The sequence below is a fragment of the Macaca mulatta genome, chromosome 15, assembly GCF_049350105.2.
Source record: "Macaca mulatta isolate MMU2019108-1 chromosome 15, T2T-MMU8v2.0, whole genome shotgun sequence".
NCBI classification, from domain to species: Eukaryota; Metazoa; Chordata; class Mammalia; order Primates; family Cercopithecidae; genus Macaca; species Macaca mulatta.
In genome coordinates, this window is record NC_133420.1 from 77,501,795 (window position 1) to 77,573,883 (window position 72,089).

Consider the following 72,089-nt stretch of genomic DNA (forward strand, 5'->3'; position numbering starts at 1 on the left):
AACTCATTTTGGAAACATTTGACTGACTCAACCCTAACTTTTGGCTACCAGAATTAGGAAGACAAAAATATAATAGCTTCTGAGTCATCAGGTGTGGATGAATAGATTTTGTAGTATATTTAAGAAAAGAAAATCATCCATAGAGAGGACATTTGATCATTTTTAGACCTTGTGGACTTTCCAACCAGTCCAGATCAAATCCCGGTTATTGGTAGTTAGCAGAGGATCAAGTATGCCACAAATATGGAAGAATCAGTATATTTTATTTTGATTTGATCATGGACAACACCCTTTCTTTTACTCTCTCTCCTTGTTCATGTCAACCACACACATACACATGGATACACAATTAAACTCTATTCCACAATGTTATCTGTAAATAAAGCTGAACTCTGAGTACAAAAACAAACTATTTAAAAACTTCTCCTCATATCATAAGGCAGCTCTGAATGTCCAAAGTGAAACTAAAACAACTGAGTTGATGATGTGCTGGCCCACAGCCACATGTCTTCCTGAGTGCACAGGTGGCAGACACCTGGATGTGTAGTGCTGTGATGAGACAGCAAATTTTGTCATGTGTTAATACATGTGGCTTGTGGTCATTCACAGAACAATGTGGACTCCAAAGGGAGCCAAAAGGAGCCGCTTGCCAGGACTGTATCTCCCAAGGCCTAGAGTCCTTCCATCAACATTTTGGCTATGAAGGGACTAAGTAAGGCAGCTGCCAATTGACCCCTCATTTATAAAGACACAAAACAAAAATCAATTTAGGTCCTAATAAAGCAGGCCAAGTGTGAGAATATCGGAAATAGGAAGCACTGGAGGCAGAGCGCAGTGGCTCACGCCTGTAATCTCAGCACTTTGAGAGGCTGAGGCAGGCGGATCGCTTGAGCCCAGAGTTCAAAACCAGCCCAGGCAACATGGCAAAACCCTATCTCTACTAAAAATACAAAAATTAGACAGGTATAGTGACATGCACCTATAGTCCCAAGTACTCAGGAGGCTGCGAAGGGAGGATGGCTTGAGCCTGAGAGGCGGAGGTTGCAGTGAGCTGAGATTGTGCTATTGTACTGCAGTCTGAGTGACAGCGTGTGATCTTGTCAAAGAAAAGAAAAAGGAAGCACTGGAAAGCCCTGAAACCATATCAAGGGACAACTACTGCTCAGCTTTGCTGTCATAATGTGGTAATGTACAGTGTAGTATTGCCAAATCTTAGGGGTATTAGAAATCAAATGTTATGAAATACATTACTTTTAAACTGTGTTTGAGTTAACAGAACACATCATTTCCCAAGTCTTTATAATGGCTACAAACGGGTGCTTGCTACTTCTCTAACCTCCTTCCTACAGCCCTCCTACCAATTTCTTACTCACTCTGCCACCACCACATTGACCCAGCTGTTCCTGAGCTGTGCACTGCACTCTCCTGTCTCAAGGCCACTGTACCAGCACTTTCCTCACCAGGAGAACCCTTTCCCTACATAGCCACATAGCTCATTCCTTCATCTTCTTCATGTCTTTTCTTAAATGTCTTCACCTCAGTGAGACATTCCTTGACTGCCCTATTTGAAATCGTATCCTCTCCCCTTACTTCCTTTCCTGCTTGATTTTGCTCAAAAACTCTTGTCTTCATCTAATATTATGAATTTTATTTATTTGATTTGTTTTCTATCTCTTCCAACAATAGAATGTAAACTACTCGAAGACAGGGATTTTAGTTTATTTTGCTCATGGCTATGTCCCCAGTGCCTAGAACAGAGGCTGGCATATAATATAAACTTCATTAATGATTTTTTAAATGAATGAATGAATGAATACATAGATGAATCTGCAAGCCATCTTTGTTCTGTGGTTTGGGCTTCCAATTTTTGACATCTTATTTACACTGAAAATCTTACAGCACACCCAAAGGAAAGAGAGGTGATATAGTTTGGGCAGTGAACATCTAAACTCTTCCTTTCTAGGAAAGTCAAATAATCAAATGACATCATCCACAAAATTGCAGAGCATTTCTTTCAGTTATAATGTTCTACATAAGCAAACTAAAGCATATGCAACCATGTCAAACTTATTAATCTCATGATATTTTATTCACTCCATTTTCATTCAATGTTTATTCAATAATCATGAGGCCTTAGAATTTAAACTGCTCAGAACAAGTCCCCTTACCCACAATGTTGAGATTCAGGTAAGTCTAAAATTAAGCATATTTCCTTTGCTGTTTGGGGAACGAAAATAAATATGAGAGAGGCAAGAGGGAGCAAAGATTAAGCCTGATCTTTGTGAAGGAAAAAAAGTTAATTCATGAAGATTATATTTTCTCTGAAAGACTCACCTTGCCTCTTTACTCTGGCCTACATGAGTCAAAATTTTGGATGCTATTGTTAAGAATTCAGGCATTTCGATCTCTCCTACTCTTTGCTCAGAAAAGATTCAGACAAAGCCAACTAAATTTACAAAATAAAATTCAGGTTGTGCGTGTATGTATGTTTGTATTCTCTGACATAAGAACAGACTAAACATATAGAACTCTTTGAGGACATAGGATAGATGAACATATGTTAATATACAACAGGTATCATGAGAAGCATGAAATATATTTCATGACTCCATAGTAAATTTTGTAAGTCATTGCTACAAGAATTTGTACACAATGAAAATATAAACATTTGAAAAAGATGAATTCGTACATAAAAATAGATCCTTAATAATTTATGAAATGTGAATTATTTGGATACCTTATTTGCCCCTTTGAAGTATGTGACAGGTAGGGTTTAGTTTAAAACAGAAACCTCTTTAGCTATTCAATAAGGAAGTAATTTAACTTAGGGTTTACAGAACATTGTAAGACAAAAACATCAGGGCAACTGCCACAAATATTCAGGAACTCAGGTAGGGCAGGAGTTGCAAGGAACCTTCATCACTTGTCTCAGTTGCCTGAGGCACCTAAGTAGATGATTTTCAGGCAGACCCCCAAAAGTCACTGGCAAAACCTCAGATCTGCTGTCTGCCAATGACCTTGTACCTGCTCACTAACTCCAGGGCAATAACGGTGCCTTGTCTTCCACCTTCTCGTGCATGTGTTTCTTGTTAGAAGACCCTAAACCAGAGCACTACTTATAAGGAGTCTAGAAAACATAGCCCTTATGTTTCTGGACCTTGCTTCCAGGGAGAGTAAAGAAGGCCCCATGCTGAGACACCAAGAGACAATCCTGCTCCAAGTTGAAACCAGTGGAAACAGCGTGCTTTTCCTCTGTTTTCTGCAAATGAACTCAATCCATTTAGGCTGAGGCAGGCGAATTCTAGCTTGACCCAGTATACCAAACTGTTCTTATGAAAAAACCAGGCATTCCCAGAACCACCAGTGGGTTTAATAATCTTTTCTTTATGGTGTTTTCATTCTCTTAATAAGGCAATCCCGGTCTTCTTTTCACTCACATTCACTGATTCCTTTAAAGAGTTAATTCTGCTGAAAGGTCTTGCTCTATGTGTACATCTCTTAATTGGCATCCCTACTAAGAATAGAGAGCAATGAGCAAAGGTTGTGGAAACAAGGGAAAATTAATTTATGCAAATAAGGCAGAATGATATTTTACCAGGCTGACACTAAATTTATCATAGTAAAATTGGTATTACAGTATAGTCTAGCAATTTTCCTCCTGTGTCTCTGAAACCTCCCTAGCCTGTGACTCAGTTTCCTACATTAAGGGGCTGTTGCCACTGTAGTTAGGGTAGTCAGAGGAAGGAAATGCTTGCTCACCTTTGCTGTGTTTGGAATAACCACTCCACATCAAAGAGATGACTCACTCTGCCCACTTGCCAGCTCTGAGCTTGCTTTCTACCTCCCACTACCCTTTCCTGGCTGTGCTGTTCTTGGCTGGAGAGACTTTTCACCAGCAAGTCCAGGTTTGTGGAGCCTGGCACACTTACCTCCCTGAATGATGAGGCTTTCCAAGGTGGGTTGCTGTACAGGTTGGGACCTGAAGGTGACCACCAGTTTGCCCAACCTACCATTCAAGGTGTATGACTCAAAGTCAAGACGCTGGGCTTTACTGCTCCTCAAACAGCGCAAAGGGAAATGAAATCATTTTATTTCCCCCTTCCTGTTAATAGTAAATATGTAAGCTGAAGATGTTATGAGTTCCTATTTTCACTGGATTTAGAGAAACATGTTGCTGCCTGGAATTCCAGAAGCCATCAGGTTCATTTCAGTGAACTCAACGGTGTACTGTAGTGTGGGGCAGATGGTAAGTGCTCAGAAAATATTTATTCCTGATAGATATACCTCTATCTGGATGAAAACCATCTTGTGGTAAATAACTTCATGTAGACATTCTTAGGGAAAATCCACACTTCATTTAATAAAATCCACTACAAGATTCAATATAGAGGAAGATGTGGGTATGGAAAAATAAAGGACTTTGGAATTAATAGAGATAGGTTTGAGGTTAGATGCTCTGGGCAACTCCCTTATGTTCTTATCAAATAATGCAGTGTGTGCTAAAGGAGTCTGGAGTCAGATTGACCTGTTCTAGGATCTCAGAGGTCCACTTAACAGCCACATGGCTATTGATGCTTGACTTCTTTAATCTTCAATTTCCTCATGTAATACATAGAGTAATGATGAAATTTTCCCCATAGGCTTGTTGTAAGGATTAAATAAGACAGTGCAAATAAATGTTCTAAACATAGGCCCTGGGACACAATTAGTATCCAATAAATTTTAGATATACTCTAAACTTGTTACTTAACTTAGAAAAATAAAAAATGAAACACGCCATACTCTGCTGCAAAGGGGTGTTACAGATTCTGTGAACATGAAGAAAATGCCTCCCAAGTGTGATTTATAAGCATTATCTAACTCCCTCATTGCCATGAGCCCATTCCTTTTCTCCAGCATTTGAATGTGGGCTTGCTGCTATTATCTTTTGGAGTAGTCCTTGAAAATTTGCACATAGGTTTAACAGACCAGCATTTAGAATGTATGCACATGCACCCTGGAACTTATGAAAAAAAAAAAAAAAGAATGCTTATAGCACTTGATTACTATTACTTCCATTAATGATGAGTATGACAACCTCGTCTACAGAATCCTCAGCTACTTTGCCATTGAATGTTCACATTGCCAGCATTCCCTCATGCTTGGATATTTAGGGGAACTGAAATCGACTCCTGGCGGTAGATTGGTGGTCTTCCTTTGACAGACCCTCTTCAGCTTCTTATGGTGTTTTTATTTGCTATTTAATGTTCTAAATAAAGAAGATTTTAATTTAAATTATTGGCATGAATTTTATCATTTCATCATATATCTTTATATTGAGAAATACCAGTTTAAACTGCGTATATAAATAGAGCATTTAGTTTGAATATACCCATGTATTTCATTCTTACCAGAACAGTGAAAACACTGCACTAATTCAATTGTTTTATTTCCTTTCTTGATATAGAACACTCACATTCTGCCAACACTCTTTCCTTTCAACTTATGAATAAATAAGGAAAGACTTTTTAAAAAGTGTGCTTGCCCTATCTTTCCCTTTCCTTCTTTGTAATAGTCCCTGGACTGACACCTGTTGAAACCAGACCCTTCCAGGACGGTACTGGCAGTAGAATGACCTGACCATGCTAGAGCAAAGCTCCTCTTTCCCCACCTTTCCTTTAAAGCAGCTAGTTAAACTTCTTTGGCCTGCTCTGCTAAGTAATAATGCTTCTGGGGCATTTGGAGAAGAATTGGTGTGAATGGGTTTGTATGTTACCCAGATGGCCTCACTATTACTCATAGTCAGTAAGGAAATTTCCAACCATTTCTACTTAATTCTAACTACCTAAGGGATTTGAACTGACATCTGCTATTGAGCTCATTTGAAAAGAGCATGTCTGAGTATTAGGTTTCACTCAGCAAACATTAAGTGAGAACCATTAGTAAGGGAGTGGGCTGAAATAGAAGAAAATCCTTCTGGTTTCAGGAAAAGATCAATTTAGGTTCAGCCCCCAATTCTGCCACTACTATGTGTATAACCCTGAGAATGTTAACCTCAGAGCATTCCTTACTGATTTATAAAATAAAGTAATATCTCTTTTCAATGTTGTGAGGAATAAGAAATATTTTTGTGCTTAAAAACTCTTCGATAGTAATAAATGTTTAATAAATGGCAGCTGTTATTAGTGTTGCTTTCTTATTATTCTGAACTTTTCTAGCAAAAGGAAATGCTCAGAGAAACTGTCCAGTTCTTCTTTAGGTGTTCCTGTCCCATAAGGCTGTTATATTAAATACAGAAAATGGGTGGAAAAATGCTTTGTAAAACAACAAACATAGAGTTACTATGGTTATTTGGAGAAAACGCACTTAGAGCCTGAGAAACACTATAGACTAGGCCAAATAGAGAGACTTTCATTTGTTAGAATATAAGACAAGAGGACAAGAAAGGAATTAGCTTAGGGCATAGCTGAGATAATGTTTTTCATCTTTTTCTTGGATTGATTCATTCTTTAATTGATGCAATTCTAAAATAAATTTTGTTTGGTGGTGTTTATGTGTACCTGTGTTCATTTGTGTGTGTATGTATGTGTGTGTGTGCCTCTGTGCATATACACACTATATATTTTTATTTGACTGAGCAACTTTCGTTTTATTGATCTTAAGTATTAGGACACAGGAAGGAGGAAGAAGGAAAGTTAGATTTTACTCTTAATATATTACTAAAAACTTCAGGAAAATTGAATATAACAAGAAAAATAATGAAGCTAAAAATATCCTAATATTACTAGCTGGATGCATTTACACATATTCTTGATCTATAAGGCTTAGAAAATAGCTTATATGAATACTCATTAATTCAGTCTATTCTTTATCTGTGAGTAATGGATAACCTTTTTGAAAAGTAGAATTTCTTTACTAACCTGGAAAAACCTACACCCTTTGCAGAGCATTTATTCTCTGTAAGCTATCCTGACTAAAATCTGGCATTAGAAATCGACTGTGGCAACACAGGCCGTGTGATAAGGGGGTTATTAGATTACCCGAATAATTCTATCAGTAAAGACAGCCTATGTAAGCATGCAACTCAGTCCTCTGAGCCTTGTGGTTAAGTTTTATTTGCCTGCCTTTTCTGGGTAATTACTCAAATTTCCTCATCACTTGGCTATATAGACATGGTGAAGATTTTTAGCTCAAGCTCAGAGAGTTAAGAAAGCCTGATTCGCATAATTGGTATTCTGCCTTTAAAACATCTATTCATTAATGCTTAACTTAATAATTTGCCTGAACTTGTCTTTTGAACTTTCTTGCGTGGGATGCTATTTTCCATCCATGACTATGAGGTTTTAAAAGCCTACCTAGAAATATATAGCCTTCTTAAAGTCCTTTCTCCCTTCCTCTCCCTCTTCCTTCCTTGTTTTCTCCCTTCCTTTTTTTTTCCTTCCAAATGTTTTAAATAAAATTATACAATGCTAGACCTTGATAGACCATGGAAATTGTCAGTCTTCTAGTTTTCCACAAACTTCATTAATTCCTACACATGAATTTTAATATCTAGTTATTTAATATTTTTTCTAAATAGATTTTTTCAAAAAAAACCCTAAAATATGCTTTAGATACCTTCTAAAAAACTATATTCAAGGATCAAGGATTTAGTAGACTATTTTTTCCTGATAAACCATAAAAGAAATATGTGTCAAGTCAAGTTTGGACATACACCACTTAAAGTCATCTCACTTAGCTTTGGGAAACACTGTCCCAGCCTTCAAACGAGAAAACTGAGGCCCAGAGAAACATAGTGATGTTTTCCAGAGGCCAATTAGGAATATAACTAATAGTTGAAACCATGCTTTGGGATTCTTAAATCCAGGCCTTTCTTGGTACAGCACACTGACTTATGTTTCTTATCTATTTGTCAGGGTTTTAAGAAATAATCACAAACTAAAATGTTGTAGAAAAACCATCAGTAGGCATGCAATGAAAACAGCCCATCTTCCTATTTATTTTTTCTTTAATACTTCTTAGGTCATCAAGGTGCCACAGATACAAGACAGTGGTCCTCAACAAAAGTACTTATGTGGAGGTTCACAAAGACTGTCTAAGGGCATGGATAATGTTAAGGATGGTTTCAGAGCCACACGTATCCTGTGAATTCTTTCCTAAAAAAGAGTCTGTAGTTACAAAGAAGCCATGCTTTTCCTCCACCTGAAATCTTATTATGAAGATGTCTTGGAGGGAAAAACACTTCAGCTGGTATAGGAGTGGAAGAGGGAAAGAGTTTCATGTCTGGGTAACAAATCATGGGGGGCTCTAATTCTTTGCCTTCTGCCAAAATGAAGAAGGGCTAAACAAAGTTTCTGCAGATCTTTAAAAATATTTTTGCATGACAGTAATTTTTTGCCACAAAAGCTGTATGAAAGTCCAAGAATTAAATGTCGTAACTGTAATTAAAAAGTGTTTTCATTCTCATTTATAAATAAGGATTTTGTTTGTTTGTTTTAGCATTTACCTCAATTAAAATGACAAACAAGAATAGAAGTAATATCAAACTCTAACTTATTCTAGCAATAAGTAACATTTGGATACAGATCTATGAGGGAAAAATCAAAACTCATTAAGAGATAATTTTATTCTTTTAAATTTAATGTATACTTATCAATATTTTAATATTTTAGTTATATTAAACAATTCAATAATAGAATGTATTTGGATACATTATTAATACATGCTTACTAATAATAATTGTAATATTACACAAGAAATATTTTTTAACATTTACAACCTGTTAGGAAATTAAAAAATTATATTTCTTTTGTATTTTTGCTGCAAAGAAGTATAACAGGGTCATTAGTAGAAGATTTAAAAATAAAATAAAATTATATTTGGTGAATTAAATTATATGCAACTTGGATAAAACTTTATGAGAAAGGGAAATTTTAAAATAGGCTTAAAAAATAGAGGGAAGATGTAAAATTTCCAGCTGTTAATGAGTTCATGTATGGATTACTATTTTCTTAGATTTCCGATGACAGGAAATTAAATCACTCTCTCATCTAAATTTCATAAGATGCATTTTAAAATTATATACCAATTTTAAAACAACATAAAAAGATCAATATTTAAGAATAGTTGAAAGTTACATAATTTGTAATATTTACATTTTGGACAAATTTTAGATGTCACTTTAAACTTTTGCAAACGGTTGTAGAGATTTTCATATTCTTTTAAGGAGTAAATGAAGTTTGGAGAACATTGCTTTCAGGGCTGGAATCAGTTTCCTGGCTGCCAAATGCTCCTTAGAGAATTCTCAGCCTGATACTGGTTTCCGGGGAATGAATACAGTGACTGTCGAAAGGAGCACACTATCATCTGGGTGCTGCCAGGATTCTTGGGACAGTCTTTCAAATGTTCTTTTCCACATTCTTATAAAAGTTAGAAAAATCCAAGGCAGGTAATTAGATTTTAAAAATCATGTGAATAAGAAAAACTGCAGCATGTATTTAAAATGATTGCAAATACAAATGTGTACTTTTTAAAATATGTGTAACCATGACATTGTCATTATTAAAAATTTGAAGTGTAATTTGGCATTAAAGTTCATGCAAAAGTTGTCTTTAAAATTCAGAACATAATACTTTGCGGAAGTAAATTACCTATCTAATTCTACTATTCCAGGGAAATACAAATTATTTATGACCTATTTCAGTAGCATTATGTTTTGTATCACCAAAAGTTTATAATAGAAGATAGACATAAGTTTCCTTAACTCTCTTTTCTAATTTTTGTATTGTTTTTTGTAAAAAAAAAAAAAAAAAAAAAAGAAAGCAAATTTTCCCATACATTTAAAATAACTGCACTTTTAAATAATTACAAAAGTATAAAAATTGCAAAAAAGGATCTTGTTGAAATTAATAGTCTCAATCAAGACTTAATAACATATTTCAACCTGATTCTAGGTTAGAAGCAGTTTTTGGCTTCAACTTCAGAGCATTATAAAATGTAAATTATAATCTATTCTATTAAATCTTGATTATATTCAGAAGTGTTGACCTCTTTTTCCCAATAGCATTTATACTCATTTTGGGAGAAATAAAACAAAAAATAACAAATTTAACACTACATGTGGACATTTATACATTGAATTCTTCTACAGAGCTGAGAATCTGGAAATAAACACATTTCTTCGTAATATCATATCATCCTCAACAATTATAATTTTGCCTTATGTCACTCATATTTTACTTCCAGAATGTTTCAGAGAAGCCATGTAAACTATTATCTTTAGAAGAAAAGTAATAGAAAAACACTTTCATTTAAAAAATTTGTTTCTGTTCTAGACTTGTAAGGGATTTATGATAAATCCCATATTGCCTGGAAAGTCAGAAACTTGAGAAATTATTTGGAGCAATTAGGAAAAGCAATTATATCTAAGTATAAGTTGCTCTGGCAAATTGAAACAGGTCTTCAAATATTGTAAATTAAAAAAAAATTCCCAAAGTCCCCAGTTGTTTTACTTATATTACCTACTTAGATGAATTAATAATTTTAAAAAAACTGAATCCAACATTTTTACTGGTGTCACAGAGATGAAATAACCCATGATGGGCTCTGACCCATTGAAAAAAATCACAGGACTCATCCAAAGAACAGAATAGGATGACTTGATAGAAAAGATGGACAAGTAGGAGGACGTATTTGGATTTAATCTTAGTGTGGGTGCAGCATGGTATTTAGGTCATTTACTTAAGAGAAAGGAAGTGATGAGTCATACCTTGCCTTTTTGATAAAAATCACGCAGCAATTCATGCTTTATTCAGTGTTTAAATTGGTATATCTATTTATAATATTTACAATAACCACGTTCCAAGCTGATTAAGCTTTAATCACACCTGATTAAGCAAGTAGGCATGAAAGACAGAGAATAAGTCATAATTATTACATGCTTACACATATCCTTATAATATTCAAGGATTTAGAGTCACTTTCACTCTCTGTGGCTAATTTTACCCTACCTTCTCTACGGAAGATAAATTAACTTGTGGCATAATAAGGACATCAAAAGTGCAGAAAATATTTATTTGATAGCCTCTTAGGTGTTACTCTGTAATCTGCTGTTTTCACACAGGTTAAGAAAGCTGTATTTCCCCAAAATGTCAGGGAAAACTGAAAGTCAAAAAAGCTGTGCATTTAACTATCCCTTTCTCTACACATCCAACCAGAACAGAAGCACTTAGCTCCCATACACAGCCATATGAAATCTTCTCACTTTCTGTGGGTTTGGGCAAGTCTGGTCTTCAACCCTTAGCTTGGCAGGCTGTGGGATAGAAGAATTTAACAAATTAAGCTCTTATACTTTGCTCTGGAATACTGTCTTTAAATATGAATAAGAATTAGCTGAATCATTTGGAATTTTAAAATTTGTATTTGCTTTTTAATTTTTATTTTTTTAGATGGAGTCTGCTCTATCACCCAGGTTGGAGTGCAGTGGTGAGATCTTGGCTCACTGCAACTTCTGCCTCCCAGGTTCAAGCGATTCTCCTGCCTCAGCCTCCCCAGTAGCTGAGGTTACAGGCATGCCCCACCACGCCTGGCTAATTTTTGTATTTTTAGTAGAGTTGGGGTTTCACCATGTTGGCCAGGCTGGTCTTGAACTCCTGGCCTCAAGTGATCTGCCCACCTCAGCCTCCCAAAGTGCTGGGTTTATGGGCGTGAGCTACCACATCCAGCCCATTTGGATGTTTTTAAGGTGTAAACAAAATATCTGCTGAAATATCTTTCTAAATATCATTAATGACAACTTACAATCTTTAGCTTACTTATAGCAATGAAAAGAAGAAAACAGTATATTCTCTTTACATTTTTATGTTTGACGTTAGATTTCAAACATTTTTAAAGTAAAATACCAAAATGTGTGGTATTCTGTTTCATTCTGTTTCAAATATAATAAAAATAATGCTCGTAAATGTTACTTAGCTCCAACATATCGTAATTGAAGAGTGACCCTGCAGATACATTCTAGGAACATTACGAAATGTATAAGAACACTTGCATATAAAGTTCACATAAAGTTGAGAGCATAGTGCTATGGAAGTTTTCTGTGAATTCTCTTGATGGATCTAAACTCCTAATAAATATGGATTCAAAATAATGGAAAAAAGGGAAAAGAAAAATGCCCCCTTTTGCAAAACAATAACAATAACAGCAACAACTTATTATAAGACCTTTATTGGTTTGAGCACATGCAATTTAACTTTTACAAAGCAAAGGTTCCACTAGGAATAAAGGAGAAAACCCCAAACCTTTGAAAAGTGAATTTAGAAGTTGGCAAAAAATTTCATTTTTTTCTTTCCTCCTTCTCTCCCTCCCTCTTTCTTTCCTTCTTTTTTCCTTTCTTTCAATATAAAGCCTGCATTCTCCTGTCCTTTTATCACACTTGTGGAGAGTATTATAATTGTTGTATTAGTTTCTCAGATATTACAAATATAAATGAAAATAAGTATCACTATGATATTTAGTAAATGTCTACACAGGGATTTTCCAAAATGATTATTGCTGCCATGTCCATTTATGTTTAACATTCTGCTTAGAAACACTTTTCAATGTAGAAACTTTACTGGAATGTTGTTGCTCATGGTTCCCCCTCATTGGAGGGTTCTACCTGGTTTATTCTGTCTTTCATTCCCCCTCCTACCCAGTGATTGTGTGGGAAATATTTTGACAAGTCTAATGCTTTCCATTAAACTACAAAGCACTTAACTAACAGCAGCACAGTAAGAGAATAAAATCACTTCTAAAGGCTTCACTATTTGTCAGTTAAAAAAGTATCAGATTAAAAACCTGATTAGTAAGTTTTTTACCTAATAATTTCAATAACTGACATGCTTGTTGGCACATTGTATAATTTTTATTTTATTTTTAAAACATTTTTGGTAAAGTTTGAAAAAAATGAATACCCAGTGCTCATATTATCTGTTTGGATAATTCACACACTTTTTGATTTTAACTCTGAAGTAGTATTATCCTGTAACTTTGAATTTAGACAAGCATTCATCTCATAATTTCAGATGATGGCATTAAATCGGAAGGAAAATTATGTTACAAGGTGAGGCACATTACGTATTTCCATTTCTCCTGCTCCCTATGGCCATCATGCCTCTATGAAACTAAACTTACAGAGTGCTAGAGACCAAAGACACATAAGAAATCATTTAATGACATTTCTTCTCTTTACAGATGAGCAAACTGAAGTTCAAGGAGCCAGTGTGGTTTTGTACAAGGGCTTGAGTTTGGGAGTCAAACAGAACCAGGTTTGAATTCTGTCTTAGTAACTATATAAACTTAGACAAGTTACTTGGGTTTGCTGATTCTTGGAATTTTCTTTCATGGACTGGAGATAATAATAATTACTTGCTAGGAATGCCATGGAGGGTTTAATTAAAATTGTGTATTTTAATGCCTGGTAAGCAGTAGACAGTTGGTGCTTCTTAGTTCTCTTGACTTCTCAAGGCAACATAGTAAATTAGTGACAAAAACTTTGCTTTACATGATTTTGAGCAGAACAGACTTCTATTTTATGCTACTTCTTTAATAATTGGCTATGGAGTCCCTAAGGGAGCTTCAGCTTCTGGAATCGAAATCCCTCACCCTGCCCGATTCACCACTTTTGTCAACAAATGAAGCCTCTGGAGCCTCTATGGTTTGTCCAAGTGGAGATGGCAGATGCAGAAATCACTTCCTAATTATGGATGACCACTGACTCAAGCTGAGGTAATAGTCCTAAACTGAGGGTGTGCCTGCTTGGATTATCAATGACAGCTTATTACTCACTGAGTAATATATTATGGAATTAATATCCAAACCTTTATCATAGACCTTATTATGCCAGAAGTTATTTACTCATAGACCCTTAATGACATAGTTGCAGAAGATTCCCAAAACCCCACTTTTTTAATTCCAGTAAATTTCCATTCCCCCTTTCCACCAAGTAATTTGAAAGCTATACTTTCTTTTTTTCCCCATCATAATTCATTCATATCCACTGTTCTAACAGTTGTTTTTGTAGGCTTTTTAGAACTTAGTTTTCCTACAATAAACGTCTCTCAATCCTTGAATGTTTTCTTGGTTCCCTTCCAGTATTTCAGCATGTAACAACACCTTCTAGTTTGTTGCCCTAGCCGAGAGGTTGAAAAGCTACAGCCCTGTAGGCCAAATCCAACCCTCTGCCTGATTGTATATGACTAGTAAGCTAAGAATGGTTTTACTATTTATAAATGGTTGAAAAAATTTTAAAAGAAAAATATTTCATGGCACAAAAATTATGTGAAATTCAAATTTCAATGTCTATAAATAAAGGGCAATTGTAACATAGTTGTACATATTACATATTGGCGGCTATGGCTGCTTTTGCACTACAGTAACAGAGTTGGACAGTTATAACAGAGACCAGAGACCATAGAGCCTGAAACACTTAAAATCCTTATTATCTGACCCTTCTTATAGATTTGCTGACCCCTGTCAGACTCTCAGAAGTCAGCTTTCCCCCTGACCTTTAAAACCAATTTTGTCAATTGTACTTGGATATATTTCTCTAATCTGCCTGTCTCCATCCTAGACAAGCTACCATCACAGTTCACATACACTACTATAATTGTCTCTTAAATGGGCTCCTAACATATATTTTTAGCCCTCCAATCTATTTACCATGCATAAAGAAAATTGTAAAATTTGATCATACCAGTTAATCATACTGCTTAATATCATTCAATTCCTTCCCATTGCTCTTAGAATAAAATCCCAAATCCTTTTTTTTTTTTTTTTTTTTTTTGAGACAGAGTCTCGCTCTGTCGCCCAGGCTGGAGTGCAGTGGCATGATCTTGGCTCACTGCAACCTCCGCCTCCTGAGTTTACGCCATTCTCCTGCCTCAGCCTCCCAAGTAGCTGGGACTACAGGCGCCCACCACCACACCTGGCTAATTTTTTTGTATTTTGTAGTAGAGACAGAGTTTCACCATGTTAGCCAGGATGGTCGTGATCTCCTGACCTCATGATCTGCCTGCCTTGGCCTCCCAAAGTGTTGGGATTACAGATGTGAGCCACTGCGCCCGGCCAAAAACCCAAATTCTTAATACGGTTTTAATAACTTTAATGGCAAAAACTGCAATTACTTTTGCACCATCCCAACCTAGTACTTAGCTCAACCCTCTCATATCAAGAACAATGTGACTTTGATGCCATCGCTTATGCTATTTTCTACCTATTCTTATCAGCTATCATTTTGTCCCTATGTTCTCCCACTTTTCTCATTTATAGTGCACATGTTCAAGAGTAGACTGTTGAGTTACTTATACTCCTCTGTTTGGGGCAACTTTCCATTATTTTTCCATGCCAAGTATCTCTCTTTTTTCTTTTCTATTTTACCTTCAATTATTTTAGTACATAGCTCACAATCCTTTTCTCCATTACATCCCATCATCAGTGTCAATGATTTGATCATCCATGGTGCTGACTGTTGTGTTTGGTCTCATTGTACTTTATCCTTCCCAATAGAAGTGACACTGCTCCACCTCAAAGTTCGTGGGCTCCTAAATTCCCCTTTGTTGGGCTTTTTCATTCCTTCACTCCAGTCAACTCTCTATCCTCATTATAATTTTTCTCTTGAATGCTTCAAAGTTCTCTTAATTAACACTTTGAGTCTCATGGTGCCTTTATTGATATCCTAAATGACTTTTCATGAGTGGGTCACAGGATAACCATGAACGCAGTGTCAGCCACCAGCCATGGGAAGCTCATGTTGCCTTCCACTTCTGCACTTAATCTCAGGAATCCAAGCCTTGGTTTATTACAAGCTTATGCTCACTGACTTCAGCTGGACTCTCATTACTGCCTAGCAAGGGTATGGTGAATCACTCATCGTTTTTCTAGAACTGAGCACCTCTCTCTAACTTTCTCCATGAGAACTGATAGACCTAATAGTCTTCAGCTTCATCTTTGCTCAGAAACCTCAGGCCTTTGTTGTTGCTTTAGCATCACTTGCTTCCACCCCAGATCTCTTTGGCTCTATGTTTTCCTTTAGTCTCTACCTGCCTCCTATCTCTCCTCGAAATTTCTGACAAAGGAGAGACTTCCTTTCTTCTATATTTCTTCTGTGTTCACATATTCAACTTCTAGAACTTGTTTTTATTTTTTTTAACTGTTTCATCCTCAAATTCTACTTCTCCTGGCTTTTTCTCCTTGCCTACAAACATTTTTAGTCCTCACCTAGTCTATAATCTCTTCCCTCAAATCTGTTATATTCAAAACTGCCATTTTATCTTTTTCTTTCTGATGTTTTAAAAGACTTGCCTCCATGTCTCACTACTAGCTTACTCTCAACTACTATCCATGAGCTTCAGTCCAAACTGGTAGCTGAAAATGCTGTATTTAAGGAGGGTAGTGACCTGTGATCTCAAACTACAGAGAACTATTCTGAGTTTTTATCCCTTTCAACCAATCTGCAGCATTGATCACCACTACGTACATCCTGCCTTTGCATGAGTGACAATAATTGATTCTTCTCCTATCCCTTTGACTGCTTCTTGTCAATTCTCCCCTCTACTGTAGCAAGTACCCCTATTTCCTTAATATCACAGGTATTTGTTTCTCCCTCCCCAAACCCGTGGCTTTTCCAGGTTGTAAACTTTGCAAGCAGAACTGTATTCTTCTCTTTGATTTTCTGAAGCAGAGTCTGCCATAGGGAATAAAATAAACAAATTAAAAATAAATATTTATTGCATTGCATGAAAGAGTGACATTTTAACCTTTTTAAAACAGATCATTTGGCACAGTCTCAGCATGGTATCTTATGCAGTGAAATAATTTGAGCATAAATAATGGAGACCAATTTTTATTTGTAGTACAGACCATGAAGCAAAAAGGATTGCATCTTTAGTGTATAACAAATATTATTTAAATCTATTTCTGTTACTTTCACTTTAATTATATTTTTCAAAACAGCAGCTACTCTTTAAAATCTCCCTCTTTTAATTCTCTTTAATTCTGGAGATGATAGATAAATTAAATAGAATAGATTTGGGTATATTTGTCTATCTTGTACCTCTTTCAACCATATGGGTTTTCTATCTGTCTCCCTTTAGAGTAAATTGCTTAAGAAAGGTACCAGATTGATAGCTCTGGATGAGAGATGATGGATCCTATTCAAAGTCATGTTTTCTAATGATATTTTCTTACTTTTCAAGAATACATTCTTATTTATTTTCCAAATATTTCATACAGACCAGTGGACCTTCTTTAAGGTCTTGATTTTTTTTTTCAGGTTAAATGCATGTAAGTAGTAATTTTCAGAGATATGAGAAGGCAGTGGAGAAATAGAAGATCAAAAAAATCTACACATAATAGAAAGTAAGTTTTCACCAAAATTATGATGACCAGCAAGTAACCAAAGTTAAGGACTCAAATTAGAGCCCAGACATCTTAGCATGCCACAGTTAGCAGTGACGTACATGACAAAAAATGCACAACTAATAATGTGTCAATGTTTGCAAAGGCCTTATTTTATTTATTTACTTACTTACTTACTTACTTACTTACTTACTTACTTACTGAGACGGAGTTTTTTACTCTTGTCGCCCAGGCTGGAGTGCAATGGCATGATCTCAGTTCTCTGCAACCTCTGCCTCCCAGGTTCAAGCGATTCTCCTGCCTCAGCCTCCCGAGCAGCTGGGATTACAGGCACCCACCACCACACCTGCCTAAATTTTGCATTTTTAGTACAGATGGGGTTTCACCATGTTGGCCAGGCTGGTCTCAAACTCCTGACCTCAGATGATTCACCCACCTCAGCCTCCCAAAGTGCTGGGATTACAGGCATGAACCACTATGCCAAGCCTGGAAAGGCCTTACTTTTAACTTTTCATAAATCATGGAGGATTTAAGATTATCTTTCTAACAACATTCCTTCTACTCAATTGCATTATACTACATTTACTTTAGGAGAGAGATAGGCTGGCTGGGAAATAACACTTTTAGAATCAGTATTTAGCACATTATATAGCCTGCCTTAACTACATTGGAACCTAAGAGAAACTTTGCTGATATACTAAAAATAGTTGCAAATGAATGAAAAGTTTAGTATTTGATAGTAAGGCAGGACTAGCTATATACACCTCTCTTTTACTTGGGAAAATATATTGATGGGGCAGCTGAGTCACATTCTCATTCTTCCTGGAACCTCACCCCAAACTCAGGGGTAAAAACCTTGTGATAAGGCAGGGTGAGACAAACCACATCCTTTTCACTTTCTTTCTTTTTCTTCCTGCCCAAATGGAACAGATAGAACCCCAACTAGCAGCATAGTGAGGTAGCAACCCTCAGGCATTTGGACCAAAACTAAACACAGGTGAGACAGAATCAGGGAAGTTCTTTGTCAGAGGGCAGATACCACATTTGGACCCCACTTTATTGCAGGAGGCATGAATCTATTAAATTCAACATTTCTTATTCAATGGGGTAGATATTATCCAAATATCACCTCTGGTACCTCTTTCTGGGGTCTTACCTGTTCTTCATGTTCTGTAACAGAATAAAACTTGATGTAGATAGTTTCAAGTCTAATTACTTAGTAGAATAAATAAGAAAACCCTACTTAGTTTCAGTTATTGAATTTACTAAACCCACCCCCTCTTCAATGAAAGTCATATACAGTAAGAAAGAAAAATAGAAATAGAAAATAAGCAGTAAGGATAAGAAGAATGCCAATGTGATGACAGTAAAAGTTAACTGAATAGCCATGTTTAACTTTAAAATTAGACGCGAAAATCTGGGTGACAAAAGAAGAAAACAATCGATCATCCATAGCCTTTTGTGGCTGTGGATCACAAACATCTGCATGACCTGGGGCTTTGTTAGAAGTGCAAATTCTCAGTACAGCCATTATGGAAAACAGTTTGAAAATTTCTCAAAACCTTAAAAATAGAGCTATCATAATGTTCCAGCAATCCCACTTCTGGGTATACATCCAAAGGAAATGAAATCAGTATGTTGAAGAGATATTTGCACTCCAATGTTTATTGCAGCACTAGTCACAAGAGCTAAGATACAGAATCAATCTAAGTGTCCATCAACAGATAAATAGATAAAGAAAATGTGGTGTATATACACAATGGAATACTGTTCCACCATAAAAAAGAAGAAAATCCTGTCATTTGTGACAACATGGATGAACCTGGAGGACATTATGGTAAGTGAAATAAGCTAGGTGCAGAAAGACAAATACTGCATGATTTCCCTTATATGTGGAATCTAAAGAATTGACTTACTAGAAGAGGAGGGTGAAATTGTGTTTACCAGGGGCTGGCAGGGTGAGTTGAGGAGATGCTGGTCAAGGGGTACAAAATTTCAGTTATATTGGAGGAATAAGTTCGAGAGATCTATTATACAACATGGTCACTATAACAAAAATGTGTTGTATTCTTGAAAATTGCCAGGACAGTAGATATTAAGTGTTCTCATACCACAAAAAATAAATATATGAGGTAATATATACGTTAATTAGCTTGATTTAGCTTCATATATTTGACATATATTAACATATAATACTATAACACCTATATAATAAAAAAATATAAAACTATATATTGACATATAATACATATATTAATTAGCCTGATTTAACCACATATATTTGAAATACATGTTTATAATATTTCAAAACATCATGTTGTACATGATAAATATATACAATTTGTATTTGTCAATTAAGAAAAATAAATGAATAAATCAGAATAAAAAGAAATGCAAAATTTCAGATGTAACTCTAGACCCACTAAATCAAAGTCTTGGGAATAAATTCCAGGAATCTTTATTTAACAAGCTTTCTGAGTGATTCTGATACATTTTAAAGTATGACAAGCTCTGCTGTTTCATAATCAGAGGTGGTGAATTAGGGAAAATTCTTTTGGGGCAGCAATAGACCACCAGCAAAGTGCTTCAGCTTCAAGTGCTGAGTGAGCAAGCAAGACCTTGATTGGAAAGAACCTTTTTGGAGCCAGCTGGCAGACCCGAAGCAAGCACGAATATTCTGGGCACAGGGACTCTGCTGTGTGGCTGCCAGAGCCTACCTCTCAGAGAAGCACCAGGGCCAGCCAAGAAACAAATGCCATTTCTTTCACTTCCTTTTTCTTCTCTTTCCTGACCCAGTAGCACTGGTGACCTGCATGCCAGATTTAATTACAGGCTGGGAGAGAAGGTCTAGTGTTTAGATTTGGTTCCCTAAGGAAATAATGACTGATTTCAGCTGGTGAGATTTGTGCTTTCAAAAGGATAGAAGGACTGCATGAGCTCAGAAGCCTGAAAGATTAGCATCGCCCGTGAGAGCGTCCAACCAATCTCCAGGTGAGCTGAAAACGGGATGAACAGTGGCCAAGAAATGTAGTTCACCTTGCTGGGATTTACGGCACAGCCAGGAATATTTGTAGGAAGCACAAAACCTGTCCAGGTTCAGCACTAGCCCACACACATTCTTGGAGACTTGTTTCTTCTTTATCACATGGTGGTTAGTAACATATAACATATATATTAGGTTCACAGGTCTAGGCTCATATTTCCCAAAAATAAGCCTAGTGCATGCTCTTTATTCTTCTCACACTTTCATTCTGTTTCTGGTACTTAAGGCAGATGTCAGAGTAAATGTTTGTCTCCCCAAAGCATCATAAATATACATATAGGGATTTAAAATGAGAAATACCATCTCCCTCATAGGATTAATAATATAAATATTATGCATTTTTCACTTGCATGGGAACTTACAGACCTCTTTTTTTTGTTGTTAAATTGTGTCACGTTTTTGCCTAGAGCCTGAAATGCAGTGTCCATAAGAAACTTCATTTTCCTCTTCAATTTAAAGAAGGTTTCAATCACAAAGATAATTAAATGAAAAACTAGTATTAATTCTTCCTCATATTTTAACATGTCCTTATTCATGTTTAAAATGAAATATCTATATTAAGTTGACCTTTATGTAAAACATTGACTAGAACCCAGAGATGCAAATAGTAAGAACTATTTGGTGTTCAGTTTGGTCTTTGCAATAAAAGAAAATGCTTATTTCCCACAATTCTGTCCAAATTAAAAACGTATTTGAATGAGTGACCTATTATGATAAGGAGATGTCTCTGGTTACAACTTTTACAAAACTTCAACTTTTTTTCAACACAACAAGCATCACTTTTGACAGTTCTGCTCCACAGAAGACAGAAGCCCTTACAAATTTGCTATCTCTCAATCAGTCCCATTCTTTGCTTTAGAGGTCAGAGGCCCAGAGGTAATAAAGTTGGTGTGAATTTTTTGATGATATCCAGAGGGAGAACCCAGCTTTACGTGCAGAGAAATGTTAAGAGAGAAATTATTTCTTTTAAATATTTAGGAAAAATTGTCATTTTCCCCTATACAAACACAACAGAACAACCAGTAGAGTGGAAGATATCTCGGATTTGACACTAGAAGTCACTGGTTCATGTTCTAGATCTCCTCACTAGATTTTTGAACCTGAATGAGGCACTTGAAGTGTCTGAGTTTCTATTTTCTCATTCTATAAAGTAGGTCATAGCAAGATCCAGTACCACCATTAGACCCTGAATTTTGAAGGGCTCTGATCTAGTTTTCCTGTGGTGTCCCTTCACAAAGGGCTAAAGGTAAAAGGGACCAAGGGAAGCCTGACTCACCCATACCTTTTCTAGATTATGATCTGAGACACAACTTTCTGGAGTTCTGTGTCCAAAGTGGACCCAAGCTCTATTCTAGGAATGAGCATGTTCCCTGGCCCATCCTCCTGAGGGCATAGCATAGGCCGAAGAAGTGGAGTTCTATTTGCGTAGTGTGGACAGACCTTGGACATAACAGGCTAGAGTGTCCACATACAAGTTTCAAGGTCCCTTATGATCTAGGAATGAGTGAGGAATGAGAAAAGCAAGTGGGGAGGCCATGGACTGAAGGTTTCCATTTGCATTTTTGCTGTGACTTCACAGATGTCATGGGGAGGTCCACCATATCTACCTATCTTATTGCATCATTCATTCCAAACCAGATACTGAATGGCTGTTCTTGTCTGTCATAATGTAGTCTCTGTTAACAGAAAGATAAGAAAGCTCCATACTTTAGAAATGGTCAGTCTAATGGGAAGGCTTCTAATTATAAATACGTATTTTCAACAGAATATGTAAAGGGCTATAAATTGCCACCTTCTCCTTACCCCCTCCATCAGCTCAAATGACAACAGACTCCTGAGTCAGCCTCATCCAGTCATTGGAACCAGTGTCAATCAAGATCACACTGGGTGGCAAGAAAGCGCCATGAGGAGAAGATTTTACATACAAGTTAGTCTCACTTTGTGTGTTTGACACAGGACATGTTTGTTGTCCACACATTTGTTGTAGGAATGTGATAGCAGAGAAGTCAAGAGCCACCAATTCTGGAGCTATAGAGACTGGGAGCTGAACCTCTTTTTGTCATCCACTATTTATGTTTCTTATGACTAATAACTTTTCTAAGCTTAGTTTCTTAATTTGTAAAATGAAAATAAAGCTCTTTTCCTCCTATGCAAAATGGAACTACTGTAAAGATTATAGAAAACAAAAATTTTAAAGTACTTAGTATGGGATCTGGTATATAGTGAGCACTAAATAAATGAAAGCTATTATTAAAAAACTAAGGAAGTCGATTGGATTTATGTATCATTTTTTCATATGCACAGCATATATATTTTCTATAACTCTGTCTTGCATTTTCCAAGAGTCAGTGCAAAATAAATTTTATATAAGCTAAAGAAGCAGCTTCCAGCTTTTAATGTTTCTTCTTGATTCAACTTCTTTGAGGGTAGAGATTGTCTTATCTGTGTTTTTTGTCTTTATACCTAGGATGGTCCCTGGCATGATATGTTTTAGCTGAAAAAATACATGAATTCAAGAGAGAAGGAGAAAACATTTTCAAAGTCATGTTCAATGTCTATGATCACTTACCTTAAACTGAAAACAAGACAGTGATTGGAATTTCTCTAAAGGCAGATGCAGTAGGAGCTTTGCCCTCCTCCCCTCAACCAGAACAAACTGAATTTTAGGGAAGAAATTTCTTAGCTGACTCTTTAAGACTGTAAATTCCAATGAGGACATTGGAAATAGAATCGTTTGTGTATAGTGATTGTCTTTACATATTCAGCTTTCATGGAGTTAAGGAGACTCTTCTAAGAAATACAATTTAGCTGTGTTATCAGTTGAATATTTATCCAAAAGATGACTAGATGACATACTCAATCCTTTTATGACCTATACATGTGGGAAATAGAAGATACCATGATCAAGAAAAACAGAAACATCTTTTCAAGTGATTATTGTCCCTCCCTCCCAACTCCTATGAGAACGTATGTCTGAAAACATTAGAAATCAATGGGAAAAGATAAATAATCGCAGTTTCTCTTTATGCATAACTCTTTTTGTTTGTTTTGTTTTTGTTTTTGAGACGGAGTCAGCCCGGGCTGGAGTGCAATGGCCTGATCTTGGCTCACTGCAACCTCCGCCTCCCGGGTTCACGTGATTCTCCTGCCTCAGCCTCCTGAGTAGCTGTGATTACAGGCACCTACCACCACGCCCAGCTAATTTTTGTAGTTTTAGTACAGATGGGGTTTCACTATGTTGGCCAGACAAGTCTCAAACTCCTGACCTTGGCCTCCCAAAGTGCTGGTATTACAGGCGTGAGCCACTGTGCTCAGCCTATGCATAACTTTTTTTTTTTTTTTTTTTTTTTTTTTGAGGCGGAGTCTTCACTCTGTCGCCCAGGCTGGAGTGCAGTGGCACCATCTCGGCTCACTGCAAGCTCCGCCTCCCGGGTTCGCGCCATTCTCCTGCCTCAGCCTCCGGAGTAGCTGGGACTACAGGCGCCCGCCACCGCGCCCGGCTAATTTTTTTTGTATTTTAGTAGAGACGGGGTTTCACAGTGTTAGCCAGGATGGTCTCGATCTCCTGACCTCGTGATCCGCCACCTCGGCCTCCCAAAGTGCAGGGATTACAGGCGTGAGCCACCGCGCCCGGCCTGCATAACTTTTTAATAGAAAAGACACAAGTGGTATATTTCAAGGATGTTAGGAATCAGATAGTTTCCTATTTAAGTTGTTTTTTTTTTTTTTTTTTTTTTTCCCCAAACAGAATCTCACTTTGTCACCCAGGCTGAAGTGCAATGGTGTGATCACAGCTCACTGCAGCCTTTAACTCTTAGATTCAAACAATCCTCCTACCTCAGCCTTCTGAGTAGCTGGGACTACAGTTGTGTGCCACTATGCCCGGCTAATTTTTTATGTTTTGTAGAGACAAGGCCTCCCTATGTTGCCTAGGCTGGTCTTGAACTCCTGGACTCAAGCAGTCCTCTGTCCTTGCCCTTCCAAAGTGCTAGGATTACAGACATGAGCCACCACCCCCACCTATTTTCTTTATACGTGGCTTGGTTTAATACAAAACTCCTAGGTCTCACTTTTATTCAGAGATGTTGTTGTCACTCTGTGATCTTTCAGAACGGATGTTTACACATATACAAATATTAAAAATAAGCTAATTTCTGCTCTTTTGACAGTAAGTTGTAATAGATTTTTTTTTCCTTGCTTTTTTGGTGTTAATTTTTATTTGACTAATCTGTGCCATAAATGATTATGTAGGGAACTTGAATCAAAGCTTCAGGCAAGGTAGTGTATACATAGAAGAGCAATCCTGGAGAGTGGCTGAAGGGTTTTTACCCACTGCATACAGTTTCAATGGAGACTTATAGAAAGTGGTATAAGTTTCAAGCTATGATACATTCTGGAATGAGAGGGAGAGTATCTGTGGCTAGCAGGAAAGTGGGAACTAAGGAACCTCCAGGAGAATCCTTCCAAGAGTCAGCAGAATGGAGCCATGATGGAGCAGTGAATATAAGTCTTAGGCTAGTGGATACTGACATATAAAGGATAAGAAGATATCAGAGGGGACTTTCAGATCTCACTAGAAGTTGGTGTCTGAAAATTGCCTAAATCATAGTTCCTGCAAAGCCTGAGCGGACATAAGTAATAGGCAGGAGGCAGGGCATATTTGTATAAACCCTGGGAATCAGGAAACAAGTGTAGGTTCACTGAAACTGATGCCCTAACAATTTGGAGTTCAAGGCTCTAGAATAATATCAAACCCATTGACTGGTAAGGAAAGGGGCTCGGACCTCTGTGGTGCACAGTTTTCAAGTAACTGCCTTGCATACCCAGCCTGGAGTGACCAGAGGCTAAGGAAAATCTTAGTGGGAAGAGTGAAGTGTGGACAACTTTTAAATGCTACTTATATATTGGTGCTGCACTAGCTTGTTTGTTTAATGCCTTTCTCTTTAATCGTCACAACCCTTTATGAGGTAGAGACTTTAATGCATTTTAGGGATGAAAAACAGGTTTTTAAAAATGTTAAGCACTTGTGAAAATGTCACAGAACCCAGCAATGCTTATTTCATGTTATTTATTGTGCTTTCTGGGGATTTAAAAAAAATAGTTTAATAAATATTTTAGCAGAATTTCTCTAGAAGGTATTCAGGTGTCACCTCATTTTACCATCTTCAGATAAGTCTCCCACATACTTTTGTTTTCTTTTTACAGTGTGTACAAAGAAGTCTGTCTAGTCATCTAGAACAGTGGTTCTTGAAGTTCAGTATGCATAAGAAACACCTGGGAACTTGTTAAAATTGCGGACTCCAGAGAGTTTCCCTGAGCTTCAGTAGGTCTGGAGTGGAATCCAGGCGTCTGCATTTTAAACAAGCATCAGAAGTGAGTTCAGATGCCACTCATCTAAAGACTATGTGTGGAAATAGTCGATATTAAGCAGTTTACAAAGTAGCATTCATTTCCACACTTGCCCCATGACCTCTGTTCCTCTAGCAACATTTATTACAGAATTAAAGTGGTAGTCATGGAACTACCCTCATGCCCTTCGGGTGCTGCAGGTAGGGGAGAAAGAAAGGGGAGAGTACGAAAGCTGGTGAGATGTAGGTCAAAGAAGAGCCATGGGATGCTCTTACACAATGCTGCTTTGACTGGCAAGCACTGGATTACATGGTCCAAGCCAGAGTGATATGGAACCTCTCCAAAGCAGAACAGATAAAGGTAGAGGCCAACTTAAACAGGAAATGCTTATTAGCAATTTAATATTTTGTATCCTTTAAAAAATTTCTGGGGTAAAGGCTGATCATTTGTTAAGTAAAAACCTAGTGGTTTATTAGGGATTTCCTAACAAATGTTAAAATATTGAGTACTATTGGGTTCATGCCAGAAGGAGATATATATATTTCTTATGTATAAAGTATATATTTATATCATATATATAAACTATTACATATTTATTTACTGCAAAAGTATTTTAATTGATAACGTAAGTTTATGGTACAAATTAATAGGTTTTTTATTTCCAGATACAAACCAAAACTTTTAAAAGTAGGATTTTTTTTTTTTTTTTTGCTTGCAGGCATACATATGGTAACTCACTTAATGTAAGGTATTAATTTCTGAAAATTTGCTAGAATATGGAGTTCTAGAAAACTGATTATGTTGAAAACTTGTCATTTACTGGAATTTTGCAATCAACCCTTCTGTGGAGAAGAAAAAAGCAACCACCCACAAATTTATCCATCTTGGAAAATCTGGACTCAATTTTGTCTCCATGCACTTAGGCAAATTTTGGCAGCATTTGAAATACTACAAAATAAATGAGGCCAAATTAAAAGTGCCTTTGGAATGAAGAATTTTATAGCAAGGGAAAAGATGATATGGAAAATTTTCTTAAACTAGGCGACCCTAAATACAAACAGTCTTAACTTTGCAATGAATCAATATTTACAGTAAGAGGATAGCTAATGTAAGTTATAACAGCAGAGTATAAAAATCAGTACAATAGCTACTTTCATAATTCATTTATCATGACAGAAGAATATGCTCTTATCTGTAGACCAGAACAATTCTACCAAAAATAAGATCATAGCTGGGAGTGCCAGGTGTCAAATTAATGAAGGACTTTAACTATCAAAGGAGGTTGCTTCAGTGCATCTGGCTTCTTTCATGGAAACTGGCAAAACATCACTAGTCCTAATCCTACAAATGTAGATGTTTAAAACAGGTTGAGGCAGCCACATTTTATAGGCCAGCATGAAAAGAAAAACAATCACAGGAAAGATATAATTACAGGGTAATAAAAACATAAACACCATTAAATGCATTAATTTTGTATTTGGGTTTTTTCCATGGTTGACTTACCAACTTATAAGTGCAAGGTTTTGACAAAATTATTAAAGTTTTTTATTTATTCATTCTAACACACATATTGGATTTGATCATTTTTATAGGAGATTGGTATAATTGGCTATTGAATAGAATAGACTTAGAAGGATTTTTATGAAGTCCAGAGACAGAAAGAGAGAGAGAGAGAAAAGTAGTTGCCACCTTGAACTTCTTAGATACCTACAAATTAATACATTGTCAGGATTAACTGTTGCTTTTCATTGTCCTCTTGAAGCTATCGATACTTTCCTTCTTCAACTTCTATTAAAGTACAGGCGTAGTAGAAGACTACTGTGTAATCTTGGCAAGCTGTTTAAACTTCCCAATTCAGTTTCCTCGATTGTAAAATGCAGAGAATAATCACTACTTCAGAGGGTCGTTTTAAGGGGGAGAGACAATGCAGAAATGCCTTATATAGTGTAAGTTTCAATAAATGATGGTTATGACTTTAGCGCCTGAAGAAAAGCCAGTCAAAAAGAGGTGCCTCGTGTTGATCCTCCTATGCAGCCCCTGGTGAATATAGTTGCAAGCCAGCTCCTCACAGGAATGTTGGCTCACAAATCCATGAGATCAGCAACAGGAACAAAATGAGCTCCTTTTTGGATACCAACCGAAAGTATGACTCCTTTTCGGGAGGTGAAAGTGGTGCACATGCTCGTGTGTTTGTATGTGCGTGTGTGTGTACGAGGTGCCCATATTGCGTGTTTAAATAGAAGTAGGCATTTTAATAAGAATTAAACCATGTAAGATATGCAAGTTTTAAAGAGAATTTGTAGGTAACTTTTTCTGGAACTGAGGGACACCAGTAAATCTCAAGAAACTTCAGAGAAGAAGCTCCATGCTTCTGGTGTAATATCTTTGCCGAGGCTGTGGGATGGGCCATTCTAATGCTCCTCTTCTTCAAGGACAGTCGCACTGCGCAGTTCCAGCCCTTAGCTTCTGGCTCTGCTCTCCCACCTTAAGAAATCCATTCCGCCTGACCTTAAATGGTTGACCTGCTTCATCCTTACTGTGGTTACCGAGATACCTTAAATAAACACAGATCAACTTTACTCCTGTAAAATGCTTCATTGAAAAATAATCATGTGATAAGATATGTTCAGAAAAGGAGGCATATTAGAGCCTCACTTACGGATATTCACATTCTAAGAGTATTAAAGGCTTCAAGAGGTCTTATTTAACCCAATTTCCTGAATACTATTTAATCACTGAAATTTTTTCCATGTAATTTTATTTGATATGCTGCATAATTATTATTCTTAAGAATATACTTTAGGAAACGCTAATTCAGACTTAGCTTTCTTGTTGTCACAGAGGTTAAATTGTGTTTAATGCAAAGATATTACTGTAGCAATATAGCATTTTAACTCATCTCTTGCATTTTTATTCATTTGCACTTTTTCCATACATTCTCATTTTACCCTGACACCTCTCCTTATATAAAGGTTCCGTGGTGCCTAAGGGAATGGGACAGCGTGGGTTTCCTTTCCTGGTTTCTGTCTGTTTTTCCCACTTTTTATGGCCCATTTGTTGTGTTTTAGAGTCTCAAATTCACTTGAGATTAGATCTGAGGAAGAAAAAAAAGACAAAATCTTAGAAACAGGAGAACAGAACCTGACATTACTGATATTTTAATATATATACATATATTTGCAAACATTTTATTCATCAGACATAAAGGAGCATAAACCCTCCACGTACAGAGCCTCAAACCACTACTCATTTTACTCGAAGGTAACCTGAGTATAAAGAGTACAGAACTCCTACATCCTCACTCTCCATATTCAAAGCTCATAAGAAATTCATAAATAATAAGGCTGTCTGAAGATGCACAATTCCACCCTGATAATGTTTAATTGTATAGTGAGTGTGGAGAAGGTGTATATTACTGCTTCTCAGAAACAATATCTGAGCTTTGCCCTATGGTAGCCACTTACAATTTACCTACAGACATAACCTAATTTGTGAAGAAATTCTGTCTTCCATCTCCATCCAAAATGGAAGGGAAAATCAAAATGTATTGATTTTTTTCCAGGGCTTGGGCTAAGTAGAGGCAAATTTTCCTCGCTGGTGATACAATGTAAAGTGATATTCTATAAAAGTTGATCTGTGGAATAAGGACTGTCAATCTAAATACAAGCTTTCATATGGTGTCTAATTACCTAAAATGGCCTCAGTTGAATGTTAAAGACTCACTGTTACAGCAAGGAAAAAATATCCAAAGCAAATCTAAGAGGACAATAGACATGACGAGATCAAATAAAACTAGCAAGAGATATTGTTTGAACCATTGGCAATTTTCTCTCCAGACCTTTGGTTTCCAACCACATTCTCCCACAGCAGAGAACAGAGGAAGCAAATTCCAGCGAAACTAACTGAACAATTTTGAGGATAAGCAGTGTGTGAAACAAGTCTCTGGTATCAGCTTCATGTTAGCCAAATAATAAATGAATATGTCTCTTAGTCTGGGTCATTTCCAAGCTGTATAATTTGACAAATAGGGCCCACAAGCTGTGAGCCTATTTCACTTCTTAATTTGGTGACACAGAATGAAAAGGACATTCACTTGTAAGAAGACCAAATGCAAATATATACATTAAAAATATTTTTACTGTTGTCAAAGAACTAAATGTTTTTCTTTGAGCAAATAATTTCACTTATCTGTGCCTCAATTCCTGCATCTTTCAGGTAATAAAGTTATTCTAGACAATATTTAAGTTTCTTTACATCTTAAATTGCATGATATAGTAACTGTTTTCCTATCCTTTTTCTTTCTTTTTTAAGAACTTAGTTATCTCCAAACATCAGTGTACAGACTGGCTGTGTTATCTTCTGGTAAGTTTTGCAAAAATATAAGTTCTTAGGCTCTGCTCCCAGAGATTCTAATTCAGTAGGTCCGGAGTGTTCAAGAATTTGCAATTTAAAAAAGACTCTCCCAAGTGATACTCATTCTAACATATATCCACAGGCTTGGGAACCCTAATCTAGAGCTACAGCAGCCAGGAGTAAGATTGATGTTGCTCATTTAGAGCAAATCACTTAGGATGTTTCAGCTACTAATAACAGAAAAACTGCGTCTGGTTTATACAATAAGGATATTTATACTCTCAAATAACTGGAAGCTTACAGGTTGGGCATGCGTCATGTTTTGGTTACATTTTCCTTTGATTTGGCAGCTATGCTGACTCTGAAGCGTTTTCAACCTCAGAGTTTTGGCAAGTCTCTTTGTCTCTTGTATTTGCTTTGGGAGTTAAGCAGTCTTTCCCAAAGTTTTCCTTCAGCCTCTGCCTTAAATTTTGTTAGCTAGAATTGAACCACACGCTCATGCGTAAACTGGTTACCAGCTAAGGTATTACCAAGACCAGTGGTTCTCAGCCTTGGCTGCACAGTGGAATTCCCTGGGAAGTTTTGAAAATTTGAATATCTGGATCCAGCCTCCTGAGTTTCTGATTTAATTGTTCTGAGATGTGGCCAGGGCATCCAGAGTTTAAAAAGTTTCTCAGGTGATTCTAATGTACACCAAATTTGAAAACCACTTTCTATCCACAATCTACATTCCATCCTGGGATGGAATGCTGCTGGAGAGTCAACTACCATGACCACTAAAATCCTTTAAAATTCCTTAAGCAAAAAGTACTTCTAACTTATATGGGTCCTACAATCAGTTAGAAGGCTTGTAGACTTACCCGAGGAAGAACAACCAGAAAGTGACAGAAATATGTCTTTTTTTTTTTTTTGACTCTTAGATTAGTGTGCTTTGCACCATGGGATGCCTACTTCTGTGCCTGGAGTCAGTGTGAAACAGAGGACAAGTTACTTGGAAAGCATTGCAGTTTATCCTGGGTGATTCCAACACTGGCTACATTTGAATGATGTCAACTAGAACTTGCTGTAGCCAGTAAGGGGTACCAGTAAAAAAAGTAAATAGATACTACAAAAGGGAGCACATCACAGGAATGGAAAATGATAAATTTAAATCATAGAAAATTTTCACTTCTGCTGTGATATACCATGAGATCGTCACAAAAACAGCATGCTCTTTGATACGCATTGAGAAAAATTCTTTTAGAAAATCCCTCCTACAAAAATCTCTTCATAATGAAACAGGGCAGAATCTATAAGAGGGAAAAGACCTCAGTATAAGGGGGAGAAAAACATTACAATTTTTAAAATAGACTTTAAAATATATACCTTTTAAAAAATAGTCATAGAATTTAGCAAACTGGCTTTTAACCAAAAGAATAACTCTGAGTTATTTACATGCCTGAAATCACCAAGTAGATTTTCCTGACTATACATTTACATTATGTTTACAACTTTGGATTTTTCCATTTTGCATTTGATAACTATTCAAGTTCTCATAAATATAAATGAAAATGCCTTTCTTGGCATTTGCTGATAAAGATTTTGTTTTGATGTTTGTAATGAAATGTTTGTAATGAAAATGTTGAAAATTCTCCTCTCAGATTGCAAAGGAAAAAAATAAGATAAAAAGAATTCCTCAGGCTAAAATGATTTCAGCTGAAATGAATTAGGAGCTATGTTTACAGTTTAACAAATCAGAAGAAAAAGAAATAGGGTAGCTATGAACTAATTCACTAATTAATAAAATCCTTATATTAAATTTAAGAGGCACCTAAATTTAAAATAAAACTTGAATAAAGATGATTTGAAGTCTCCAAATTAAATACTATTATATCCAGGCATGGCGACCCATGCCTATAATTCCAGCACTTTGAGAGTCCGAGGTCAGAGGATGGCTAAAGTCCAGAAGTCTGAGACCACCAGGGGAAACAAAGCGAGACTGGGTCTGATGGTGCATGCCTGTAGTCCCAGTTACTCAGGAGGCAGAGGCAGGAGGATTGCTTGAGCCCAGGAGGTTGAGGCTGCAGTGAACTGTGATTGTGCCACTACACTCCAGCTTGGACACAGAGCAAGACCCTGTCTTAAAAAAATAAATAAATACTATTGTGTAGCTGACATGAATGCTTGACTTTTTGTTAGCTTAAAGAGTAAACACAGGTTGAATATGTGGTTTTGAAAAGATGTTAGAAAAATCTCTGAATGATAGCTCCATTCTCAGTCATTAGAGAATATTAAAAATTGATCATAATGGGGGTGTTTTATTCTTTTCAAAATATATATCCCAGTGCCACTGTCAGAACCAAAAGGCTTGACTGGCAAAGGGCATGATTTTCTTATCCTTACATTCTTAAGGTACTCACTGCTTTTGGTGCCACATTGAAAGCATTGTTCCCTGGAGAGAAAACCATCCACACTTGTTACCCCACCTCATGTTCATTTAACAAGCAACAAATGTTAGTGCAACATCAACAATAAACCAAGAGGTGTACCAGACTCTGGATATTAGATACACATAATGATAATAGAAAGACAGACTCCACCATTAAGGACTTCTTGTCTAGTGGGAGAAACAATTAAGAAAACCAACTGTAGCAATTGAATGTGTTCCTCAACATAAAAAGTAAGTGTGGAAACACAGGCAGAGAAAAAGTACCAAATTCAGCCAAGAGCCTGGGGTGGGGATGAAGAATGGAGGATGTAATAATTAATTTTATGTGTCAGTTTGACTGGGCTAAGGAATGCCCAGATAGATGATAAAATGTTATTTCTAGGTATGTCTGTAAGAGTTTTTCTGGAAGAGATTAACATTCTACTTAGTAAACTAAGTAAAGAAATTATGCCCCCCATGTAGGTGGGCATAATTTCATTCTGTTGTGGGCCCAAATGGAACAAAAAGGTGGAGGAAGGAAGAATTTTCTTTCTTCTTCAGCTAGGATATCCATCTTCTCCTGTCCTTGGACATTGAAGCTGCTGGTTCTCAGGTCTTTGGACTCTAGGACTTACCCTATTACAACTTGTTTCCCCATCTCCTGGTCTAAAGGACTTTAGACTTAGACTGAATTATTCCAATGGCTTTTCTGGTTCTCCAGCTTACAGCTCCAGCTTGTGGGATTTCTCAACCTCTATAATCATATGAACCAATTTCCATAATAAATCTGTCTATATACAGAGATATAGATATATAGATATATTATTGGTTTTGTTACTCTGAAGAACTTTGACTAGTACAGAGGAGTTTATGGAGGATATAATGCCTGCATAGGAATTAGCCAGGCAGAGAAAGAAGAGTTATTTCAGAATCATGAGGAAATATGTATAGAAGAGATAAAAATAGCTAAGTTGGCTCACACCTGTAACCTCAGCACTTTGGAAGGCCGAGGTGGGCAGATCACGAGGTCAGGGGATCGAGACCATCCTGGCTAACACACTGAAACCCTGTCTCCACTAAAAATACAAAAACTTAGCCAGGCGTGGTGACAGGCGCCTATAGTCCCAGCTACTCAGGAGGCTGAGGCGGGAGAAGGGTGTGAATCTGAGAGATGGAGCTTGCAGTGAGCCAAGATCATGACACTGCTCTCCAGCCTGAGTGACAGAGCAAGACTCCGTCTCAAAAAAGAAAAAAAAAAAAAAAAACAAAAAAAAAACACACCAAAACAACAACAACAACAACAAAAAAAACCAAAAAACACCAAACAAACAATAGCTAAGTTTAGCTGCCATATAAGTTTGCAGCTAGGGAACTGGTGAGAGGGCTGAACAAGGTGTTAGACAGGGATCACATCACAAAAGTCTTGTAAGCCACAACATTTTAGCCCATAAATGGTATCCTGACATTTTCCATCAGACTTGAGCAAATTTACCAACTTATGATCGTCAAAGAACCAAATGGTTGGAAAGATGTTATAGTAAAAGGACATATAACCTACTTGAACAAAATCACAGCAATCTGTTTATATGGAAAGTCAGGCAGAAGTGCTTAATGGACATTTTTTATTGATCGCTTACTTTGTGACAGGTACTATATTAGGTGCCTTGCATACCTAATTTCTAATGTTCACAATAATTCTGCAACTTAAATATCATTTTTTATTTTACAGATGAGAAAAGTGAGACTCCAAGAAATTGAAGAGTTTACGTGAATCCTGACTGCTTCTAGTGAAATGGAAAACAGGGTTTATTAAAATATATCATAAATAAATATTATGAGGTTGTTTTTTGTTCATAATACGTTACTGAGATAAAAAAATAATGTGGAAGAATATATTTCCTCCAGCATCAGTGACCAATGTACAGTTCAAATATCTACTGTTCAGCAAATTAGTAAATGAATCACCTTTACTTCTTTTCCTCGCCTAGCCTCCAATAAAAAAAAAAAAATCATCATTTTAAATAAGGAGGGTGTCAGCTTGGGATTGAACTCTGCCGCCTTTCCCACATCACTTAACTGCATGTAGGTCCAGCATCTGCTAACTCTTTGAATTAGCTGATTACAATCAGAATCTTCCAGTCACTACATGGAGCAAATACTTTTGTTGTACAGTCATAAGCATTGCTTTAATAACATCTCTATAGCAGATGCATGGACAAGGACTCAGTATTTCTCAGGATGTTTCTTACAAGAAATTGTGTTGATTAAATGAGAAAATATGTTTTAAACCCTTAATACTGCCTTTGGAACATAGTAAATCTGTAGTATACGGCAGCTGTTATTGTCGAGAGCCATCAAGACATCTCTTGCTTCTACCACCTCCACCCATCCCCACCAACGCACATGCACAGAGGTGCTCAGGACTTAGAATTGCATTTTAAAACAGAACCACTCAGTATAGTCATTGAGGTCTCAGTTTGGGAGAGTAAAGGGCTCAATTGCCCTATAGTTTAGATCCATCAAAACAGAAAATCTAATAACTAGACAATAAATTCTCAATGCTTATATAACAGGTAAACCATCCCTCTGATTAAGAAAAGTTGTTTAACTCCAGATTTATTTCCAGATGAGAAATCCACAACAAAAAGAGGTTATATAATTTACTCAATGATACACAGCAAGAGGAGGCTGAGATTGAATTCACCCTTCTTGATTGCAGGCCACTGGCTAATTTTCCTAAAACACAAACCTGAGATTATTCACTTGCTCAAATTTTCCTTGACTATTACTTACTGAATACAATTCAATATTTTAAAACTGGGATCCAAAGCCCTTTATAATCCAGTCCTAAGCTCTCTTTCCAGGCTGTCTACCACCATTAGCTCTCCAAGTAACCAGAATCCAGCCAAACACAACTGTTGCCATTCCTTGGATAAGCACAGCATTGCGAAACTTTGATTCCTTTACTCATTCAGTTTCTTCTGCTTAAGATGTCCTTCCCTTTTCCTCACCCATCAAAATCATACCTGTTTTCCAAGTTGCAGTTCAAATGTGGGAACATCACACACTGGGGCCTGTCAGGAGGTGGGGGGCTAGGTGAGGAGAAACTGGCACAAAGAAAGGATGCCCTCTCTCACCACTCCTATTCAACATGGTATAGGAAGTTCAGGCCAGGGCAATCAGGCAAGAGAAAGAAGTAAATGGTATTCACATAGGAAGAGAGGAAGTCAAATTGTCTGTGTTTGCAGATGACATGATTGTGTATTTAGAAAACCCCATCATCTCAGCCCAAAATCTCCTTAAGCTGTAAGCAACTTCAGCAAAGTCTCAGGATACAAAATCAATGTGCAAAAATCACAAGCATTCCTAGACACCAATAATAGATAAACAGCCAAATCATGAATGAACTCCAATTAATAATTGCTACAAAGAGAATAAAATACCTAGGAGTACAACTTATAAGGGATGTGAAGGACCTCTTCAAGGAGAACTACAAACCACTGCTCAGGGAAATAAGAGAGGACACAAACAAATGCAAAAACATTCCATGCTCATGGATAGGAAGAATCCATATTGTGAAAATGGCCATACTGCCCAAAGTAACTTATAGATTCAGATTCAATGCTATCCCCATCAAACTACCAATGACTTTCTTCACAGAATTAGAAAAATCTACTTTAAATTTCTTATGGAACCAAAAAAGGGCCCATATAGCCAAGACAATCCTAAGCAAAAAGAACAAAGCTGGAGGCATCACACTACCTGACTTCAAACTATACTACAAGGCTACAGTAACCAAAACAGCATGATACTATTACCAAAATAGATACATAGACCAATGGAACAGAACAGAGGCCTCAGAAATAATGCCATACATCTAAACCATCTGATCTTTGACAAACCTGATAAAAACAAGCAATGGGGAAAGGATTCCCTATTAATAAATGGTGTTGGGAAAACTGCTAGCCATATGCAGAAAACGGAAACTGGACCCCTTCCTTACACTTCATACAAAAATTAACTCAAGATGGATTAAAACTTAAATATAAAACACAAAACCATAAAAACCTGAGAAGAAAACCTAGGCAATACCATTCAGGACATAGGCACTGGCAAAGACTTCATGACTAAGACACCAAAAGCAATGGCAACAAAAGCCAAAATTGACAAACAGGATGTAATTAAACTAAAGAGCTTCTGCATGGCAAAATAAACTATCCTCAAAGTGAACAAGCAACCTACAGAATGGGAGAAAATTTTTGCAATCTATCTGTCTGACAAAAGGCTAATCTATAAGGACTTACACAAATTTACAAGAAAAAAACAAGTGGGCAAAAGAGATGAACAGACACTTCTCAAAATAAGACATTTATGCGGCCAACAAATATATGAAAAGCAGCTCATCATCACTGGTCATTAGAGAAATGCAAATCAAAACCACAGCAAGATACTATCTCATGCCAGTTAGAATGGCGATCATTAAAATGTCAGGAAACAACAGATGCTGGAGAGGATGATTAGAAATAGGAACACTTTTACACTGTTGGTGAAAGTGTAAATTAGTTCGTGGAAGGCAGTGTGGTGATTCCTCAAGGATCTAGAATCAGAAATACTATTTGACCCAGCAATCCCATTACTGGGTATATGCCCGAAGGATTATAAATCATTCTACTATAAAGACACATGCACACATATGTTTATTGCAGCACTGTTCACAACAGCAAAGACTTGGAACCAACCCAACTGCCCATCAATGATAGATAAAGAAAATGTGGCACATATACACTATGGAATACTATGCAGCCATAAAAAAGGAGGAGTTCATGTCCTTTGCAGGAACATGGATGAAGGTGGAAACCATCATTCTCAGCAAACTAACACAAGAACAGAAAACCAAACACTGCATGTTCTTACTCATAAGTGGGAGTTGAACAAATGGACACAGGAAGGGGAACATCACACACTGGGGCCTGTCAGGAGGTGGGGGGCTAGGTGAGGGATAGTATTACGAGAAATACCTAATGTAGATGATGGGCTGATGGGTGCATCAAACCACCATGGCACATGTATACCTGTGTAACAGACCTGCACATTCTGCTCATGTATCCCAGAACTTAAAGTATAATAAAAAAAATTAAAAAAACAAATAATGAAAATCAGAATATCTCTGTATTCTCTCCAACAGAACCAGAGCATGCAGAAATTAGCATTGAAATAGATTTTAATCTATCTGATATGTATTCACTACTTTTTTTTTTTTTTTTTTTTTTTTGAGACAGAGTCTCACTCTGTTGCCCAGGCTAGAGTGCAGTGGCATGATCTTGGCTCACTGCAAGCTCTGCCTCTCGAGTTCACGCTATTCTCCTGCCTCAGCCTCCCAAGTAGCTGAGACTACAAGTGCCCGCCACCATGCCCAGCTAATTTCTTTTGTATTTTTTTTGGTTTTTTAGTAGAGACAGGGTTTCACCGTGTTAGCCAGGATGGTCTCGATTTCCTGACCTTGTGATCTGCCCGCCTCTGCCTCCCAAAGTGCTGGGATTACAGGCATGAGCCACCGCGCCCAGCCACTGATATGTATTCACTACTTTCAATAAAGGCAAAAATGGGTGTAGAAAAATAAATTAATTAATAAATAAATTAATAAATTTTCACATTTGACATCTATACTGTTTGTTCTATGTTGAGCTTATTTTCATATACTTAAGTTCCCCTATATATGTCTCTTTCCCCATTTAATTGTAAGCTTCTTATGGTCAGAGACTGTGTTTTAATCATCTCTGCATTCCTATAATCTGAAATAGTTCTACACATTATAGATGATAGAGAAATATCTTTTGAATGAATGAAAGACTGAATTAATGATAACTCAAATTTTCATATGTTTAAGATATTGATAAAAGTATGTCATTAAGGAAGGTTTACTTTGTGGAGACTTTTTTCTGTTTTGTCTTACATATTCAAATATCTCAATTATCTCTACCAAACAGTAGAATATTTGGGCTGTCTGCATTCTGGCAAGCAAGATTTGAGTGCAGGAAGTTTATTAGGAGTGCTCTGGAGAAAAACACCTGGGAAAAATAAAAGCAGCAGGATTGGTCAGAGGGTAGTTGAACTGCAATTGGGTCACACACAAAAAACACCTCTTTGGGGTGGGGGTTGTTCTTCAGAGTTGATGTAAGAGGGCCAGGCCTTTGTACCCAACATGATCAGTCAGTCATGTGATACATGGTGCATCTAGGAAGGGGAAAAGCCTTGGGGAAGGCAGCTCTTTGACTGAGGTAGCTGCTAGGTAGGAACATAGCTTTGTGCTGTTGGCAGCTGGGGGAATGAGTGATTTAGTAATAAAGGGAGAAATCTGTGTAGTGCACCACAGCATCCATCCTCTATATTGGGTGGTCCTTTGCACTGGGTGGTCTACTTGCTTTGTATAATAAGTTTTTCCTATCTGGGAACAGCCCCTCCAGGATTTCTTCAGTCCCTTTTGAAGGCAAAACTGAGAGGAATGTTAGTGGGGCAACCTACAATCCTTGCAGCTGCACAATTTCCCCTAGTGGGTCACAGAGAATGATGGTAAATAGGACCCCTGCTACTTCCACATCTTCATTCTACCTCTTGTGGATGTAACAGCACCATATACAGGGTATTGATTTGGAGAGTATACTACACCCTGAAGGATGGTGCCGCTTCCTTGAAGGGTATCGTCTCTAAGCTGGAGCCTCAGCTGTGCCTTCTATAGGACAGTCCTGTGTTCTATCAGGCCAGCTGCTTCTGGGTGGTGCAGCTGTGAGAGGAGCTGATGGGTCCTATGATCACATGCCTACCACCACACCTCCTTTACTAAAAACTGTGCTTCTTGATCTGATGTTACCTTCAGGATTCAATATCTGGACCAAATACTCTATAAACTTTCAGATACTTGAGCTAGCCAAGGCGTATGCCCACCAGTGACTATAGGTGTGAGCTGAGGAAGGGGCAAGTGCAGCAGTGATGGATGACACCTGGTTCTGGGATAGATATTTTCGTCATCTGAAGTTCCCTATTTTCTGAAATTCTTTTTGTTCTCTTCCCACTGCAACTTATATTCCCATGTCCTATTCCCTCAGAGTATAGGTCTCAGCTAGTGGTCATGGGAAAAGCAATCTAGCAAAGTGGTATGTACCACAAATTAATAGCTCTTACTGGAAGCTCCTAGAAATGGTCCCTTTAAATCAAAGTTATCCTTATACATTATATATATCAAAACATCACTATGTATCCCCAAAATACATACAATTATTAAGTGTCAATTTAAAAAATAAAATGAAGTATTAAAAATAAAGGTAGCCTCTAATGATGGTTAATAGACGTTGAAATTCTATTGAGAAATATGCTTTTGATTCGGGAATATGGAGAAAGATATTTTTGTCCCTCAAACCAGATACATATAAAGATATTACAATGTCTGCAAGTACTGGTTTCTCAGGGGGCTTTAATGGTATTACAAAGGAATTCTCACTGTTCCCATGATTCTCTGCCATGGAGAACACATTTTCAATTTTTACTCCCAGTATAAAGAGTGAGTATAACAGAGGTTTAACCTATCTGCTTTCTACTGTCTCATTGTGTAATGTTAAGATAACTTTGGATTCTTAGGGTAGATAATCTTTAGCCATGAAGTAGCATCGTTTTAGTATAATGCTGTATTAAATTTGCAGGTATTTTGTTTAACATTGAAAAAAATCGGTGTTCAAGGGTGAGATTGACTTTTAATTATCCTTTCTCATACTGTCCTTTCCAGCTTAGTAATTAAGTTCTACTAAACTCATTGAATGAATTGGGAATTATTCCTTCTTTTTTGATTATATGTAAAAATTTGAATACAATTGGGATTTTCTATTTCTTGAATGTTTGGTAAAACTAACCTAAAATTATTCAGACCTGGTGCTTTCTTCATGGAAATATTTTAAAATATGAATTCAATTCATTTCATAATTCATTTAAATGTATTTTTCTTTTAATTTTTTTATTTTAAATTTTGTGGGTACATAGTAGATGTATATGTTTATGAGGTAAATGAGATACTTTGGTACAGGCATGCAATGAGTGATAACCACATCATAGAAAAGTGGGTATCCACCCCCTCAAGCATTTATCCTTTTTGTTACAAAATCATCCAATTATATCTTTTTTGTTATTTTAAAATGTATAATTAAATTATTATTGGCTATAGTCCTCCTGTTGTGCTATCAAATACCAGGTGTTATTTATTCTTCCTTACTATTTTTTGTACCCATTAACCATCCCCACATCACCCCTGTCCCTACTACTCATCTCAACCTCTGGTAGCTATCTTTCCACTTTCTATGACCATGAATTCAATTGCTTCGATTCTTAGATTCCACAAATAAGTGAGAACAGGCAATATTTGTCTTTCCGTGCCTGGTTTATTTCACTTAACATAATGACCTCCAGTTCCATTTATGTTGCTGCAAGCAACACGTTTTTTCTTTATCCATTAGTCTGTTGATGGATACTTAGGTTGCTTCCAAGTTTTAGCTACTACAAACAGTGCTGCAGCAAACATAGGAGTGTCGATATCTTGTTGATATACTGGTTTCCTTTCTTTTGGATATGTCCCCAGCAGTGGGATTGCTGAATCATATGGTAGTTCTATTTTTAGTTTTTTTTTTTTTTTTTGAGGAAACGCCAAACTTTTCTCCACAGTGGTTGCACTAATTTACAGTCCCATCAACAGTGTATGAGGGTTCCCTTTTCTCCATATCCTTGCCAGCATATTGTTATTAGCTCCATATCCTTGCCAGCATGTTGTTTATTGTTTTGCATATAAACCATTTTAACTGGGGCAAGATGATGCTCATTGTAGTTCTGATTTGCATTTCTCTGATGATCAATGATATTGAGTACTTTTTAATATGCCTGTTTGCCATTTGTGTGTCTTCTTTTGAGAAATGTCTATTCAAATCTTTTGCCTATTTTAAAATCAGATTGTTAATTTTTTTCCTATAGAGTTGTTCTATCTCCCTATATATTCTAGCTATTAATGCCTTGTCAGATGGCTAGCTTGCAAATATTTTCTCTCATTCTGTGTGTTGTCTCTACACTTTGTGCATTTTTTTGTTTTTGTTTTTGCTGTACAGAAACTTTTTAACTTGATGTGATCCCATTTGTCCATTTTTGCTTTGGTTGCCTGTGCTTGTGGGATATTACTTAAGAAATTTTTGCCCCAACCAATGTCCTGGAGAGTTTCGCCAATGTTTTTTGTAGTAAGTTCGTAGTTTGAGGTTTTAGGTTTAACTCTCTCATCCATTTTGATTTAATTTTTGTATATGATGAGAGACAGGGGTTTAGTTTCCTTGTTCTGCATATGGATATCCAATTTCCCAGCACCACTTGTTGAAGAGACTGTCTTTTTCTCAATGTATGTTGTTGGAAACTTTGTTGAAAATGAGTTTACTGTAGGTGTGTGGATTTGTTTCTGAGTTCTGTATTCTGTACCATTAGTCTGTGTGTCTCTGTTTATGCCAGTACCATGCTGTTTTGGTTACAATAGTTTTGTAGTATAATTTGAAGTCAGATAATATAATTGTTCCAGTTTTGTTATTTTTACCTAGGATAGCTTTGGCTATTCTGGGTCTTTTGTGATTTCATATAAATTTAAGAGTTTTTTTTTTTTCTATTTCTGCAAAGAATGTCACTGGTCTTTTGATAGGAATTGCATTGAATCTGTACATTGCTTGGGGTAGTATGAACATTGTGACAATATTGAGTCTTCCAATCCATGAGCATGGAATATCTTTTGATTTTTTTGTGTGTCATCTTCAATTTCATTCATAAGTGTTTTATAGTTTTTATTACGGAGATCTTTCACTTTTTTGGTTAATTCCTAGGTATTACCTTTTTTTTTTTTTTCTTTTTCAGATTGTTTATTGTTGGCATATAGAAATGCTACTGATTTTTTAAATGTTGATTTTGGATCCTGCAACTTTACTGTATTTGTTTATCAGTTCTAATCATTTTTTGGTAGGGTCTTTAGGTTTTGCCAAATATAAGGTCATATAATCTGCAATCTCTCCTTGAGTTCAGTTTTTAATCTAAATTTTCAAATTTCTTGGCATAGACTTGTTCCTGGAAATTTTTTATCCTCCTAATCTTTTGTGTTAGTAGTTATATCTATTTTTAATATTTAATATGTTTTGCTCTATATTTTTATTTTTTAATTGATATTAACAACATTTTGTCAATGTTATAAATCTTTTCCAGTAAAGTTTTGATTTTGCTGATCCAGTAATGTTTTGATTTTGTTGATCCTTTAGCTTTATTTCCCACTTACTTTCTGTCCTTTTAAGATTATTTCATGTCATTTCCTTTCTTTCATCTTATTTTGTTTTCTAACATTTTCAATTGTATATTTAGTTCGTAGTTACTTAGTTTTTTCCTCAGTAAATATACTTGGAGTTATACATTTTCCTTTAAGTACTGCTTTAGCTGTATCCCATAACTTTTGGTATGTATATTTATCTTATGATTTCTTCTTTAACACAACAGTTGTTTTAAAGGTTTTTTTTTAATATTAGACATGAAGCCATAGTTTTTTTTTAATAAAGAAATTTATTCATAAATTTAGTCAACATACATAATTAACCTAAAAGCTTTAATGGAAGGATAAATTTTTAAACCATTTGGAAGGCCATTTCTTAAAAGTGATTTTCTCAGGATGATAACCAAATGTAACCTAACTGGACACCATGTTAATTGGTAGAGGTTCAATGAGCTGGAGCTGTGTTCTACTTCCCCACAGAAAATTTACACAAAGGGTTATTATCATACTAACGCCACAAGGAAAATAACTTCAACATTGTTTTCTCTTAGTGAAGGAGAAAAATCTCAACCTAGTTGAGACCAACCACAGCACAAGGAAAAGGTGCACTAACTGGTTAAGAATATTGATAAAAGGTAATGCTGGTGTGAATGGCTCATATTTTATTGTAGAGCCCTCTAAATACAATCCCCCAGTTTGTGTTTATTATCAGCTAGGGGTTAGTTAACATGTGGTAGAATAAGGACTTGTGTAAGGTATGATATCCACATAGCATTTTAATACTGCGAAAACAAGCATAATTTAGTTAGGAGAAAGGCAACTGGACTCTAAATTACACACATATTAATGACAATATTAATGACTATACCACTTGTAAATGTAAAAAATTTAATTTAAAACTGTTGACACTATAATGCATAAAATAACTATTATAAATGCTCTCCTCCTCCTCCTCCTCCTTCTTCTTCCTTCTCTCCTCCATCCCTCCCTTCCTTCCTTCCCTCTTTCTTTCTCTTTCTTTCTTTTTCTTTCCTTCTTTCTTTCTTTCTTTCTTTCTTTTTCTTTCTTTCTTCTCTTTCTTTCTCTTTCCTTTCATTTTTATCCCTTTCTTTTCTTTCTTCCCTCCCTTTCCCTTCCTTCCTTCCTTCCTTCCTTCCTTCCTTCCTTCCTTCCTTCCTTCCTTCCTTCCTTTTTTCCTTTCTTGAAGCTGTAAGTTACACTATGGTTAAGACTTGTATCTTCACCCTGGAAAAAGCCCACATTCTATCACAGTGATATGTGGTCAGACTTAGCAGTCCTAAGGGTTAAAATCTTGGATCAAGTCATAAAGTTTTATTGCAGAATAACCTTGTATAATTTATTTATCAATCGATTACCTTAATAGCTGCCCAAAAAGTCATTAACATACATAAACATGCATCATGAGGAGCACAAAATATTCCCTGGCTCCTCTGCATGTTAGCAGCTCATTACTCCTGAGCATCATTGAGGTCTGTGAATAGTCAGTCACTTTTCACACTCATCTTGAGTGAAAGATGGAGTGACTTCAGTGCAAATGCAACATATGGAAAGCAATTTCTTAGCCAAAAAAAAAAAAAAAAAAAATCACAGACTAAACCTAATCAAAGTATTTTACAGAATTTACTACAAAATACCATAAAATTTGCCTTCACTTGAGGTCTCTCCCCAGAGAGAGCTCTCTCCCAGTTCTCTCACCTCTTCCAGAGAGCCAACTGGATAGATGTCTTTGGGCATAATGGTGAATCTCTTAGCATGGATGGCACACAGGTTAGTATCTTCAAACAAACCCACCAGCTACGTTTCACCAGCCTCCTGAAACGCACTAATGGCTGCGCTCCGAAACCTCAAGTCGTTTTGAAATCCTGGGCGATTCCCTCACCCTCCTCTGGAAAGGCAGTTTCTGGATGAGAAGCTCAGTCAGTTTCTGGTAATGACGAAGGGTCTGGTAATGACGAAGGGTCTGGCCCTTCAGCGATGCGGTTTCTTCACCCCATTGGTAGAGGTGGCTGTTTTCTTGGCATCTTTAGCAGCCAGCTGTTTACGTAGGTGAAGGTGGAGGGGCTCCCATCAGTGGAACCGAGCAATTGGCTTGGTTAGGACCATTCTCTTTCACACAACTCCTGAGTCAGGCCACTTGTACCGCCCAGGGAGAAGCCGCAGTCGCCCAGCAAAGGAAATGTGCTCCTTCAACGAACGATCAAACCGCTCTGCACATAAATTATTTTTTATTAACTTCTTGTCGAATTCTGTTGGTGTCAGAAAAGTGATCTGTGTGAGACTAATTTTTTTAAACTCATTTTTGCTTGCCCTATGGCTACATGTGTGGTCAATCCCATGTGTGCTTGAAAATAATGAGTTATCAAATTACTGGGTACAAGGCTCTCTCTATACAGACAAATATCCATTAGACCAAGTTCATTAGTTATGTTGTTCAAATATTTTATATCCTTGCTGACATTTTTGTCTACTTGATATATCAAATGCTGAAAGAAGTTAATATCTCCCGTTATGATGATGGGTGTTTGGTGCTATATTTTAGTGCACGTAGAATTACTGTATCCTCTTGGTAATTTGAAGCTTTTATTATTACACAATGGTCCTCTTTAATGATTCTCTTCAGCCTTAAAATCTATTTTATCTTAAAATCTATTTTTGCATATTTGTTTGCTTTTGTTAATCATCTCCTCAATAGAAAGGCTGTCATATAATATCCATATATTTATTACATTTATACATCTTTTTATTATTCCTTACCTTTTTTAATAGGTTTTATTTCTAGAAGAGTTTAAGGTTTATAGAAAATTTCAAAGATAGTATAGAGTTTCCATATGCTTCTTTACTCAAGTTCCCCCATTGTGAACATCTTACATTAGTATGGTACATTTGTTACAATTAATGAACCAACACTGATCCATTATAATTAACTGAAATTTATAGTTTATTCAGATTTCCTTAGTTTTTACTTTTTCTGCTCCAGGATCCCATCCTAGATACCACATTCATTTAGTCATCATGTCTCCGTAGGCTCCTACTGGCTGTGACAGTTTCTCAGACTTTTTTTTTTTTTTTTTTTTTTTTATGGCTTTGACGGTTTTCAGAAGTGCTAGTCCAGTATTTTGTAGGATGCTCCTCTGTTGGAATTGGTTTGATGTTTTTCTCATAATTAGACTTGGGTTATGAGTTTTAGGGAGGAAGATTATAAAGTGCCATTCTCATCATACCATATCAAGGCTGCATTCTATCAACATGATTTATTATTCTTGACATTGACCTTGATCACCTGGCTGGGATAGCATTTGTCAGGTTTCTCCACTATCATGTTACTCTTTTCTCCCCCTTTCCATAGTGTGCTTTTTGGAAGGAAGTCATTATGCACAGCCCACACTTAAGGAGTGGGGAGTTATGTCACATCTCCTTGCTGGGGTGTATTCACATGACTTACTTGTAATTCTTAGCGAAGGATATCAGCTCATTCTCCCCCATTTATTTATTTAATCATTTAGATCATGGATATATATTTTATACTTTGGGTTATAATCCAGTACTACTTTATTATGTTGCTGAAACGGCTCCAGTTTTGGCTGAGAACTTACTCAGTTGCTCCTGTGCTCCTTTAGAGAGAAAGGGGTGTGTGTGTGTGTGTGTGTGTGTGTGTGTAAAATTCTTTAGTTTCTGGCACTACAAGATTCTCCAGGATTATCATTTATATTTCGTATCCCAGTCATAGAACCAGCCATTTATACAAAGATCTCTGGATCCTGTTATCGGAGAATGGCATTAGAAACCAAATCTGGACACTAGGTATGTTTGCTACTACTGGGTTACCATTGTTTCTAGACCTCTCAGCAGACAGAGCAAAAGAACACATGTGTGTATATTAGCTGATATATATATATATAAAATTTTTATGTGTAACCATTTATATCTGTATTAAGCTAACAAAAATTAGTACTAGTGTCTCCAACCCTATCTTCTGAAAGATTTCTTCACCCTTATCTTTCAGTTTTCTATTTCTTCACTTCTCTTATTGGAATTTTAATTTCTAAAAGTGTTTGAAATTATCTGCATGTACCTTAAATATAATGATCCATTCTAATTTAGTCAATGCAATATCTTTATCTGTTTGAAAATATTATTTTCATTTTAATTGTCGTCTTACTGCATAGTCTCTGTTTCTCCGGGTTACTGAGCCCCTGCTCCCTCTGCCATTTGCTTATTTAATCACTGTATTTTATATGCGATGTTTTCTTCCTGTGTCTCTGGGTCCTTGATTATCTACTCATTTTTAAAAGTAGGATATATAATATCTGCTTGGAAGCTCTGAGCATGTGGGTGAAACATGTCAATTGTAAGCATCACTCTAAAACAGGATATCTTAGCCTTTTTTGTACCACTAATTACTGTGACAGTCTAGTGAAGTCAATATACCCTTCTTAGAAGTATGCTTTGAACTATACAAAACAGAATACATAGGATTAAAAAGGAACACATTTTATTTAAAATGAAAACAAGTTCTACAAAATACAGTTATTAAAATTTATAAAAAATCAGTGATACATATGTGTATTGATTACTAGTACGGTAAATAATATATAGTGGCATGTCTGATAACTACTTTAATTTCAGTAATGAATGTAAATAATATTTTGAGATATCTGCAACTGTAGAATGTAATAGACATTATTCAACTTATCAATCACTAGATTTATTTGCTAATATTTTATTTAGGATTTTTGCACATATATTTATGAGACAGATCAGCTTGCAATTTTCTTTTTTTGTAATGTTTTTGTCAGATTTCAGTATGAAAGTTATTTTGTCTTCAGAAAATTACATAGGATGCATCCTACTTTTTTCTTGTTTTCTGGAATAATTTCTGTGAGGTTAATTTATTTATTACATTTGTGAGACTAGTTTTTAAACAGATGGAAAAATTGAATGGTGAAGTGATTTGGATCTGGAGATTGTTTTGTGTGGGGGTTTTAAATTATATACTCAATTTCTTCAATAGACAACAGTTTTAATCCTCTAATCAGTGCTTGATTTTTCTGACATGACCAGCCTCTTTCTCAACAGTATCTAAGGGCTTTTCATGAGTCACCCCACTAGTAAACTCAGGTATACTAGTGACATAATAATTAAAAGTTACAAATAACAGAAGACACTCCTATGAGGAGATTCTGAGAACTTTTGAAGCTCTGTGTCAGGAAAGAGAAACCAAAGAAAAAAGACCAGATAGATTCTTTCTTCTTGCACAAGTAGTTAGGGAATTTCTAGGTTTTTTTTTTTTTTAACATTTCTCATAGCTTTTTTCCACTGTATTCTGAAAACACACTGTAAATTATTAAAATTTGTTGAGAAATGTTCTTTGACCTAGAATATGATGGATTTTTATTAATATTCCATATACACTTGAGAAGAATGTGTACTCTGCAGTGGTTGGGTATAATGGTTTAGAAATGTCAACATGATCAAATTTGTTATTGTTACTTTACAGATTTTTGTGTGGAACCTGTACTTGTTCTTGCTATGATTGTGGACTTACCTATTTCTCCTTCCAGTTCTCAGAATTTTTGCTTTATACATATGGTGAAGCTACATTATTTGGCGCATACAGCTTTAGAATTCTAACATTTCCCTGGCAGATTGATTTCTTCATCTTAATGAAATATCCCATTTTTTGTGCAGTCATGCTTTTTGCCCTAAAGTCTACTTTGATGTTAAAAGAGTGATAGCAGCTTTCCTTTCTTTTATTTTTCATCAGCTTTATTAGGGAAGCCACCACCGTAACCATAATACAGAATAACTTCATCACCCTGAAGTTTCCTAGTGCCCATTAGGAATTACTCTGTTGCCCCTCAATATGTACTCCTGGCAACAATCAATGCGTTTCTATTTTTCCTAACATTTTATATAAGTGGAATCCTATGATATGTAGTCTTTACCATCTCCTTTTGTTCATTTAGCATGATTATTTGAGATTCACCATGTTTTTGTGGGTCTTAGTTATTTGTTCTTTTCTATTGCTAAATAATATCCCTTGGTATTGATGGGACACAAATTTTGCCAGATTTGACCTTTCAAACTAGTTCTGTGTCGTGGTGACATGTTCTCAACATTCTCGGATCATCTCCTTGCTTTCTTGCAAAACAAGATGTTCTTGGCTCATTTTATACCTCTCCAATCCAGATCTAGATTCTTTCTTTCTTTCTTTCTTTTTTCAGACAGGGTCTTGCTCTGTCACCCAGGTTGGAGTGCAGTGTCATGATAACAGCTCACGTCAGCCTCGACCTCCCAGGCTTAAGTGATCCTCACACCTCTGCCTCCTGAGTAGCTGGGACTATAGGCATATGCCACCATGCCCAGCTAGTTTTTGATAGAGATAGCATTTTGCCGTGTGCTCAGGCTACTCTCAAACTCCTGGGCTCAAGCAATTATCCTGTCTTGGCCTCCCAAAGTGCTGGGATTACAGGCGTGAGCCACCACACCTGGGCCTTCTCTCTCTCTCTCTTTTTTTTCTTTAACTTTCATTTTAGGTTCAGGGAAACATGTGCAGGTTTGTTACATAGATAAATTGTGTGTCATGGGGGTTTGGTGTACAGATTATTTCATCACCCAGGTAATAAGCCCAGGACTTGATAGTTTTTTGATTCCCCTCCCTCCTTTCACCCTCCACCCTCAAGTAGGCCCCAGAGTCTGTTCTTACTTCTTTGTGTCTACGTGTACTCAGTGTTTAGCTCCTATTTATAAGAGAGAACACATAGCATTTGGTTTTCTGCTTTTCTGCATTAGTTTGCTTAGGTTTATGGCCTCCAGCTCCATGCATATTCCTACAAACGACATAATCACATTCTTTTTTATAGTTGCCTAATATTCTATGGTGTATATGTACTACATTTTCTTTATGCACTCTACCATGAGTGGACATTTAAGTTGATTATATATCTTTGCTATTGTAAATACTGCTGTGATGAGCACACTCATGCATGTGACTTTATGGTAGAATGATTTACATTCCTTTGGGTATATACCCAATAATGGGATGGCTGAATCAAATGAAAATTCTGTTTTGAGTTTTTTGAGAAATTGCCAAATTGATTTCCACAATGGCTGAACAAATTTACGTTCCCTCCAGCAATGTATAAGCATTCCCTTTTGCCTGAAACTTTGCCAGCATTTCTTATTTTTTGACTTTTTAATAAAAGCCCTCTGACTGGTGTGAAATGGTATCTCATTGTGGTTTGGTTTGCATTTCTCTAATGATTAGGGATGTTGAGTATTTTTTATATGCTTGTTGGGCACATGTATGTCCTCCTTTGAACAGCATTCATTAACGTCCTTTGCCCACTTTTCAATGGGGTCATTTGGTTCTTACTTGTTAATTTGATTACATTTCTTACAGATTCTGATATTAGACCTTTGTTGGATATGTAATTTGCAAATATTTTCTCCCATTCTGCATGTTGTCTGTTTACTCTGTTGATAGTTTCTTTTGCTGTACAGAAGCTCTTTAGTTTAATTAGGTCCCATCTGTCAATTTTTATTTTTGTTGCAATTGCTTTTGGCTACTTTGTCATGAAGTCTTTGCCAGGGCCTATGTCCAGAATAGTATCTCCTAGATTGTCTTCCAGAGTTTTTTATAGTTTTAGGTTTTACATTTAAGTCTTTAATGCATCTTGAGTTGATTTTTGTATATGGTGTAAAAAAGGAAAGCATCCAGCTTTAATCTTGTGCATATGGCTAGACAGTTATTCCAACACCGTTTATTGAATACAGAGTCCTTTACCCATTGCTTGTTTTTGTCAAGGATCAGATGGTTGTAGGTGTGCAGCATTATTTCAGGACTCTGTATTCTGTTCCATTTGTTTATGTGTCGGTTTCTGTACTAGTATCATGCTGTTTTGGTTAGTATAGCCTTGCAGTATAGGTTGAAGTCACATAATATGATGCCTCTAGCTTTATTTTTTTAATTTTAATTTTTAATTTATTTTTATTTTATTTTTTTGAGACAGAGTCTTGGTCTGTCACCCAGGCTGGAGTGCAGTGGCATGATCTCGGCTCACTGCAACCTCCACCTCCTGGGTTCAAACGATTCTCTTGCCTCAGCCTCCCGAGTAGCTGGGATTACAGGCACCCACGACCACGCCCAGCTAATTTTTGTAGCTTTTAGTAGAGACAGGGTTTCACCAGGTTGGTCAGGCTGGTCTCAAACTTCTGACCTCAGGTGATCTGCCTCCCTTGGCCTCCCAAAGTGGTGGGATTACAGGTGTGCGCCACTGCGCCTGGCCCCAGCTTTATTCTTTTTGCTTAGGATTGTCTTGGCTGTTTGAGCTCTTTTTTGGTTCCATATGAATTTTAAAACAGCCTTTTCTAATTATCTGAAGAATGTCCCTGGTCGTTTGATAGAAATAGCATTTAATCTGTAAAATTGCTTTGTGAAGTATGGCCATTTTAACAATAATGATTCTCCCTATCCTTGAGCATGGAATGTTTTCCCATTTGTTTGAGTCATCTCTGATTTCTTTGGGCAGTGTTTTGTAATTTTTTGTTGTAGATAACTTTCACCTTCCTAGTTAGCTGTATTCCTAGGTATTTTATTTTTTTTGTGGCTATTGTGAATGAGATCGCATTCTTGATTTGGCTCCAAACTTGGATGTTGGTGTATAGAAATGCTACTGATGTTTGTACATTGATTTTGTATCTTGAAACTTTGATGAAATTGTCTATTAGATCTAGGAGTTTTTGGGCGGAGACTATGGGGTTTTCTTTCTTTTCTTTTTTTTGAGACGGAGTCTGGCTCTGTCGCCCAGGCTGGAGTTCAGTGGCGCGATCTCGGCTCACTGCAAGCTCCACCTCCCGGGTTCACGCCATTCTCCTGCCTCAGCCCCCCGACTAGCTGGGACTACAGGCGCCCGCCACAGTGCCTGGCTAATTTTTTACTATGCGGTTTTCTAGGTATATAATCATATTGTCTGCAAACATAGATAATTCGACTTCCTCTCTTCTTATTTGGATGCCTTTTATTTCTTTCTCTTGCCTGATTGCTCTGTCAAGGACTTCCAGTATTATGTTGAATAGGAGTGATGAGTGTGGGTATCCTGATCTTGTTCCAATTATCAAGGGGAATGCTTCAGGCTTTTGCCCATTTTGAATGATGTTGGCTGCGGATCTGCCATATATGACTCTCATTATTTTGAGGTGTGTTCTTTCAATACCTAGGTTGTTAAGGGTTTTTAACATGAAGGGATGTTCAGTTGTATTGAAAGCCTTTTCTGCATCTATTGTGATGAACATGTAGTTTTTGTTTTTAGTTCTGTTTATGTGGCGAATCATTTATTGATTTGCATATGTTGAACCAACTTTGCATCCCAGGATTAAAGCCTACTTGATTGTGGTGGATTAGCTTTTTGATTTGCTGCTGGATTCAGTTTCCTAGTATTTTGTTGAGAATTTTTGCTTCTGTGTTCATCAAGGATATTGGTGTGAAGTTTTCTTTTCTTATTGCTTCTCTGCCAGGTTTTGGTATCAGGATGATGCTGGCCTCATAGAATGAGTTAGGGAGGAATTCCTCCTCCTCAGTTTTTTGGAACATTTTCAATAGAAATGGTACCACCTCTTCTTTGTACATTTGGTAGAATTTGGCTGTGAATTCATCTGGGTCCTGGGCCTTTCCTGTTTGGTAGTATTTTTTTTTTTTACTGATTCAATTTCAGAACTCATGATTGGTCTGTTCAGGAGTTCAGTTTCTTCTTGGTTCAATCTTAAAAGGTTGTATGTTTCCAGGAATGTATCTCTTTCTTCTAGGTTTTCTAGTTTGTGTGCATAGAGATGCTTAGAATAGCCTCTGAAGAATTGTTTGTATGTCTGTGAGGTCAGTGTTAATGTCCCCTTTGTCATTTCTGTTTGCATTTATTAGGCTTCTCTCTTTTTTTATTAGTCTAGCTAGTGGTTGTCAATCTTATTTATTCTTTCAAATAACCATCTGCTGCATTTGCTGTTTTGTTTATGATTTTTTGAGTCTCATTTTCCTTCAGTTCAGCTATTAGCTTTGTTATTTCTTATCTTCTGCTAGCTTTGTGGTTGGTTTGCTCCTACTTCTCTAGTTCCTTTATGTATGATGTTAGGTTGTTAATCTGAGATCTTTCCAACTTTTCCATGTGGGCATTTAGTGCTATAAACTTTCTTAATACTGCCCTAACTGTGTCTCAGAGATTCTGGTATGTTGAATATTTGTTCTCATTAGTTTCAAAGAATTTCTTGATTTCTGCCTTGATTTCATTGTTTATCCAGAAGTAATTCAGGAGCAGGTTAATTTCAATGTAATCATATGGTTTTGAGTAATTTTTCCTAGTATTGATTTCTATTTTTATTGCACTGTGGTTGAAGAGTGCATTTGGTATGATTTTGTTTTAGTTTGCTGAGGATTGTTTTATGGCTAATTGTGTGGTCAATTTTAGAGTATGTACCATGTGCAGATGAGGAGAATGTATATTCTGTGTTTTTGGGTGAAGAGTACTGCAAAGGTCTATCAGATCTATTTGTTCGAATGTTGTGTTTAGCTCCTGAGTGTCTTTGTTAATTTCTTGAATCTATGATCTCTCTAATACTGTCAGTGGAGTGTTGAAGTCTCCCACTATTATTGCGTGGAAGCCTATGTCTCTTTGTAGGTCTCTAAGAACTTACTTTATTAATGTGGTTGCTCCTGTGTTGGGTGTATATGTATTTAGGATAGTCAGGTTTTCTTGTTGAATTGAACCTTTTATCATTATGTAATGCCCTTCTTTGTCTTTTTGATTATTGTTAGTTTAAAGTCTCTTTTGTCTGAAATTAGAATAACAACCCCTACGCTTTTCTGTTTTTATTTGCTTAGTAGATTTTTCTCCATTCTTTGGATCCAGCTTATGGTAGTCTTATTAATCAGGGTTCTCCAGTGGAACAGAACTAACAGGGTCTATGTATATATGAATGGGAGTTTATTAGGGAGAATTGGCTCACACAGTCACAAGGCAAAGCCCCGTGATAGGCCATTTGCAAGCTGGAGAAGAAAGAAGCCAGTAGTGGCTCAGTCCAAGTCCAAACGCCTCAAAAGCAGGGAAGCTGACAGTATAGTCTTCAGTCTGTGGCCGAAGGCCTGACAGTCCCTGGCAAATCACGGGTGTAAGTCCAAGAATCCAAAGGTCAAAGAACCTTGAGTCTGATGTCCAAAGGCAGGAGGACCAGAAGGAAGCATCTAGCATAGGAGAAAGATGAAAATCAGAAGTCTCAGCAAGTCAGCTTATCCCACCTTCTTTTGCCTGCCTTGTTTTAGCCATACTGGCAGCTGACTGGATGGTGCCCACTCACATTGAGGGTGGGTCTTCCTTTCCCAGCCCATTGACTCAATTGTCAGTCTCTTCTGGTAACACCCTTACAGACACACTCAGAAACAATACTTTACCAGCTATTTGGGCATCCATCAATCCAACCAAATTGACACCTAAGATTAACAATCACAGTGTCATTGAATTTGAGATGGGTCCCTTGTAGACAGCATGCAGTTGGGCCTTGCTTCTTTATCCAACTATGCCTTTTAATTGGAACATTTAGCCCATTTACATTCAAGGTTAATGTTGATATGTGAGTTTGATCCTGTCAATGGGTTGTTAGCTAGTTATTCTGCAGACTTGATTATGTGGTTGTTTTATAGTGTTAACGTGTATGTATTTGTGTTTTTGTGGTGGCCAGTAATGGTCTTTCCATTCCATATATAGTACTCCCTTAAGGACTTCTTATAAGGCAGGTCTCTTGTTAATGAATTTCCTTAGCATTTGCTTTTGTGAAAAGGATCTTATTTCTCCTTCACTGATAAAGCTGAGTTTGGCTGGATATAAAATTCTTGGTTGGATTTTCTGTTCTTCAGCGCTGCTGAATATAGGACCCAAATCTCTTCTGGCTTGTAAGGTTTCTGCGGAAATGTCTACTATTAGCCTAATAGGGTTCCCTTTGTAGGTGACCTGCCCCTTCTCTCTAATTGCCTTTAACATTTTTATTTCATTTCATTCTTGGAGAATCTGATGAGTATGTGTATTGGGAATGATGACCTTGTATAGTATCTTGTAAGAGCTCTCTACATTTCCTGGATTTGAATGTTATCCCGTGTAGTGAGGTTGGGGAAATGGCATCCTCAAATGTGTTTTCCAAGTTTCTTGCTTTCTCTCCCTGTCTTTCAGGGATGCCAGTGAGTCAGGGATTTGGTCTTTTTACATAATTCCATATTTCTCAGAAGTTTTCTTTATGCTTCTTTATTTTTCTCTAACTGAAGTTATTCTGCAGAGACAGTCTTTGAGTGCTGAGATTTTGTCCTCAGTTTGGTCACTTTTGTTGTTAATACTTGTGATTGCATTATGAAGTTCTTGAAGTGAGTTTTTTCAGCTCTAACAATTCAGTTCAGTTCTTTCTTAAAATAACTATTTCATCTTTTAGCTCTGTGCCCATTTTTTTGGGGGGTGGGGTGGGGTAGGGGGTGTTCTGATTCATAGGTTCTCTCTGGCAGGGACCACAGATGGCAGACAGGTCATATCCTTGCTGAATCTACTGTCCAAGTGCTTCCTGGGGGAAGTGGGGTTGCACCTGCCAACAGAGTTAAGGCAGAAGTGGGACCACTGAGCTGGAAGCTGTAGCAGGTGTGGCTCATCTGGCTACCAGAGATGGGAGTGGATGAGTTGCTTCCCTGCTGTCTGGCTGTTTTCAGGACACACCCCTCAGCAAATTCAGGCAGCATTAGGACTGCTGGGCTGGAAGCTCTAGCAAACATGGCTTGCTTGGCTATGAGAGGCAGGAATGGGTAGAATTGCCCACTCTGCCATCTGAGTGTTTCCCAGCACAATGGGGAGCTGTGCCTGCCAGCAACCAATATTCTGACTCTGATGGAGTTCTGGAGGTTGGGAAGCCCAAGACCAAGATACTGGCAGATTTGATGTCTGGTGAGGGCCTGCTTCCAGGTTCATAGATGGTGCATGCTCCCTGTATCCTTACGTGGTGGAAGTGGTCCCAGCTTTAGATTCTAACTTGAAATTTAACTTTAAAATTTAACTTAAAAATTTTGCCTTAGAGAATTTTTTAACCATGCAAATTCTGTGTATTCAGGAGTAAATATTTTGGGAGTCCAAGGTAGCTTTGAAATCTCAGAGGAAGGTTTTTGGTTTTCTTTCCTTTTTTTCACCTCTACCCAGAACTTAGAACATGACAGACATTTTTTTTTTTTTCTATTTGCCTCTCTGTGGAGATTTTCATTTAATTTAAACTATGCTTCTTCTTATTAAAGTGGCCAGTGATGTACTGGTAAATATTTAGCAAATTACTGTCTGACAAGAAAAGGGTGCCCTACTTTATAGCCTATGTGGATTTCTGTGGAGTAAGTACACTCACTATGGCTTATTTAAAGCCACTAGTATGAAGCCATTCAGCTGGCAAAATTCCTGAGAATGTAACAATTGATTTTTACAAATAAGTACACTTCCTCAGCTTGGCATAATGTGGGTTAGACTCTAAGGTCATCTAGTCTGTACAGTACCATGACTTAGAACACAACCCCCTCCTTCCTGCAAACTTCCATGTATGAAACCTCTTGGTCACAGAGTTCTATACATGTACTCAAGGGATGTGGAAGTTTCAGTAATCATTTTCCTTCATGGACTGGTTTGTTTTGCTTTGTTCTTACCCTCAGATGATTCTTACCTTTTCCATTATCTTCCATTGATTTACAAGTATGTGTGTATATGTCTGTATGTGTGTGTTCTCATACCCCATATCCCCAGATGTTTTGTATCTGGAGGATTCCAGGATTCACATCTGTCATATTGCTAGAAGTGGATGCCTGTAAATAACTTTCTCATGAGATACTAATCCACCAAAATCTTAGTCAGTTGCCACAGGCAATAATTTTAAAGGATTTTATTTACAAACTGAACACATGATAGTATCTATTAAAAAATGGTTTCTTCCACATACATTACTAATGGATTATCTAAAGAATGCAAAACATATGCATTTAGCAGCATTCTCAAAATAAACACTTCAAAATGTCAAGCATCATTATTCATGAATGAGTTTATGATGCATTCTATACCTTGCCAGAAGGAGTGGTTTTGAAACAGCTTTCAGACTTTCTCTATGAAAGTCTAATAGTCCCATGAATTTGTTTCAGGACACTGCAAGGGACAAAGAGGATTGGTAAGGGGCCTAGTCCAGCTTTCAACTTGTATTAGATTTATACTATTGGACATCAGTATAAGATTTTGTTTGAAGACCAGTTTCATTAAAAATTTGCAACTCCCTTTTTTTATTTTGACTTCCATCTCTAGAGGCTCACAGATATAACTTCTAATATAATTTAGGGCATATTATAAATTACCTGTGTTTCTTAAGTGGGTCTGTATTTATTCACGCTGTATGTTCTAATTTCCACTAACTCCATCCTACCAGGCAGTATTGACACAGGAGGAGCTGCTGAATATTGTGTAGCTCCTGTCATGAAAATGTTTCTGGGTCCTTAGTATGCTTGCAAATTGTGTATGGTTGCCATGGACAATTTGCTGCCTTAAAAATCTTTTTTTAAGTCAGCTGAGAACCATTTTTAGTATCTCATTTTCCTTGTTACCTTCTTTGGAGTCTCTATCAAACAGATAAATCATCAAAGGGAAGATAACATTAAAGGAAACCATTAACAGAAGAAAAAGGGAAAAAAGAAAACCATAAATGACCTCCTCAGAAGTCAAGAGTTGATCAAGATCCTTTCAGCAGCATAAGTAGCCACTTCTTTCTTAAGTACCTATAATGTGTATGTATGTATGTGTGTGTTTGTGAGTGTGTATGGGTGTGTTTCAAGACTTTAGTATTTGATCTTTTAAATGAAGTCAAGTGCACAACTTGAAAATGGGACTTGGAGGCAGTGAGTTAAATAAAAGCCTTGGTTATCTTGTTCCCCACAGCACATCTGGAAGCCCATTGTTTTCTCAGCATAATTGAGAAGGGAAGGGATAAAGTCTTGTAATGTTTGCTTTTTACCCAGCCTCTTTACACTCTCACACTTGCTGATATGAACCCATCCAGGATTTTATAGTGTTTTTTCTCTCTCGAATGTTAAGTACAGCTAACACGCAACTTACACCAAAACTTAACTCCTTCAGATATTCAGTCTCATCAACTCAACATAGGGAGGAAAATTATACATCAAGGGCCAAACCCACTTGGAGAAAAAGAGCTAAATATACATGTATCTGAGTTTGAAAAAAAATTATAGCTTTGATGAATTTGTGCTTGCTAAAAAGTTGAGGGGGGTGGGGAATGGAAAACTGTCATCATCTGAAAGGTGGAAAGTTATTTACCTTCTCAGTACAGATATTGGTCAATGACTAACACTCTGCAACACCTCTAGGTGAGAGATCCGGGAGTCATGATTGCCTTCTCCTTCTCCCTTTCCTCCAGGATTATATTAGTGAGGAGTCTCCTGAGAAATAGTACCAATGATTAAATATATTAATAAGAAAGTGGTCTATATAAAAAATCTATGTATGTAAATATATATAAATTATATATCTTATTGGTACATCTGAAAGCCCACTGTATTCTTAGCATAATTGGGAAGGGATAAAGCCTTGTAATGTTGGCTCTTTACCAAAGCTCTCTTACTGACATCAACCCATCCAGGGTATTATATTGTTTTTTTTTCTCCAGTGGGCTTCCAGATGTCTCTTTCTCTATCTATCTATCTATCTATCTATCTATCTATCTATCTATCTATCTATGGTTATTGTGAAAATTAAATGAGATCAGATGTGTGCAATAGTTATAGATAGACAGATAATTGTTGATAATTATTGGTTCATTATAAGGAATTGGTTCACATGATTACAGAGGCTGATATGGTTTGGCTCTGTGTCCCCACCCAAATCTCATCTCAAATTGTACTCCCATGATTCTCATGTGTTGTGGAGGGACCTGGTGGGAGATAATTTGAATCATGGAGGCAGTTTCCCCCATACTGGTCTCATAGTAGTGATTAAGTCTCATAAGATCTGATGGTTTTATCAGGAGTTTCTGCTTTTGTATCTTTCTCATTTTCTCCTGCCACCACTATGTAAAGAAGTGCCTTTTGCCTTACGTCATGATTCTGAGGCCTCCCAGACATGTGGAACTGTAAGTCCAGTTAAGCCTCTTTTTCTTCCCAGTGTCAGATACGTCTTTATCAGCAGTGTGAAAATGGACTAATACAGTAAATTGGTACCAGGAGAGTGGGGTGTTGCTGAAAAGATACTCGAAAATGTGGAAGCAACTTTGGAACTGGGTAACAGGCAGAGGTTGGAACAGTTTGGAGGACTCAGAAGCAGACAGGAAAATGTGGGAAAGTTTGGAACTTCCTAGAAACTTGTAGAATGGCTTTGACTAAAAGCCTGGTAGTGATACGGACAATAAGGTCCAGGCTGTGGTGGTCTTAGATGGAGATGAGGAACTTGTTGGGAACTGGGGCAAAGGTGACTCTTGTTATGTTTTAGTAAAGAGACTGGTAGCATTTTGCCCCTGCCCTAGAGATTTGTGAAACTTTAAACTTGAGAGAGATGATTTAGAGTATCTGATGGAAGAAATTTCTAAGCAGCAAAGCATTCAAGATGTGACTTGGGTGCTGTTAAAGGCATTCAGTTTTATAAGGGTAGCAGAGCAGCCTGACAATGCAATAGAAAAGAAAAACTCATTTTCTGAGGAGAAATTCAAGCTTGCTGCAGAAATTCGCATAAGTAACGAGGAACTGAAGGTTAATCCCCAAGACAATGGGGAAAACTTCTCCAGGGCAAGTCAGAGGACTTCACAGCAGCCCCTCCCATCAGAGGCCCAGAGGCCTAGGAGAAAATGGTTTCGTGGGCCAGGCCCAGGATCCCCGTGCTGTGTGAAGTGTGCAGCCTAGGAACTTGGTGCCCTGTGTCCCAGCCACTCCAGCTATGGCTGAAAAGGGCCAAGGGAGAGCTGGGGCCGTGGCTTCAGAGGGTGCAAGCCTCAAGCATTGGCAGCTTCCATGTGGTGTTGAGCCTGCCAGTGCACAGAAGTCAAGAATTGAGGCTTGGGAACCTCCGTCTAGATTTCAGAGGATATATGGAAATGCCTGGATATCCAGACAGAAGCTTGCTGCAGGGCCAGGGTGCTCATGGTGAGCCTCTGCTAGGGCAGTGTGGAAGGGAAGTGTGGGGTCAGAGCCCTCACACAGAGTCCCTACTGGGCACTGCCTAGTGGGGCTGTGAGAAGAGGGTCACTGTCCTCCAGATGCCAGAATGGTAGATCCACTGACAGCTTGCACCTTTCACCTGGAAAAGCCACAGACATTCAATGCCAGCCTGTGAAAACAGCTTGGAGGGAGGCTGTACCCTGCAAAGCCACAGGGGTGGAGCTGCCCGAGACCATGAGAACCCACCTCTTGCATCAGCATGACCTGGATGTGAGACCTGGAGTCAAAGGAGATCATTTTGGAGCTTTAAAATTTGACTGCCCTGCTGGATTTTGGACTTGCATGGGCCCTGTAACCCCTTTGTTTTGGTCAATTTATCCCATTTGGAAAAGGCTGTACTTACCCAATACCTGTACCCCCATCGTATCTAGGAAGTAACTAGCTTGCCTTTGATTTTGCCAGCTCACAGGCAGAAGGGACTTGTCTTGTCTCAGATGAGCCTTTGGACTGTGGACTTTTGGGTTAATGCTGAAATGAGTTAAGACTTTGGGAGACTTTTGTGAAGGCATGATTGGTTTTGAAATATGAGGACATGAGATTTGGAGGGTACAGGGGCAGAATGATATAGTTTGACTCTGTGTCCCCACCCAAATCTCATCTTGAACTGTACTGCCATAATTCCTATGTGTTGTGGGAGGGACCTGGTGGGAGATAATTTGAATCATGGTAGCAGTTTCCCCCATACTATTCTGGTGGTAGTGATTAAGTCTCACAAGATCTGATGGTTTTATCAAGGGTTTCTCCTTTTGCATCTTCCCCATTTTCTCTTGCCACAGCTATGTAAGAAGTGCCTTTTGCTTCTCACCATGATTCTGACGCCTTCCCAGTCATGTGGAACTGTAAGTCCAATTAAACCTCTTTTTCTTCCCAGTCTTGGGTATGTCTTTATCAGCAGCATGAACACGGACGGATACAGAGGCTGAGAAGTCCTATAATCAGCCACCAACAGGCTAGAGACCAGGAGAGCCAGTGGTGTAGTTCTAGTCCTTGTCCAAAGGCCTGAAAACCAGGAGAACTGATGGTATAAGTTCAGGTCTGAATTCAGGAGAAAATCAATGTCTCATCTTGAAGACAGGCAGAGATAGAAAATTCTCCCTTTCTCCACAGCTTTGTTCTATTTAATCCCTCAGTAGATTGGATGATGCCTACCCATATTGGGTTGGGCAACCTGCTTTGCTCAGTCTATGGACTCAAATGTTCATTTATCCAGAATACTCTCACAAACACACACAGAAATATTGTTTAACCAAGTATCTGGGCATCCCTTGTCCCAGCCAAGTTGACAAACAAAACTACCCATCACAAAAATTATAAGGCACTAAATCATGTGCACTCTGCTTTCCACTATCTGTTAAATCTATCTGTTCTCCTCTTCCATGGTGCCTCTTCTCTTAATTCAGTTCCCCAAATCCTCTCTCAATCTCTCTTTCTTTCTCTTTCTCTCTCTCTCTCTCCAGCTTCCTAAATTATATCCTTGCCCTTGTTTTGCTAATTTTCTACAGGGTGTGTTGTGGAAAATAATGCGGTGCAATGGCAAGAGAGCTGGTCTGAGACTCATAAGTCTTGTGAGTTGTTAGACCCAGTGCAAGTCATTCAGCCTTTCCCAGTTCCCAAGTTTCATTAAAGAAATAATTTATATGAAAGTTTTGTCACATAAATGACATAAATACATATCAAAATTTTGCAAACTGTGGAGAACTATACAAAGATAACATAAGAATGATATATAATTGTATATTGGTTATTTTCTGTGCTTTAAGAATGGAACCTGAAAGCACCTAGACACCTCTTCGGATGCAGAATTTGAATCTTCTCATTCTGTCTTTCAGAGTTAGGGACATGCATTGAGTTATCTTGGAGAAGTTAAGTTTTATTTGTTCTTCGAAGAAGAAAGAGTATATCATATATGCTCAATGTACCAATTTTTATAACCATTTTATGCAAGCATTATATTCTAGAGTCGCAGGAGTGCATGGTGCTTAAAAATATGGACTTGGAGACAGACTTCCTGGCTTCGATCTAGTAACTGGCCTTAAGATTTTGGTTCAGTGCACTAACTAAGCCAAGTTTTAGTTTCTTCAACTTCAAAATAAAGATATCATTTTCTTAGGGTTATGGTAAAAATTAAACAAGATCGGGTGTGTGCAACAGTTATAAATATCAGCCCCAAAACTGAGGTGTGTAGGAGGTAGAAATTTATTTTAATAAATCAATTTAATTTGTTTTTAGACCTCCCACTCCACCTAGTTGTTGTGTAAATTAACCTCAGCCTTTTGTAGATTACCTCTCTACTCTCAGAGTTGTTCCAGGTTCTAGACCACTGCTCTTAATATAAGGTGAATCGTATATGTAACTTTCAATTTTCTAGAAGCCACATTTTAAAAACTTAGAAGAAAGATATGAATTTAATTTTGATGATATATTTTGTTTAACTCAATATATTTAAATATGATCAATTCAACATATAGTCAATATCAAAAATTAATGAGGTATATTACATTAATTGTTTTGTATGAAGTCATTGAAGGCTGGTATATATTTTACATTCTTAGCACATTACAATTCACACTAGTCACATTTCACATGCTCAGTGGCACATGTGGCTCATGGCTAATGTATTGTTCCAGACCCTTAGATAACAGCCAGTTGTTTGGGAAGGAGGAAAGGAATGTGGGATCACAATGGTTACTGCTGAGACCCTTCCCTCCCCTCACCCACATTTCTCCTTCTGCTTTGACTTTCTAATTAAATTAGGTGAAAGAAAAGAGAGACATACAGAGGAAAACAAAAATTACTATCTCAAAACATCATCTCATCACATGTACTTACTTCAGTGCTTAGTGTTACCGTACAAAAATGAGCAACTAATCAATGTTAACAATCATTATTATAACTAAAGTCTTTTTCATATTATCATAGCTCTCATTTGAGGTTCATTTCTTTATTAATATATTCCTCCAGACTTACAATGCATAGTTTTCCAGAATAAGGTAAAGAAGCTCTTAATCTAGCATAACTCTGCTTTATGACATAAGCCTTCTTTGTTCAGAGGAAACAACTAGAGAAAGAGACAATTTTATTTATGCAATGAGTCATTGTTCATTAGAAAATAAAGACATTAAAAATAGCATTCCTCACAAGTATTCCTTTAAATTCCTTTTAGAACTCACTTTTAGGGGTTATTCTGTGCTATTTTTAAATACACAGAAGAATTAGAATAAAATGTATTTGATCTTAGAAACCCAGACGTCATGTTGTGTTGGTCTTTCGTATCTTTGCATTTCCCACATTTCTTTTGTGGATCTCTAAGTTAAGGGAGACTCAAATGAAATAATTACACATAAGGCTGTTAGAAGTCTTTAGAGACAGGTCTATCACGTAGTACGTACCCAATATTAATCAAGTGCTGCTCAGACACTATCTTTTTTTAATTACCGCAACAATCCTATGAAGTAAGTATTATTAAAATCCCTCCTTTATAAACAAGAAAACCAAGATTCAGGAAGAGTAAGTAAGTAGTCCAGGGGCATACAGATGGTAAATGAAAGAGACAGTGATCTAGCCCAGGTAGCCTGACTCCAAAGCCCACACCATCCATTAGGCTCTACACTCTCCCTGGGCTCTGCTACCCAAAGTGTAAGAGGCAGAGAGCCTTTATCAACTCAGTTCACTTGGAGGCTCTCAGTAGCAGGTTTATATACTTTGATTAACACAAACTGATGAAATTGTTACTTGATATATGCAACTTCTTTACTGGGTATGCTCTCTTAAAGTACAGATGTATATATACCATGCTTGTATAGTATCTATATATCTAAATCACCTATATTTATATTTATATTCTCCCTTGCTGATGAAAAGGTAAGGAAACTCAATTTGACTTCCACTTGTAGTAATGATGATAAGGTCATTTGGATTAATTCTTTTGCACACTGGAACTACAAACAGCAAGAAAATTAATAAACAGACATTCACAGCAGCCTAGATGAATTGCTCAGACATACATTGAGTAAAAAAAGTCAGACACAAAAAATATAAACTGTATGATTCTACTTATATATAAACAAAACTAAACTATTGTGTTTAGTGATGTATGTTTAGATGGGAAAACAATAAAGAAAAGCAAGAACCTGAGTATCAGCAAAGTCATGGTTGCAATTCTCTTAAGGGAAAACAGGATATTATGAAGGGAGGGGTCACAAGGTGGGGCTTCTACAGAGTGTCAACTTTCTATTTCTTGATCTGGGTAACGGTTACACAGCTTTTTGCTTTATAATAGTTTTTTAAGCTGACATTTAAGTTCTCTCTATGTATTATAACTAGCAATAAAAATGTTTGGAATGAAAAGTCAGGAAAGTAATACAACTATTAAGTAGTGAAGAATCCCACAATAGTGATGACATCTATACAGTGATGAATATAAATTAAGGTTTCTCAGTTGTCATTGGGTCAGGAGGACCCCTTACAACAGAAGCACTAAGGAGAATTTTAAAGGTGCAAGTTCCCATGATGTTTTCATACTAGATTTTCATTCATTTATTCACCATTATTTATTGAGTACCAGTTACATTCCAGGTACTGTAGGTGCTGAGGATACCACAGTGAACAAAATGACAAATCCTTACTCCTGTGGAGCTTATAGTTTAATAAGGCTTTAGAAGGAATCTCCATTTTTACAAGATTCCTGTGTGATTCTTAAAATGAGAACAACTGGCCTATGCACTAAGCTTTTCTTAAATCATTCCCAGTCCGCACTTGAAAGATTCATGTGAATAAAGTTAGAATTTAAAGAAAACTCATCTCTATCACATCACAGAAAATCTAAAGCACTTTTGTGTAAGTTTAAAAATTTTGTTATAACAATTTAATAATTTAAATAGAACCACCTTCAGGAACATAGATACACAAACAAAAACTAGAGCAATTTAATTGAATGGTATATTTAAATGCATCAGATTCTTTAAAATCCTCCAGAATCAACTCAAGTTCATGGATATGAAAAGGTAATTTTGAAGTACTACAGACAAGAGTAAAATAGACAAAGTCATTACTTTGCATTGACCAATAAGACAACAGCCTGTGGTTACATTAGACATTTACAAGAATACTTCTAAGAAATATTAGAGTGAAAAGTCATTAAAAAGGAACATAAATTATTTCATAAGGATACATTTATAGCTAACAATTTATTTGGTTCTCCAAGGCTTACTTATTTTTACTTTAGAATACCAAACACAAGTTGAGTGTTCAGAATAAGAAATTAGTTAATGGGTACAATGTATGTTATTCAGGTGCCGAATACCCTAAAAAGCCTCGCTTGGCCAATATGCAATCTATGCATGTAACAAAATTGCAAAAAACAAAATAAATGAACAAAAGTAAATAAATAAAATTATTTAGCTAATACAGGCAAAAGAAGAAAGACCTGTGGAGAAAATAATTCTTTTTCTGATCATTCTTCGAAACTTCAGGTCCCACTTCCCTGTCATTAATCTTTTGAGATTTAAAATTATTCCAGCCCCATCATTCTCATCCTGTGTGTATTTTGTGTGTACGTGTGTGTGTTTTCTTAGCGTAAATGGAACTTTTGTAACCAAGTCGTTCTTTAAAGATGCAATAAAGAAACTTCCCTGGTTCTGTTTTAATTCCTTCTCCATGACTTAGCTTGGACAGCTAAAATTTTATTCAGGGGATACAAGAGCTTATTGAAGTTCAAGTAGTACTCCTAATCTCTAAAAAAAGAATCTAAGTGTCATTAACAAGATAAATAAAACAACAATCATATCAACAAAACCAAACAAAGATATGAGATCACTTTATTTAAAAATCTCTTATTTACTGTAGAGAACCTTCTTGTTATAAAATGATAGAACTGAATATAACATAGATCCCAGGTCTCAACTCCCATTCATTTACTCATGCATGCACGTATTCATTCATTCAATGTGCCAGACACTCTTCTAAGTCCTGGGGATTCATCTGTAAACAAAACAGGAAAAATTTCCTGGCCAGATGATGGTTACATTCTGACTCTGTGTATGTAAAGGGGAAGTGGGAAGGCAGATCATAAACAAAATTTAAAAGTAGGCTATTTAGGAAATTAGAGTATAATAATTGCTATAGATAAAAATAAAGCAGACTTTGAAAGAGGGAGTTGTGGGTAAGAATAAGATTTGAAATTCTACATAGACTGGTTAGAGAAGCCCTCAAGGAGAAAGTGACATTTCTGTAAAAACTTGTAAGAGGTGAGAGAGTGAACTGCTATGATGTCTGGGAGCAGAGCATTCCAGACATGGGTATTCAGATTTGCAAGAGCCAGGGCCTGGGGTGGAAGCATGTAGTTGGTCACTTCTCAGAACCTCAGTTGTAAAATGAGCATATTAATTCACCCCCCTACCTTCACTCTCGAGTGATTCCAAAGGTTATATGAGGTAATGGAGTTAGTCATGGATGTGAAATCTGACACACAGAATTTCCAAGTTTAAAATTACCAGTCATTTGTTTAACATCTAATATATACCAAATACTGAGTATATAACTATAAACAAAAACTGCTTTATGATATGAAGGAAATTATAATCTTATTTTAGAGACAATGGTCAGGGGATAATTTTAACACGTGGTATTTTCTATAATAAATTTAGGGAATTATGGGAAGTAGAAAGAGTAGAAAATATAATCCACATTTTTTGGATGAGAAAACTGAAATAAAGATACTAATTGATGGAGCAAAATACAGTGTATGTGTTTTGAACCCTGGTTTTCTGACCTATGCTTGCATCAAATCCCTCGAGTATAATCATCTCCTAGGCTAGCAGGTGTGAACAAGTGAGGCCTAGGACGAAACTTATTATTCCTCATTGCTCCTGCTACCATTTTACCCGTTGCAGCATCACTCTGAGGCTGATCAAGAAAGAAACATAGCCAACTACTTGGCACATGGGCCTTTAATCTGGGAACTTAAGATAAGCTTTCTTCCCCAGATCCTGCAGAGCCAGGGAGTGTAACTAAAAGTTGTCCGTGGGGTTTGAGTGGGACGGGGATGGATAAAGCGGTCAGGATGTGGGAAATGAAAATAATCACAGCTTTCACTTGTTTTTTCACATCTGTTTTCCCTTTTGATCCTTGCAACAGTCTCACTAATTAAGCAGGAGTTGTTAGTTCTATAAAAACAAAACAAAACAAAAACAAACAAACAAACAAAACCTGCTCAAAGACTATAAGCACTTTGCTCAAGGTCTTATGGTTAGGAAGTGGGAGAAACAGAACTGAAACCCAGATTTCTATCTCCCAACTCCATTGTTCTTTCATTGATTCTATTTGCATTGGAATAGGGGGAGCTAAGGAATAGGATATTGAGGACTCTGGGTCTAGATTCCTTCAAAGGTAAAATGGAAGGGGAGGAGCCATGGGCTAGATGATATCATGGATGCCTTTGCATAGGCTGTAACTTCTGCTAGAATGCCCTCCCCACTCCTCTTCCTCTATACAGGGACGCTAATATGCTTCTTACAGAAAATAAACTGTACATTTTGGAGCAGTTTCAGATTAACAGAATTATTGAAAGACAGCTCAAAGAGTTCCCATATATTCACATCCAACTTTCCCTATTATTAAGATCTCACATTAGTATGGTAATGTGAGATAATTTGACACAATTCATGAACCAATATTGATAATTTTTATTAATTAAAGTCCGTATTTTATCAAGATGTTCTCATTTTTTTCCTGGTATTCTTTTTCTGTTCCAGGTTCCCATCCAGGATACCACATTACGTTTAATAGTCACATTTCCATAGGCTCCTGTTTCCCTGACTTTCCTAATTTTCGATGACCTTGGTAGTTTTGAGGATTATGGTCACGCATTTTGTAGAACTTCTTTCACTGAGATTTGGCTGATGGTTTTCTTGTGATTAGGTGGGGATTACGTGTTTTTGGAAAAAAGACCAGAGAGGTAGAGCATTATTCTAGTCATATCAAGGGTATATGCTATCAATATGGCTTATCACTTTTGATGTTAACACTGATCACAAACAAACAAACCAACAAAAACAATAACCTTTACGTATATTCCCAAGTCTGTCTGTCTGTTTCACTTCCTGTTTTTCCTCTCTCTTCTCTGATGTCATTGGAAAAATTAAGCCAGGTGTGGTGGCTGGCACCTGTAGTTACATCTATTCTAGAGGGTGAGATGGGAGGATCACTTGAGCGCAGGAGTTCGAGGCTATAGTGAGCTATAATTATGCCACTACACTCCAAGACGACACTTTGTCCAGGATGACAAAGCAAAACCTTGTGTCTACAAAGAAAAAAATGTATATGAAAGAGTCCTATTGTTGGAAAAATTTTAAAAAAATGAAAATTGGATAAGAAACAATCAGAAAAAGAAATATCTCAAAAGAAGGTTGTTTTTTAAATTGCATCAGAAAGTTTCAGAAATATATGTAATTTATGCAGATCTATGCACACAAATTGACAGAATTATGATGGGGAAAATAATTTATATTTTTTATCCCTGAGTATACTTCACATGTGTTTACTTCAAACATACTGTGTCAAATAACTAAAGGCAGATTTAAGAACTTAAGAAGAAAAGAAATTTTCAATTGAAATCTAAGGACAAGGATAATTACACATCATTCAGTAAAATCAGAATGGAATTGATCCTCTCCTGAAAATCAGCCAAGGGCTTTTCCAATCAACATCTAAATTTCATTCAGAGTTAGTTTGTTGCACTTATCTCCTTTTTCCATTACAAATCTACTTGTATGGAAAATTCAACTTAATATTGACTTTTCTATTTGTAATGAAATTTGAGTGAGTTCTTAAGAAAAAAAAGCTGAAATTAAGCTTCTCTTATACTGTTCATGTGTCATTCATAATGAATTTGGGAATCAGAGTGCTCTCCACAAATTACAAACGTCTATTTACATTGCATTGAGACTTTCTTAAATGGCTACAACCATAAAATAATTATTTTGGCAGGAGACAAATATATGGACATTAATATCAAAGCATAACTATACCTGGTTGAACTTAAGGTCTCAATGAACATTTATGCCATCTACACTAGTCTTCACAAGTTAAAAACTCAAGAGTGTTTTCTTTCTTTCAACACTTACGGTCCTGAAAGAGTTTGCTCAGGATTGTGACATCCTAGATTGAAAAGGAACCCTAAAAGGCAGTGTGGGGCTGGGAGCGGTGGTTCACATCTGAAATCCCAGCACTTTGGGAAGACGAGAGGGCATATCACTTGAGGTCAGGAGTTCGAGACAGGCCTAGCAGCATGACAAAACCGCCTCTCTACTAAAATCATAAAAATTAGCTAGGCGTGGTGGTGGGCACCTGTAATCCCAGCTACTCCAGAGGCTGAGGCAGGAGAATCACTTGAACCCCTGAGGCGATGTTGCAGTGAGCTGAGGTTGTACCACTGCACTCCAGCCTGGGTGACAGAGCCAGACTTTGTCTCAAAAAAAAAAAAAAAAAAAGTCAGTTTGGCTTAATGGAAGGTGCAAAATAGATGGATCCTGCTTCTCTGCCTCTACTTCTAATAAGGGGAATGACCTGGAATTACTCAGTTAGGAGCTATAGATTTTCTTTCTGTAAAGTGACCGATAGTACCAGGTGGTCTCTAAGGCTTCATTTTGCCTCAACATTTTTTGACTATAGAGCATCATTTCTAAACACTTAACGCCAAAACCATAAACTGTTCACAAAACATCTTTCTATAAAGATTTCTGGGCACACGTTCTCAGAAATTCCCTGTATATAATTAAATTATGGCCTTTTGTTAATAAATTAATAGTTCATTATGTTGATGTGGCCACAACAATGCTGAATTAAATTTGGCTTGTGCCTATGAAGGTATTTATCCAGTCAGAGTGATGATTTTCAAATAAATGCCTTACTGAGAATATGATTATTCCCACTCAAAAATGAAATGAAAAAAATCAATCTCCCTAATTTCTTTTGTGAAATAACTTGGTTGCTTGCATTATTTGGAAAGTTGAGCACCATATGAAATTGCCTCTGACTGCACAATTTCCTCTGTAGGTAATATAAATTCATAGGGTATTCCAAGACTGACATACTCATAGTTACTCATTTGAGGGAATAGAGTTGTGCATACCTGCACATCATAGAAAAACACCCACATATACAAAGACTGCATTTTACCAAGACCTGAAATGCAAAAATAAAAGAGCTAGAATGCCTTCTTACCACCTCCACCCTAACCACACCTTCCTGCCCTAAGCCTATTGCCCAAACCTGGCTATGCCCCAACCACTGCCTCTTTGAAATTTGAAAAGATGTGGAGAGGAAAAGGTGAGTGAAAGAATAAGTTTAGAAAGAGAAACTTGTGAAAAATAGATGAAGAGCAGGAAATTCAGTTGGGTGGGGCTTTCTGGAGTGAATTGTTGTCATTTGGAAATTTAAGACAGCGATTAAGCCTGTAAAAATAACTAGGATTTTGCTCATTCTCATATTTCCTTTGCTGTGCTGAAACACTAAGTGAAGGTTGAACAATTCAGCTGAATTAGACAAATAAGAGTTGTTTTAAAGACATTGAATACATTTTTGCAACAACCAGTGGTAGTTCAAGAAATTCAATGAACTGCTTTGGTTTGATCATTTGGTTTGGACCTCTTAAAATAGGTAACTGTCAATTTAATTTTCTTTTCCTTATACCTCCCAGATTGTGCTTCATCGCTACAGAAAGAGCAAGAGTTCACTTCCATATGGCCTCTCTTGGAACTATCTTAATTCTTCCTTTCTTTCCCTTTGACTCTTTGGACTTTGCTCTTAGAGTGTGTTTGCTGAGTCTTTTTAGCCCTTGCATCTGCTTTGAAGCCATGCAGCCTGCTGAGTCTTTTGAAAGAACAGGTAAGTTCAAAGACAGAACCCAAGAAAAACCAATAACAAGGAAGGGAAGGTGGTATCTAAAGAAAGCACTTGTGTCAGGATGTAGCCAATCAGGACTTCAATAATCCGACAAACTTGCGTAGACAGGGCAGATGGAGATGTTAATTTGACAGCTGAGAGTTGGGGAAATGTGCTGATGTGCTATAGTTCCTGAGGAGATAAAGCAAAATGAGAATGATACAGGTCTAGAGCAAAGCCAATTGCTGCTCCAGTGTTAAGGCCAAAATGTGTTGGTCTGGAGGGTCAACATAGTTTGCATCTATAAAGAATCTATGAAGCAAACATTTGAGCCACTTATTTGGTTTTAGTCACTTTTAAGCAGATAAGCAATAGTAATTAAATTCTCAAAACCATAGCTTGGTTTGTAACTGCAGACTTCCCTTGATACAAATATGGTTCATTTCTTCATTTTTCATTCTGAAAAGTAAAGAAAAACTTAGACAAGGAAGAACTTGTACCTTGCCAAAAGCACATAGTTCTAGGGCATTTATAATTAATAATCAAGCTACAATTTCTGTAAGAGCAAAGAGGGCCATCTATTACATTAGCATGTACAAACAATTTAGTTTTATTCATCTGATTGAGCCAAGATGTTTGTCATACATCAGCAGCCTTGTCAGCATTGCAGAAGTATAAAAGTGAAAAATTTACCGGCATCAGCATTGATTCACTCACCCCTCATGTGGTGACTAAATTAATGAGTATCTCTATATCTACCAAAAGAATCAGAGTTAGAGGTTGCAACAGCTGAAAAATATCTCAGTTGAAAGTGGTGGAAAAGGAATTTGATTTAATTTTATGACCACAGACATTGAAAATTTACATATGTAATGCATTGTAGTGGCAACAGGCATCTAGAGTAAATAATACCTTCCTTTAAGCAATTTATGGAAGAAACAGTCACGTACGTGACTATAATGTGAGATATTGAAATAAAGGTTAGATGGAGGCACATCATAATAAGTCAGGAGAGAATTAGTTCCTGAGTCCCAAATAGGTGTGAGTTATAATCATGTCGCCACTATTTATTATCAGTTTGAACCTGGGT

At 36.9% G+C, this 72,089-nt stretch overlaps 1 long non-coding RNA gene across 1 annotated transcript; it reads left to right on the forward strand.

Annotated features, from left to right (window-relative positions):
- The first annotated feature begins 20,225 nt into the window (after positions 1-20,225).
- Positions 20,226-34,355, forward strand: LOC144334688 (uncharacterized). The gene is made up of 3 exons (XR_013404812.1): positions 20,226-20,364; positions 30,077-30,127; positions 34,255-34,355. It is a non-coding gene; the product is annotated as an uncharacterized LOC144334688 (long non-coding RNA).
- The last annotated feature ends 37,734 nt before the right edge of the window (positions 34,356-72,089 follow it).